At 39.1% G+C, this 72,089-nt stretch overlaps 2 protein-coding genes across 3 annotated transcripts; both read right to left on the bottom strand.

Moving 5' to 3' along the window:
* Nucleotides 1-11,674: 11,674 nt before the first annotated feature.
* On the bottom strand, nucleotides 11,675-12,640 carry LRAT (lecithin retinol acyltransferase). The gene is made up of 2 exons (XM_088528075.1): nucleotides 12,089-12,640; nucleotides 11,675-11,827 (listed from the first exon to the last, which is right to left on the bottom strand). The coding sequence occupies exons 1-2, from the start codon at nucleotides 12,638-12,640 to the stop codon at nucleotides 11,675-11,677; spliced, it is 705 nt and encodes a 234-aa protein (XP_088384201.1).
* Nucleotides 12,641-17,671: 5,031 nt separating this feature from the next.
* On the bottom strand, nucleotides 17,672-71,317 carry LOC104573417 (uncharacterized). Of its 2 annotated transcripts, none has more exons than XM_088528080.1 (20): nucleotides 71,152-71,317; nucleotides 70,960-71,060; nucleotides 70,393-70,462; nucleotides 69,692-69,822; nucleotides 67,516-67,604; nucleotides 65,388-65,487; nucleotides 63,991-64,034; nucleotides 62,759-62,836; nucleotides 53,835-54,031; nucleotides 51,467-51,531; nucleotides 50,584-50,690; nucleotides 48,169-48,280; nucleotides 40,739-40,841; nucleotides 31,375-31,414; nucleotides 30,739-30,790; nucleotides 29,810-29,921; nucleotides 24,614-24,697; nucleotides 23,038-23,161; nucleotides 19,477-19,567; nucleotides 17,672-17,782 (listed from the first exon to the last, which is right to left on the bottom strand). In XM_088528080.1, the coding sequence occupies exons 1-20, from the start codon at nucleotides 71,315-71,317 to the stop codon at nucleotides 17,708-17,710; spliced, it is 1,941 nt and encodes a 646-aa protein (XP_088384206.1). In that variant the 3' UTR covers nucleotides 17,672-17,707. The 2 variants fall into 2 exon arrangements, with proteins under 2 accessions (XP_088384206.1, XP_088384207.1); XM_088528081.1 differs by having other exon boundaries at nucleotides 40,739-40,838.
* Nucleotides 71,318-72,089: the final 772 nt, after the last annotated feature.

The following is a 72,089-nucleotide window of genomic DNA, read 5'->3' as shown; positions in this document are numbered from 1 at the left end:
TCCAAGCACATATCTGCTTAATTTTTAATCCTGATAAATCCGAACGTGATGGAAAAGATCATTTTACCAGAGTTATATATTATTTGGGAAAAGCTCTTGGCATGAATTCTACCTAGAAAAATCATTTAGATATTATATGATACAGTGTGCTATTTGCCCCAAAGATTTATACTGTTCCTATTAATCTCTAAGATACACTGAGTTAGTTTCCTCACAGATGTTCCTCAAAGCTGTCATAGATCTGAGCAATGAGAAATAAGAGCAGAATCTTGGCAAGATTATGACATTTATTCCTTTGAGTAAATTTGACAATGTGAAAAAGGACTTTTTCTAACATATTTTATTTCACTGGCTGCCCCAGACAGTTGCTATAACACAGAAGTCCTTGATGTTTTATGTTTCTTAACTTCTGTTTTATTGGAATGCTAGCAAGCCCCAGCACATATATTCCTGCAGTGGACTAGTACTGCAGTCATAATATGTTTTAATGGAAACATAAAAACATAAGCTGCCTTCTTTTTTTTTTAGTCAGGGTAAGTTTTACTATGGCCTGGAGCAGGAAAGGAGGGTATGTAGTATTTCTGCACAGTGACAGGTTTGATATGTAGGTAGTCCAAATACTTTAAAAGGAAGCAGACATCCTTTGAAGTTTACGCAAAGGATGTAGAAAACCTAGACATAATATGATTGTAAATCTAATTATAGTAAGCTGTCTAGAAAGGCTTAATTTCGGTCAATCAATCCATTTTATTTCAGGTTCCATTTTGTCAAGTACTTGCGATGCTTGTTTGTAGGATCTCCTAACAAGGCAGTCTACTGCCTCTTCTTAAAAGATTCTTGTTCAGTTTTTTTGCTTAAAAGAATAGGCGTCTTTTGAAATTATAAAATCTCAAAATTAGATATAGCTGAAATAAGCAAAGATTGCAAAGATTAATTGTAAAGAAAACATCATACAGAAGTGCTCTCTTTGCTTTTCAAACTGCTTTGGGGCACGCATGCAGAAAATACACTGTGTGATTTTTTTTTAACATGCATTTGGGCAGAGATGAAAAAAATGAACCCTGAAACATGTTCTCTGTTCAGTTAGAGTAATATCCTGAATTCCACACAAGTGATTTAAATTGCAGTGATGTAAGATTTGCACAACAACTTGTAACACCTGCCTTTGCCCTTATGTCCATAGAACTGCTACTTTTTGCCACCTGTACCTGACTTTTAAAAATCTGTACTCCCTGTGACCAAGCCATGCTTGCCATCACCGAGAGAAATAGCTGTTTTCTGGCAGTACAACTAACACATGGAAGGGAAAGAATTGGTTTTAGTTACTAAAAAAAAAAAAATAGGGCCAGGGACAACAGACTGTCTTTCCCATAAGTACTGTGTTTTTTTGTTTATACGGTCATAAAGTGCTATTCTGTCTGCTTTCTGGACAGCCTTTAAAAATTAATTCTAAAATGGCAATATATCCTGTGCATGTCTGTCAGCAGCAATTAAAGACATTTTAGTATGTCTGAAAGTTACTACTGCCTAAGAACCTTGACACCAAACTTTTATTTCCACAACTGTGGAAAGCACGAACAGCTGCAGACCAGACTTTTTTTACTTTACCACTGCTGCCTCAGTGCTCATCAGAGAACTCAAAAGATCAGAAAATTGAGTTCACTCTCAATTGCTGCTCATTGTTTGAATTCTCTGTAAATATTATCAGAAAGTAGTTCAATTTATAGCAGTTTTTGTGCACATTTTTTAATGTGCTTTCAACACTGGAACCAAATAGACATCAAACAAAAAGTCTTTCGTCATATCTGATCTAGCCTAGACATTAGCTGAAAGTATATCAGGAAGCCTAAAGATTTTTCTATAGCATTACATTCTGCACTTTAATGCTTTGGTGAATAAACTATATGGAGTGGAATGGTTGAGGCTGGGTTTTTTTATCTACATTACTTAAATATTCAAATACATCAATAGATAATAATAATAAGTTCCTATATATGTAAATTATCTTAGCTGCAGTTTAGAAAATGGAAAGATTGCCACTGCTTATTTAGGCTGTACACACTCTGCTTTGAATTCCAGCTTATTTGGAGAATCTTAAAAGACATTGATTTATCAAGCTCAAGCCCTTTTAATTCATAAGGCAGCTGGTCTGAGCTGCTAAGTAGCTGTTAAGTCAGGAAGCTCAGGAAACTCAGGCCTGGCAATGCCAATTATAGCTGAACAACTTTTGATGCTTCCTTGTAATGTTCTTTGGATTTTTCCTGAGGCTTTAAGCAGTGTTTAGACATGCAATTAAAAAAGGCTAAATCAATGTAATCTGTTTTTCTGAGATCCTCCTTTTTTTGTGTGTTTTACACACAAAGAATGGCAAGACTTATCCCTGTTTAACAGTATTTTTCAACTAAAGTTGAAGGAAATATTTTTTTTCTTCTACCTAAATCAAAACTGTAATTAAAAATAATAAAAGAAGATCCACAACACTGTAGAAAACTATAAATTGGAATTTTGTACAGGTTAACTGTTCCCAAATTCTGGTAAGATACTACAACAGTGAAATGAGAAATCAAAGCTAGCACTTTTAAACTTACTGACCAGTTACTCCATCTTAGTAACCATCTATTTTGCCAGTTTCTTTAAGATAAGTATAAAAGTTAGTGAAAAGACAGCATATTTTGCCAAGTGTGCTGTAAAAAAAAAAGGATATGCTACTATCGATTCCTACGTTTTCAGTTATTTCTTGGATAACCACTAGGTGGGAGTAGGTTATTCTAAAAGAAAGTAACGTCAAACACGGCTGTTTTTATTTCGAAGTTTGCGACTCTTTCCCCGGCACGAGGGAGGTCAGGCAAGGCAGGCCAAACCGCACTGAGCTCCTGGACCCGCAGTTCTGGTGTCTGCCTGGACACTGCAGAACCTGCCCTCCCTGCCTACCTCCGTGGAGAGACGGGCAGGAGCTGCAGGACAGCGGCACGTCCGCGTGTCCCCGGAGCTGACGGGCAAGAGCTGCAGGACAGCGGCACGTCCGCGTGTCCCCGGCGCGGACACGAGCCAAGACGTCCTCGCAGTGGCACCTGTCAGCAGGAGGAACCCATAGCCCAACAAGAGCACAAGCACTTCCCATAAACAAGTTACGTAGAAAACCACAAGGACCGTGGCCAAAAACGAGTCTGAGGATTGACTATAAAAGCCAGTAATTAAAAAAAAAGTCTTGCTACCAAAAAAAAGAACAAAACCAACCAAAGAAAAAAGCTGGAATTTGCCAGAGTCAGACAGATAATAAAGATATGAAAAGAGCCTTGTGAGGCAAATTAGGCCATAGCAAAAAAAAAAAAAAAAAAAAAAAAAAACCACTTTTTTTTTGAGTCATTCGATGTAAAAGTACTCAGAGAGAATCTCAATGCAAACCTTTTTTAACATGGAATAATCCACCAGCCATAAACTGAGGGTGTCAGTAGGAGCCATTTTAGGATGGAGTAGTAAAACTGAAGTAACAAATTGACAAGATTGGCTGCATTTAAGAATTCTAAAATACCTCCAGTCTGAAATTGTTGGGCTGATAGGTGCAGTGTGCATTCCTGAAGGCAGCCATAGCACTAAAGTTATAATGCCAAATTAGACTTTTTTAGAAGAATTCCAGCACAAATTAGTGAAACTGCAAAACAGTAAATTTCAATTCCACACACCGGGAATATCTAAGAACTGTAAATGGAGAATAAATGGAGAAAAAGAATGCAAATGGTTATTCATTGTTCCCTGCAGGGAGGGGAGGAGGAAAGAGCTAATGTAATCACCAGGCAGCCAATTTAAAATAAGTGATTTTTTTTTTCCCCGATAAAACAATCTTACCACAGAGTGTTTCAGAGGCCAAACAGATAAGTTAAAAATGGAGTGAGAGAAGTTCATGGAGGGTAAGTCCGCTGATGAGTATTAAACACGATGAAATGAACGCAACCTTCGAAAAAGGAAGTTCATGAATAACTGTTGCTTGCTTAAAATTTTGAGGCTCTACCAAGAAAAGCTCTGTCTGCATAGCCTGTCCCTAAGCACTCACTGTTGCTTATTGGTGGAGAAGTATATGGGGCTAAACTGACCTTTGGATACTGCCAAGTACATTCCTATATTCTTATATTGCTGAAAAAATTGGCCCTCATCTTTAAGCTTCCAGGCTCTCAAAGGTAGTTAAGTTGTTAAAAGTGTCTGGCTCTAAAGGACACTCTCACTATAGCTCTGCACCGAGAGTCCAAGTTTCCTATAAAATTAATGAGAGTAGGTTTTTTTTTTTTCACAGAAAAATATCTTCGAAGGCCACCTGAAGGGTGCATTGCCTACACTAGCAAAAAAAAAAAAAAAAAAAAAGGTAGGAATACAGGTGGCAGAATAGAAGGAACTGTCTCTAGATGGCTGAATAGATTCAAAAAACTACAAGAGCTGCCTGATTTATAGCCTGTAAAAGTCTTGCCATCGTAATTCAGTGTAAGGATCCCAGCGATCAGGCAGTTCATTTCTGAACATCGTTACTGCATTCCATAGGTCCAAGCTATTGGGGAGGTCAGGGAACAGGAGGGAGCAGTTCATATCTAATCTCGCTCCCTGTGAAGTCCGTGACAAAGCTCCTGTTGATTTCAGCTGGAAGAAAGGCAAGTTGATGACGCTGTCGTAATAAAAAAGATTGGAGCACTATGCACTTGATGGTGGATCTAGTGAACTGCTGAGAATCTGTCCTAACAGGGTAATTTTAAAGACATGGAGGTTGCAAATTGAATATTGTTCTTCTATTTTGGATTTTTTTTGAATATAACTTACCTTACTAGTTTAATTGGGATCAAATATTTTGTCCACAAACAGGTATCTTGCTCCTATCCCGTTTTCTCTTCCTGCTCAATTATACCATGAGTTTACAATTAATATGTCACTAATTGAGTGTCCTTCCCATAACAACAGACTGTTGTTGCAAAGGTTTGTATTTAATTGCAGGATTGAGCACTGTCTGACAGAGAGCTCCTTAATGCAAATGCTCCCCAAACTGAAAAATGCAAGCAACAAAGCTATAGAGGGAAAGTAATTTCTGTAGCTGGTTTGGGCGGGTATTGAGTTCGTCTGTAAAAAAAAAAAAAAAAAAAAAAAAAAAAAAAAAAACTCTTTACAAGTCATGAAAACCTCATGATAATTTTGAAACACATTTCATGACTATGTATCAGGTCTGCTTCCTGTACAATTGTCTATGCTTTGACAGCGTTAGATTTACTGGAATTCATCAAAGACACAAAGACATCAGAAATAGAAATGCTCCATTCCTTGTTGGAATTTCAATATATTAGCCAAGCAGAATTATTACAGAACAAATTATACTGCTTTCTCCAGGCAAGTTTCTGAAAAGACTATTCCCAGTCCAATCCCTGTCTGGCAAATAAATGATCAAATTGCACAACTAGCTATTTTAGAACAAGAATAGAATGGGTCATACATACGGTGTGACTGAAGCAGTGCTTTGTGTTCTCAAAATTGGGAGTAATAGTTAACGAAAAAAACAAAACGGTATCATTACCATGTGATTGCCAGTGCTAAATGGCTGGTGCACAAAATGAAGAGGGGTGACTTCTGTCTGGGTTTCTCAGGGCCATATCCTAGTTTATGCCACATCTGTAATTGCAAAGGCGCTGAGTATTACACAGACCCCGAGCTGTACGTAGGACAGAGCAGTGGAGCATGGCTGTGTCACTGTGAGTAGGGTAGACGGCATCTCCAGGTGCACTTGAGCCATGGCCAACAGAATCTGGGGTGATTCTCAGCCCTCTGGCATCCAGGCTCCTCTCCTAAAGCCAGAGACAAATTAGGTACCTCAAGAAGGACTCCTCAGAAACCAGCTGAGCTGGAACCTGTGTAAATAGATAATCTGAGGCTTGGGGTGGGAGTTGAGTAGTTTAGGAAATGCCTGCATGACTGAAAACACAGACTCCAAAGCTTTTACTTCAGGCAAGTCGGTGCGACTAGAAAACACAGGACAGGATCATGAAACGGTACTAGTGCAGATTCAAAAGCAACAGAGCTGTGGTAGTGTGAGCCTGAACCAAGCAGCCTTGGTCCCCTAGGGCTAAGCGCAGTGCTGTGTTTCATATACACTGTTTCTAGTTCTGGAGGCAACCAAGTCGTCATTAGCTGCAGGCTGCTTGCACCGTGAACCACCACATCATTTAGAGAGATTCTGTGTGAATGTGTTTGAAACCAGGTGCCTCCCTCCTGAGAATTTGCTTGAAATTAAGTACAATCTTGTCTGCAGACATCAATAGCAAAAGTTAACAGGCTTAATATCTAACTTTAATCTTTCTGCCAGGGGTATAGGAGACCTCTCATTATATTTCCACCCACATTTCTTCACTTTTGATTAAATTACTATCTTACTTTTCCTGCTGTGTGGCAGTAGCAGACCCACTCTTCCCCGCATCTCTATGCATTGCTAGATGGAAACATGCAGGTCTGCAACACTGCAAGGATCGCAAAATCCATGTTGGGCATAAGACTTCGCAGAAGCTTTGGGTAGCCCAACAAGTTTAGCAGACTATGTCTTCATTTGCATGTGGTCTTAATTACCTGAAGTAGTCTACCTCCTTAGCCTCACAGGTACCGTGCTTTCACAGGCAAAAAAAAATGTCTTCCGGCAAGGAACCTGTTTTGTATTTACTCAGTATGTTCCAACGCAAGAAACTCACAACCTTATGCAAATACTAGCCAAGTATTGTAGCTGGCCAGAGTGTAGGGAGATTATTATCATCCCAGCTACAGAAATGGGAAATAGAAATGAGAAACTAAAGGCAACAGTTAAAGAAGTACAGTGGGTACCTATTGCTTTGTCTAAAGTAACAGTACACGAAAGTAGCAAACCTTTGGTCTAACCTGAGTAGATTTTGTATTTTTACCTGAGAAATTCCTGAATGACTGCAGGTTATGTTGTGTCGAAGTCAAAAAGATCCCAATTTCAGTGTTTCTGGTTCCCAAAGAAACATGAGGTCTAGGTCCACCTCACTGGGGCCCACAGACATGAGCAGCAGCTGTGAGGGCCCTCAGGGGCCTGGTATGCAGAGTCCAAACTGAGTTAGACTCAGTTGGTCAAGGTGACATGTTCTCTCTCCAACTGAGAGCCCAAGTATTGCCTGACTTTATAAAGAGTCCAATAGACACTGTCCTAGAGCAAGAGGTAAGATTAGAAAAGGTGAAAAGGCCCAGTGAGTCTCCTGGAAAGGCACAGCCCCCGCAGACGGAGACGGACCTAGGAACCAGGCCTCCCACACCCTCAAGAGTTCCACAACCATTCCTCTTTTTACATTTTTGAATGTAAATAATTAAAATTTGCACTTATGTGAATAGTAGTGTTGCTGTTCCCATTCAGGTGCTGCTCCACCAAGAAGGACTCAAAGGTTTTGAACAACAAGTGGACAAGTTGAAAGTCTAACCTTAAAATTCTGGTTAACCAACGAAAGATCGGAGCAGACTCGTACATGACCACCCATACTTGGTAACTGTTTGCGTGACACCAGTTGCAGCCCCTGTAACAAGTACTCTCTACTTGGTATCACACTATCAAACAGGCCGGGGAGCATTGCCTGCAGAGGTGAGAGGGCAACAGCAACAACAGGATTTAAATATCTCTCTCTATATAGATATATTTTATATATCTCCTTTATAGAAAGACATCTACTCTGTGAAAGACAGATACAATAACCATGAATTAGCAGTTTCAGCACAGACAGAACTGCTGTCCTGCAATCACTGTAATTTTCAGTCTCCTATAGATCCTGCCATTTCTTAAGCACTGAAGACCCCTATCCTAAACATACCCTTTACTTCAAAAGTTAGGTTATATCACAGTAACTTAAGAGTTCAGGATCTAGTTTAAAGAAGTAACGACCAAAAACAGCCTCATATATTTCCAGTGATCTATTCCTACAAGGGAGAAAATGTTCCCTTCTGGCAGATTCCTGTAAGGGAAAACGCACGACACAACAGCAAAGAGCCACAAAACAGTAAGTTTCTGCATCATAATTTCAGATGAGTAAATCTGCTCCTAACTGTTTAGAGGGATCAAGCAAGATAAAACACAACTAGCAGCTAGCACCTACAGTTACCTGAAAACTTTTTTCTTTTTTTAATGGCAAAAAAGGATTCTAGTGACGAACACAGTGATGTATCATTCACTGTTGTGTGATATTTTATTTACTGTGAGAACATGTAATATATAATACAACACCGTATCATTTGTAGAGATCACAGTTGTAATACTTCTTGTTGCGACAGTTTGCTTTCTAAAACCTGCCTGGATGATGTCAAGTCACATACAAGTTTAATTCCCTCTTCCCCTCCCCCTCAGACTTTAACTAGTATTGCTATGACTTTCATTAAAAGCCTCCGTGGTGTTTATATGCAGCATTCTCCTTCAGCACAGGAGGACCCAAAGGTGAAATCAAATAGAAGATGACTGTGCAGACACAAAGTGAACCATTATTTATACTGCAGGTCAAAATAAATACAAACAGTTGAGTGCTCTCATCTCTTCATTTAGCAACATTTTTTTTCTTAAAAAAAGAAAAAGAGTTTTGTGAAAACATTACTAGTATTGTAAGTGGTCATTTTATTTCTGTTTTCTTTGGAAAGAAGTGAAACATCTATCCTTTTAGCCTGATGCCTTCACTACGTGCGTTTCCCAGAGGCACAGTGGTGACGGTTGTATTCCTCCATTACATACTCAAGTTTAACCAATTTTTCCGAACAGCCCAAGCACTGCAATGCAGCTCTAGGTTCACACTCACCACTGCCACCACTCACAGTTACCAAGGAGCAGCGTCACTTCTCAACACACCCATTTCCAAGCAGCTCTACTGCTCCAGTTTCCAGTGGTTTTCCTTTGTAACTAGCTCCTTTACTTCAATGGCCTCATAGTTGAGCTCATCTGAAATGTAGTGCTCCACCTACAGCGAGTAGTTATTTTTACTCAGCTCATTACAGGAAAAAAAAAAAGAAAAAAGAAAAAAAGAGGGAAACAGTTGACATTGACATTTACCAAAATATTTCAGAGCAAAACACCACCCGCTGAGCTGAACATGAGAATTCATGCCTGCTAGATTTGTTTTTCCCTCTGAATATGACTGATTTGACGCATGCTTGACTCTTAGCTGAAAATTTTCCAGGTCTCTGCTAGAAAGAGAGCTGGTAGGAAAAAAAAATCTTAAAACACAGCTTACGTTGTCCCCATTTACCTCTAGTACTTACTGCTAATGAAAGGATATAATAGGACATTCTAGATTGTTTCTTGGATATTTTGTAAGCTCCTTAAAGTTCACACTTTAAAGGATTTCCTTTCACTAATGCAGGGGGAGGCCTGTAAGGAGCTGGTTTCATTTCTGTCATATGGGCACCTATCAAAGCCCCAGCTATGATCTCCAGCCTAACTTGGGTGCTTCCTCCTCAACATCATTAGCAAAGCAGCAGTATTAGCCCTTTGATACCTCTGAAGCCAGAGCACAGCATTTCCATGCCTCCCAATACTCCTCATGATCTGGTCACTAATCATGACCCCCATTGTTTATCGTGCGACTCGCATGAATTACTGGAATTCTAACAATTGCCAAGTAAAGAGAGGGGAAAAGAAACGTCCACCTGCAGTCAGACACCATGTAACCATATGTCAATGGATCACCCAGAGCCCTACTGCCATATGTCAGAGAAAGGCTGTAACGTTATACTCAGTTTCAAAAGGCAGGTAAACATTTTAAAATGAATAAATTCTATTTATATAATTACAATAATGGCTACAGGTGATACCTTCTGTACAGCAAGTAAAAAAACACACAGGAAATTATGTAAATCTTACTGATGCATACACTATGAAAAAGCAATTCCTGTTGTTTAAAAAACACTCTAAAAGTTTGCCAGACAGATACACAGACCATTGCCATCTTTGAAAGCAGAACATATGCTGTTTGTGAGCATCCAACACCAGTTGATACCCAACTGCTCTGGAGCTGGGCTGCAGACCAAACCCATACTGGAAGCTGGGCTGAAACCCCCTCTCAGTCATTGACAGCAGCAGCAGAGCTGCTGTTCTTGAGGAGACTGGAACTTCACCCCAGTCTTCACATTCTTTGCTGGTTATAGCAGAGCAGCCAGAAGAAGAAACATTATTAAAGATAGCTAAGTAGTCTCACAGTTCAAGAATACAATCTTCAAACAGCTATGGGTCTGAAGAAGGAGTTCAATCGTACAGTGAAGTGAGTCTTACTCTAAAACTGGGGAGAAAATGGAAATTTCAGCAGCAGAGCTGGTTACAGAATACTGAAAACTGCATATACAGAGGGAAGCAAGCCTGAGGTTTGATCCTTTGTGAAGACACCGTTGCATCTGCCTCTGACTAGAAGGCAAGGCAAACATAGTGCATGAACATGTAAGCGCATGTATACTGTGCAAGGCATTCCAGGAGCTGAAAGTTTCTTTGCACACATTGAGACATTGCTGAGGAAAAAAAAGGGCGGGGGGGGCAATATTCACTATAGCCAATATAGTGAAACAATTGACTGGATGAAGTTGGTATGAAACCAGTTTATATTTTGATTAAAAACACCTCAACATTGAAGATCATTTTTAGCACCAGCTGCTAGCTTGCAAGTGATTGCTTTTTCACATGCAAAAAAGATGTCTTCTCTTGCAGAGGCGTCAGTGTTTTAAGGTGGTACCCAAAATGAGGATATAGTGACCACTAGAAATGCTCCAGCAATCCCTGATGCTTTAAGACACCCACATGGGTCCTGTCACTGCAGGACAATAAGACCTAAATTGGCTTCCATTCTCCTTCCTACTCCCTGTGTCCTGGAACACTGGGAATTTGCCATGGTTTTTATGTTGCAGCTTTCACACAGGAAATTGGTTTCCTCCTGTATCTCCTACTGCCCCCCATAGTCATTTATATTAGGTATACTGACAGCTATTATTAGCAAGAAAAAGGCTGAGAAATTTCAGACTTTCCTTACTGCTAATCCAACCAAAAAGTTGTTAAATACAGTAGCAAGTGTCTACAAAATTAACATGAAAAAGAGGTTTCCCAGAAGGGAATTCAAAAGACAGTAGCTGATCGAGTCAGAGGTGTTACTAAGGCGTAGACTACTCAAGCTGGAGGTTTTATTTTCTGTTATTAAGAGTCAATTTAGTTACTTCTATTTCTATTATAAGGACATTTTAGCAATAAAAACAGTAACTTCTGAGTATAAAGTATATGCACAAAATTAAGTAGTGGCTTGTTCTCAATAGCCATCAATAGCCATGGTACTCCATCATTCATTAACCGTTTTGACATCCAGGTAGGCAGCTCAAGTATTAGAGAACATGACGGATGGTGAGAATCACTCAAGGCTAAAGGCAAGCGGCAGACCTGCAGTGCACCCCTACTTCTGCATGACTTTAGAGGCGCGTTAAGATGTACCGACTGAGATTTTCAGGAAATCTATCATTTGGCTTACACAGTAAGCTACTCCTCATGCACTGTGCTGTAGGCAAAGTTGTATTTAAAAAAATGGCACACAAGGCTAATAAATTTTGCTTTACACAATGCTGACAAGTAATCTGTGCTTTCATAAATACAGTAGTATACATCCTATATACAGACGCAGGTGGCGGGCTTCTTGGCAGGCCGCTAGCCCGCCATCCACAGGAGGAAGGGGATAAAAATGGTGGGGAGCGTGGTGGAGGGCGCCAAGCCAAGGCACACGATGGACGCCAACCCCACGAGCGCCGAGGCGAGGACGCTCCTCTGGTCACGGATTATCATCTTCACGGTCTCACAGAACTGCAAGAGAGCAAGAGAGCGCCCGAGGTTACAAAGGCGCTTGCCGTGTGCCCGCCGCTCCCGCCTGCGGCCCTGGCACGGCCACCTGAGCCCAGCACAAAGTGCCGCAGCGCCCGTGGCGCCCGCCCAGCAGCCGCTCGCACGGGCGGCCCCTTCCCGCCGCGCCGGGCCGGACCGGGCCGGACCGAGCCGGGCCAGCCGCCCCGCGAGCCCCGCGCCCACCTGGCGCAGCCCCGGCCCCTGCCCGCGGCGGGGCGCTACCTTGTCGGTCTGCAGGCTGACGGCGGCGCCGTAGCGGCAGTAGGTGACGAAGTGCTCGCAGTTGTTCCACAGGAGGCTGTAGGCCGTGGCGCCCACGAGCTTCTCGGCGCGGCGCGCCGCCTCCTCGCTGCCCAGCACGCGGTCCTTGAAGAGCCGGTCCATGTGGTTGACGAGGACGCTGCCGCCGTAGGCGAAGTCCTCCACGCTGTCCACGCGGATGCTGGCCATCTTGGCAAGGACGCCCAGCACGAGCCGCTTGTTGGTCACCACTCGCTCGATCTGGCGGCGGTCGTCGGTGAAGGCGGGCAGGATGTCGGGCATGAGGTGGGCGACGCGGTTGTCGCCCAGGTAGATGCCGAAGTGGATGAAGAGCGTGCGCGGCACCTCCAGCAGGTCGCCGCGCTGCAGGCGGCTGGGCTCGCAGCAGCCCGCGGCGGGCGGCGCCGACGGCAGCTCCCCGCCGTCAGGGGCGGCGGGCAGGGGCCGGGCATGCACGAGCAGCAGCAGCTTCTCCAGCAGCAGCGAGGCCGCCTGGGGCACAGGGTTCTTCATTGCCCTCTCCCCGCCGCCGCCTCCGCCCGGCGCCGCCGCGAACCCCGCGCCCGCCGCCGCTTTTCTAGGCTACCGGGCGGGGCGGAGCGGGCGCCCGGCCGGCCCCCTGGGCGAGCGGCGAGCGGGGAGCGCCCGCCCCTGCCACACGGCCGCCCCCCACCTGCCCCGGCAGAGCCGGCGCCTCGGTGCCCGCTCCGGCCGCTTCTCCTGCTCGCGAGGCGCCGAGAGCGGGGCCGCCGGCCGCGAGCGCCCTCGCCCCGCCGCGCCGGCTGGGGAGGAGCGGGAAAGCGCGGGGAGTCGCTCCGCGCCGTTTTGTTCCCCGCTAAGCCATTATGTAAATGCATAAACACCGGGCACAAAAGCGCGGCCCTGGCGGGTCCACAAAGCCGCTCCGGCTGAGGCTGACAAGCCTCGGTAGCCGAGCAAGCTGCTGGCCCCGGCGCTGCGGGGTGACGGGTGGCGCGGCCCCTGCCCCGGGCGCTCCTGTCCCTGGGCTCCTCCGCCCCAGGGACGTGTCTCGACTGCCGGGGCTTGCGTGGGTAGGAAGGGCTTTTTTGGGAGCATCTTCCTCCGACTGCAGGCTCTAAGTTGCCGGCTCTGCTAAGCCGACTCCCTGCAGGTTGTGGACGTGCAGGCAGGCGCCAGGGAACACACACGCGGTCGTACGAAGAAAAATGAAGCAAGAAGAGCCGAGCTGTGTAACAGCTTGCTACCTCTCCACAGGCAAACCCCGTAGAAAGAGCAAGTTGCATTTCCCACCTCAGCTGCTTTAAAGCTGAGAGTCGGTGTGAAGATTAAGGACAAGATCTCTGGAAAACCCTTGGCTCACTCCAGTGCACCAGATAAATTGTTCAACATCCCTCCTCTCTTCCTGGGAAACAGCTAAGATATGAATGGAAAAGCAAAGAGGAAGCAGAAATGTATCAGGAGAGGGGATTCCTTCACCCTTTCCTAACTGGAAATAAAAACTAGCCTTGCCTTCCCCTTCTCTTCTGGTCAAAGCAGAAGGAACAACTTTCTGGGTAACTGAAGTCTTTCAGGGAAAAGATGCTCACCTTGCTGCATTTGCAAAGGAGTATGAGGCTCACAGTAACCTCTTGTTCTGCACCAATTACAGCAAGAGCCTCAGCACTAGGGATCAGGCATTTGGGATTTACTGGGGAGAATCCCAGCCAAATTTTTATGTAACAGGGGCTTAGCCACCTCAAGCCCCCTACTTCAAAATTACATCACTTATAAAAGAGAAAGTACTTTCTGTGAGGCTGATAAGGCTTGTGTGGACCAGCCACCACTGACACCTCATGAATATAGCTTATTTTCAAGACCCATGTGCTAACATGCCATGGGAAGTGCTGAAACTTACTTGTGCTAATAGGAAACCCCAAGGAGGGGAGGATTTTTTTCTTCTCTCATCAGTGCACTTTTAATGGACTGGGAGAGGAGGAAGATTTAACCGACCTGGCCCCTGTAAAGGACCGGTGTCATTCGGTACCAAGTGCAGCAGCTGGCTCAGCCAGGTGGTAATCAGAACCCACCAAAGGCTCTGGGACCACTGCAGTTCTGGCAGGGATAGGTTTTTCACTCCCTTCTATGAGCTTAAGTCCTGGTCCTGCCCTATATTGCCACCTCAGAGCTCCTCTCCTTTTCCCAGGCACATCTGAATGGTCTTTGTTGAAACAAGGGAGCGTCAGATGCTGAAGGCAAGAGATTCAGCTGAATGTCCCGGTAGAAACAGGCATTTCCAAATGGGAGCTTCTCCTTGGAGGCATCCTGTGTTTGCATTCTTCATGCCAGTTAACTCTAATCCCCAAATCACCAAGGTCCATTACAAGTAGATCCGTAAAGGAAACCTGGGATGAAACCGAAGAAGCAAAGCAGAATCCCAGAGAAGGCGGCTCAAAGTCTTACTTTGAGTATGGCAGGGTTTCAAACAAGGTGTCAGGTGTGACATTTCTGCAGTGGGAACTTCCTCCTACACCTGAGGGTAACACCTGAAGCGCCACAGAGCCTTGTCTCTCCCTCCCCCCAACCCGTCACTTACTTTGAGGTCTGGAAACCCTGTGGAACCAGCAAGAAAGGCAGTAAGTGACAGACAGACAGACAGACAGACAAGCCGTGAAACGGCTTCGCTCTTCCAGCCCACACACGTATCCAGTTGCAGCACATGAAACCCAGCCGGTTCAGGCTTCCCTACCTTAGAACTGCTGGGAGCACTGAGAGATCAGCACCCGGAGCGCGTGAGGGAGGAACAAAGTGATTTCTGAACGAAACCATCAGATTCCGGAAATCCACAAATGTACATTAACAGCGTTAAGTTCAAGGGCTGTGCTCCTATTACCCTCAAACTGCCATGATGCAAAGCAAATTTAAGTGGTACACTTACAATTATGTTCAGAAGGAAATAAAAACATAGTTTAGTGGAAAATGTTTTCATTTGATATGGCTAAAAGGAAAAGGTACTTTGTACCTCAACCTGAAAGTCCAGCACATTCCTTCTCACCTTCTCGCATCATCTTTGTGCGACACCCTTTAGGTCTTTAATATACAGATTAAACTGCATCACTGCTAACCTTCAACACAACTAAATCACCTCAAACTATTAAACGTGACACAACGATTGCTCCCGAAGTATTTGGTTGGACTGTTTACTGCTATAGAATAACTTTGGGATAGAACACACAATTTATTTTGAGAGTTAGGTAAGACATAGTAAGAAAGTTTAAAGAAGTAAAAGAATTTACAGCTTTTATTTACAACAGAGATGAGCCACAGCAAGAACATTTACCAGGTTTACCAGGGGTTTAAGACAGTCTCCACTACAACGAATCTCTAGTATATCAATCACTGTCTTATGAACTAGTCATTATTGTTTCAATTCTGCCACCCAAGCTAACACAAAATAAAAAAAAGTAGAATCAAAAGGCAGCTGGAAAGGTAAATCCTTGTCTACATGAGTCCCTGTTTAACACACTGAAAAAGGAAAAAAAAAATATGTAAGAGATGTTTGTGAAGGACAGTTTCATAGCACCCAAAAGGGCAACTCCAGAAATAAAAATAACCTCTTCATAGTCTCCAATCCATCTGAATACCTACATTTTTTAAAAGCAAATTATGCTCCCATTCTGGAGTTACAAATAACCATCTCTCTAGCAAACAGTAATAGTAAACTGCTTTTGCATTTAACAGTATCAAGGAAAAAGGGGACTAAAAAGGCAATGTATCAAATTCCAGAAAAACAACCCCAAAACATAGTTTTATTAAGCTTTAAACCAAGTATCACTTTCTTTCAGTGGAAGAAACAACTTTAATGACTAAAACAAATCTGTACTTAACAAATGTTTATTCTAAATCAAAAATAGTTGCATACACATTTACAGTCATTTAAACAGTGTATTGAGTAAACTGCATATATTTAGTGTATCTTTTTAAAATTCCTTTAGGCTTGCTGCTGAGGTCTATCACTATCTTTTTTCATCTTCTCTTAAAACCTTTCTACGCTTTATTAAACAAATACACTTTTAATTTATTAACAACAGTTTTTTAATAATGAATGTAAACATCATAGCAATAGCATGCTACTCCCCCTTTAAAATATGAAGTGGTGTTTTTCTGGGATGAAGTGATAATTTTTTTTTTTTTTTTGGTAACAACTGAAACATGCTGCATACACAGACAGTACTGATGACTAAGAGAGTCACTTATTCACGTCACAAATGAAGATGTGTGGTTAAATCATAGTTCCACTGAATTCAATGGAAAATTGATGCCAACTTGCACAGAGATCTTACTTGTGATACCTTCCACAAAGCAATATAAAATAGGGGAAAAATTCAATGTATAGTCCTCATTAACAAGAGGCGCTAGGGAATTAATAGAAATGGTAGCACAGGTCAAGACTTCAGAACACTGCCACAGAAGTTTGGTGAAGTTTAAAAAATACTTTCATCATTTTATCCAATATTAGCTTCATTCTGTCAGCACTGAACAACTAATATGATCTCCCCAAAATAACAGAAAAGATATACCTCGAGTATAAAATGCCAGTACAGTCATTGTAATATCTATATGGTTTACTGCAGAGGAAATACAGTAACTGGGCCAGAATTCCCAACACCTTGATATCATTCCAGGAAGTAGGATACAGATCTCCGAGTCTCTGCTTAGTCAGAAGATGTTTGCTTAGGAGCATCCTGGTTTGTATGTGGTGGTGACACTTCCCAGTAATGGAGGAAGATGATGGACGGATGGATGAAGAAGGGAATTAGGGAGATAACTCAGACTAAGGACATAGTGCAGGGCATTCAACATGTTCTTCCGTCACAGCAGGGCACGGACCTTCCCGTGAAAGGTTTGGGGACCCTTCCGTACGAAGGGTAATGCAAATAACTGTTACATTAGCTTCGTCCAGGTGGGACTCCGATACAAAATGAGGATGTAGCAGTGGTGAAACAAAACAAGGCAGCCCCTCCACCACCCCGGCCCCCTTTCTCCCTGCTGGCGGGGGAAGCACCTGCCCCACCGCAGCAGAGAGGTGGTCGGCTCGCAGCGTTCCCCCATCCACACTGGGAAATTCATTCCCATGCCAAGAACTTCAATTAATTACTGTTTAATGCTTTTCAACGTAGATTACTTCATAGCGATACCCAGAGCAGGGGATCCAGTAGGTGCAACTATACTGGCCCATATAGTTTTCAAATAAAGATTTAAAGGAAAAGAGAGATGGACTGAACAGGAGATAACTTACCTCTTGAAACAAATGGTTATCTTCCTGTCCTATAATTGTTATGTTGCAATAGGATTAATTTTATTTTACAGGAAATAAATTAATTCTTTATTCAATGTATTGTCTATATATGTATTGTCTGTTCTTAGTCAGACAAAACTATTAGTCTGGTATTACTTAAAACACTTGCTAATCTGTCCATATAGCTAGGCCCATAGGAGATAACTGTCACTGTAATTTCCCCTCTGTATCTTTTTGATATCTGGGCTCAGGAAGCTAGTTTTTAATCTATAACATGCTTTTACACCGCTCAAAATGTTGAAAGTATATTTGTCAAACACCTATTATTCTATAAGTGATTTTAAATCAGGAACATTCTTTATCTGGAAATCCAACAGCATCTGTCCAAGTGCTTTGCCCTGTAAGAAAAATAAACCCACAACCTTACTATTTAAATATACCAGTAAAATTCATCTAAAAACTGTTAAACAGATTTTTTTTCCATAATCAGCACAAATAACAAGCATTCATTGTCTTTAATATATTTTGTTTGTATTTATATATCCGTATATATAAATTTGGAATGAATTTCCTGAAATCTTGGATTGTATACTCACACAAGTTATATTTACTATTTGCATTCATTTGAATTTCTTACTTTTAAATCAAAATATTTAAGAAAGAAACATTATATGGTTAAGGTTTTCAAACATTTAATCCTATTTAGATTGAGCAGAGCTTCTTCTATCTGTTTGCTATCTAGTATAAAAATATTTTTTTTAGCTGCATTTCTGTCATTTGATTCACACTGAGCATTATCTTACTTTGTGCAGAGTCTTGTTGACCATGCTGAGATTATTTGTAAATTAAAGCATTTCTCGGCCTATGGTGGCAGAATTGCACTTCATTGTAGCACAGCACTGCCATGTTAAGGGATCTTATCTTCAGGTTCAGGAGGTATTTCAAATCTTTAACACCAAAGATATTTTAGTTTCAGATCTAAATCACAGAATCATAGAATCACAGGATGCTGAAGGTTGGCAGGGACCTCTAGAGATCATCCAGTCCAACCCCCTGCACACGCAGGGTCACCTAGAGCACGTGGCACAGGACTGCGTCCAAGCGGGTTTGAAGATCTCCAGAGAAGGAGACTCCACAACCTCTCTGGGCAGCCTGTTCCAGTGCTCTGGCACCCTCACTGGGAAGGAATTTTTCCTTAAGTTCCTGTGGAACTTTTGGTGTTTCAGTTTCCGGCCGTTTCCTCTAGTTCTGTCGGTGGCCACCAGTGCAAAGAGGCCGGCCCCATCCTCCTCACTGCCTCCCTTGAGGTACTTCTAGACACTGCTCAGGTCCCCTCTCAGCCTTCTCTTCTCCAGGCTGAACAGGCCCAGCTCCCTCAGCCTCTCCTCACAGGGCAGATGTTCCAGGCCCCTGATCATCCTCGTGGCCCTGCGCTGGCCTCTCTCCAGCAGCTCCACGTCCCTCTTGTCCTGTGGGGCCCAGAACTGGACACAATACTCCAGATGCGGAAATGATGTGGTCAACACAAAAGATCTCCTATGCATCTTTTCTTTCTCCTCCCTTTTGTATTTATATAAATTATCTACAATTTAACTATGTTAATCATAGGCTTAGCTTGATTTGGCTTTGTAGAACTCTGGTAAATACAAAATGAGTTCACAGTTGATGGCTGCTATATGTACAAGGAAATACTTAATCAAAACTGTCTAATGAATTCTTATTCTCCAAAATTTGACAGCATTTTTGAGAATTAAGCATTTTTGATTTAACTTGAACATCTAAAAACAGAGGTAGCACAGAGCAAAGGACATGGAACTCATAAGAGCCTTCAAATTATTTACCCTTTTAGACATATACACACACACACTCTTACTTTTCCCATAAATATTTTAAATCAACTTTGTAGTTCACTACAAAGCTTTTAAGCCTTCAAACAATGCAGTAGATACAGATCTGTATTCATGTGAAATTAAAAAGAACTAGAGTTAAAAATACTGCTTACAACTCCAGTCCAAAAAGCTAGTCTCTTTATAGAGACCATGCGATATTTAGTTATAAAAGGTAACTATTAAATCAATGCTTAGATACATGCCTGTGGGTCACTTCTTAGGGACGCTATGCCACCACCACCAAGGGAATTCTTCAGAACAAAATTTAATCCATGGATTCCTGGCAACTCATATCTGAAAAATAAAATTTAGAAGTAGTTTTTCAGTAGATTACAAAAACAAACAAACAAAAAGCCTTTTGCAGGACATCAAGCCAAAGACTGTGCAAAAAATTTGAACTTGTAATGTCCCCCATTACTGAGCTAAGTATACAGCTGAATATTAACCCACGGCCTTCCCCTTGGCTCTGCCCCTTGCCCCAAATCAATCCCCTTAATAGTGTTAAGGTAGAATCAAGATGCGGTAATTCTCTACTTACTCAACTGCAAAACTCACTAATTTCTAATTGAAATAGTTTTCTAAATTTTTAAGAGTTAAGCAAAAAGAAAGCTCATTAGGCAAGAGGTTCCAGTTCAGTATGAACAAAAATCACAGTGGGCAGTATTTAGAATCTTTCTTTTTAACTGAAAAAAAAGAATAATTTCATTCTCAGAACTCATTTTTGCTATCAACAGCTGCCATCTGATCAGAATATCATAGTGTCTATTACTGAAAACCAAACATGAGAGTCACTAGATCAAACCTTTAAAAAATTCTCTGCAGTTGGTTCTAACCACAACCAAAGTTAAGCTTCATTTCAACACTTTACTGGAATAAGACATTTTGTTTAGGTAAAACAATTCTGATTTAGTGTAACAGACCTTCTTTATTTCTGTTCTGCTGTCACAGCTTTTCCATCCTTACGTTTGATTGTGCATTTCCAATTTGGAAACTTTTGCAGAAGTTTGGCAAATGACTCTGTGGTTTCCTAATAAAACTGTTTCAAATTTAATAAACAGACCTATAGCATATTTCCATTTGCCTGTCCTCGCATAGTTTTTCAGTGCTTTGTCTTCTTCCCTGTATTCTTCAAATATTAGATTTATGAGCAGTGGAATGCTCTCAGAAGGGCAAGAAGATAACTGTGTATCAAAGACAGAAAAAGAAACCAGCAAATTTTTGCTTTTCTAGCCTCTCAAATAAGTAGCCTATGACAACTAAATAAAAAGTTTCCAATTCATTTTCTTAAGCCTAAAACAAAAATGCTTAATAAAACAACTTACAGGTACAATGGTAATAATGTTCTCTATTATGGAAATACATAACTGAAAAATTAATGATGATGGAGGATGGGTATAACTGAAGTCCTCACAAGAGATTATGAAAAAGTACCTGACCAATACAGCAAATGGTATTTAGAAGTTTGTGAAGTATTTTATTTTTCTATATTTTAATTAAAAAGAGAAAACCCTTTCCTTCTCCAACCCTATTTGATTTCTAATACTTATTAAAAATCATCACACATCAATTTACAAGCCATTGCATACAAAACACCAGACCTACTAGAAAATCTACTATTATCAAGATAATGAGCAAAATGTCTACTCTCTAAAAAAAACAAAAACAAACAAAAAATCTTTCCCTTAATATGTAGTATGATCCTACATCCTACTACCGCTTTGCTGGTATTTTTCACGGCAGTAAGAGTCAGAATGTTTGTTTGTGTAAACCGCCGCCTCCCTCCTCCCCCTCAAAAAAAGGAGGGCGACACCTTTTTAAAAAATTAGAGCAAGTTCTAATGCCTGAACACAATTATCTCTTCTTTGCCTTCCCTTAGACTGGTCCGATTCTTCCTGTTGGGCTTGCACAAGAGCAGAACTGCCATTAACTCAAGAAGAATATATTCTACATAGGTGGGGAAGAAGTAATTTCATAGATATTTTTGGAAAGAAAATCATTATTGTGTTACCTGAAAACCCAGAAGCTTCTGAGTTTTCAGTTCTATCTATCAAAAATAATTCCATCTTTTCATGCGTCGAACTATTTATTTTAATAGCCCTAGGGAAGAAGAATGAAAGCCAATTTGGTGCTAACCCCTGGGTGGTAGTGAGGCAGAGCCATTGTCGGTATGTTTTTAGTCCCAGAAAGAATATATACATTTTAAATCACTCTCATTTTAAGTAAAGGAAATGAGGAGTAAGACAGTTCTTTCTATGACAATAAAAAATAAAAATCAAATGAGTATTTTTAAAAAACAACCTGCACAATCTGAAGCACATGAGCATAATCCTTATAATCCTAAACATTTACACAAAAGGATCTATTCTTTTTTCCCGGCAGTTTTTCAATTCACTCACAGAGCTCCATTATCACATCATTAAAAGTAGCCAAACCCTGGAACAGATAATCTAATTAATCAAAATAAATTGGTTTTAGCCAGATACAGAAAACTTCAGCTTTTATTTATGAACATAAATACAATTAAGGAACTACAATAAATCAATTTCTAGAAGTATAAATAAATCAATTTCTAAGCAAGGTGTAACATTTTTTCTTTTTTTTTTTTTTCTTCCCCTTCTCTGCTCTTTTTCAAAGGAAATTCAATTACATTTCTTGGTATTAGAATTTATGAGATTCAAAGGTTTGTTAGCACTTGCAACATAGCGGGCAAGATCTGCACTGAGCCGCTTACTGAACAGCACTTGCACCCCAGAATGAACAGAGGTTAAAATAGCCCTGAGCGCTCTCTCAGCCCGGAGTTGCAACTCTTTGAGCTAGAGTCTTTAAGTACCCGAGACACACACATAATGGTTTATCCAGCACTCATGTAAACATATAAGGATTCTGGTGAACTCTGGACCTTTGCAGTGTAATTGACTTTATATCAGAACAGGTTTAGAAACACTGCGGACTGAATAGCCTGTTGCAATATTAGAACAGTATATTCACACGACAGTCAGCAGGTTTCAAACCTGAGCAGCACAAGCTCTATTATCTCATACTGCAAGAACATTCACCAGTCCCCAGGGAGGACCCTAAGCACCAGCCACGAGAACGGGAACGTTACGCGCGCGGTTTGCTGGCAGCCCCTGCTCTAGCTGAGCGTCACGTGCGCTTCTCTCTGAACTCTGGCTTGCTGGATATAGGTGAGACCAAGCAGGGGAACTAACACATTCTCTACTGTGAAGTGAGTAAACTTCATGAAAATCAAAAGCCTGCAGAGACAGTGATAGGATGAAACGGGTTTCTAAGAGAAGATCAGGCAGATTGGGGCTTTGCGTACACCTGAGGGATCTTCCAACTTCTAGTTCTGCAATGGCTCTGAGGCTTAGGAAGCCTCAGCTACTGAGGCTCCTGCAGTCTCCAAATGGTTCAAAAAAGAGGGAAAAATACATTTCTTAAATTACTTTAAAAGTTATTTCTGTTTTGTGGAGGCCTATCTGTCCTGGAACATAACAAAGTATTCCTAACATTAATATGTTGGAGAACTCGTAACCCCTCTGACACACTGAACCACTGCCTTTAACCAGCTTCAAAAGGGAAAACCAGGTTCATGCATCCATTTTCTTTTTCTAAAAAACTACTGTTCAAGTTGTTATTTAAAAATTCAAAGAAGGTAAGTATTAAAGACAGGTTTGGAATATGTATGTTACCATACTTAAAAAAAAAATCTGATGTCATCATGTATCTATGTGCAACTGTGGAGTGAGCAGCAAGTTACTCACCTTGTTACTAGTTTCTCTTCAGGTTGTTCTCGCTCTAAAAGGTGCTGGAAGTAGCTCTCCAAGGCCTGGGCAGTTAAGGTTTTCTTTAGGTATGGATAGTAGAGGGGATGCCGTGCTATCACACCTGTCAGGTATACGAGGTGTTAGTTGGAATACGAACTATTGAAATCAATTTGTACTTGTTCTTTACAAACTGATTTGAGAGCACCCTCTCCTTTGAAACCATTCATATGGCTGCTTTTTAATGAAGACCCAAATAAATGAGCATGACAGCTATCCATTCGTCAGCAGAGAAGCAATGCAAAGCATGACATGAAGGAAAGGTCCTACACTGAAACTGGGCATCCTTCTGGCTGCCAACGTCTCTGCCACCGAGAGACATCTGAAGAACAGCAGCAAAATCACAACGACAAACACTCCACGTGAAGTCTGCTTCTCCAGATAGCTCACGTGGTTTAGGAATTTGCAATTTGTCATAATAAAGCACAACCAGATCACTGGGGGCACTAGGGCAATTGAAGCTTTGATTCTTGCCCTACACCTTGCACTGGATTCTGGTGTAAATGGGAGAAATAGCAGTTACGTTGCTTTGTTAAGTAGGCTTTAGTAAGCATTATGCAATGAAGCTGAGGTTCCACAGCAGGATCAGGAAAGCAGGAGATTTGAGTCTCTCTGGAATTTGGTTCCCAATGCAAGAATATCCACATTTAACCTTAATTTAATCTTACAGACCAAGTGTTTTGTTGTTCTTTAACAAAGCAATGATTTCTCTATATCTAAGGCAATTTATTAACTACAGTTCACAATTTGGCAACGCTACTTTGCAGTAAGGGTCAACTATAGTTCAAACAAAAATAGAGTCCTTCATTTTTCGACCCAAAAAGACAACTTCATAGACAAGGGCAAGAAAGCTATATTCCTTAGATATAAATGAACAAAATCGAACAATTTTAGCACAATTACTGCACTACTAGCAAATCAAATCCCAAACGCACCTTCAATTCATAATGAGCTTTGAACACCACACACTCTCATCTTCAACAAGAGAGCCATTTGTTGCATGCAGAAGTAAGGAATAGAAGGGATTATTAAACAATGCAAGAAGCAGCATAATCAATGTAAAGAGACTGCACACCACTTGGATTAACAATGTAATGAACTCTTATATGTAAGAAAAACTTCTGCATTTCCCAGCACTAAAGATGTTTTAGCCATATACACGTTATGAAGTTCACATATGGAAATATTATGCATGATCAATCAAGACATTGAATTAGATAACACATTTGTACAAGTAAGTAGCAACCAAGACAAAAAAGAAACCTTAAAAAAGTTCCTTAACTTTGGGAAACTGACTTTGCAAATTTGTAGCATGATTTTAATGTATTTTTAATACCTTAGATTTCAACAGCAGCTGAACAGCAAACTACAAATATTCCATTAGTAAAATACTAGGTTTACATGGATTAATTTTTATTTCAGCATCAACTGATGTGAGATATATAAAGAACACTTGGTGCCTAGTTTCTACCTGGAAATCTTCCATCACTTTAGAAGGAAAGAAAATTAAGAATACCTATGTTTGCGGAGTTGCCTTTGTCTCCACTTCTAGTATAGGCAAGGTCTTCTAAGCGGTAAGTGTGTGGACCACTTGGCAGATCTATACAATATGAAAATGAGCACATTTTAATAACAGCTACAAATAATGGCAAGCTTTGAAGAAGTAGCCATCTTTTCAGTCTGTACTTCCAGCACTGTTTGTAGTGCTCCCATGAAGCTTGCCAAAGCTTTCTCCCCATTCACCTACCAGATGATAAAACAGGCTGGGAAGCAAAACTCGTCTCTCCTGCCCTTTCTTAATCCCCTTTTACCTTTGCACAGATGAAGATACAGATGGTGCCAGCCACCCCCTCTTCCACCTCTTCTTGAATTCATGCTGGTATCAGAAGTCTATTATTTCTGAAGCAGACACAGCAGTCATTTTTCATTTCTTGATGGGCTGACAACTTTGGCCCCATTAAGGCACATCCCTGCTTCCAGCACTCATTAAAAATACAGGTAATTGCTACTGTCCTGATAACTACTTGTTGCCTGTAGAAAATGGCCACAACCACCCTTTGAAGACAATATGTCTCTCTCATTCTCACTACTATAAAGATTATTTACTTGGTTACATGGAAAAATCCCAAGATTAAAATAAAATGACTAATTTTGTAAATACTGCAGTCTTATATAAGAAACTGTGATTCATGAGCTCCTCTCCTTATTACCATATCTTGTGAGTGGGGTGTGTATGTTATGTTATGTATGTGTATATATGTATTTGTAAAATGTATTTATATACACTCACACCCCACACACATACACACGCATGAGCAAGCAGCACACGCACCCCAACCCAAACCTCCAAATTCAATTTGATTTTCAGGAACCATACTGTCATCTATAGGGTTTCTGCAAGGTTTGATGGTTCAGTTCAAGTCTCCAACTTGTGCAAGTGCTGATTTACAGCAGCAGCAGGTTGTCACCATCTAGTTCCTGCTCCCTGCGGCAGGAGACGACACGCGCACTTCGCTGCACAGAGTTTCAGTATCTGCTCGTAGTAGGCTGTTAGTGAAACTCAAAACCTAGGTTATATCCCAGATTTCTGGAAGAGAGAACTGAGTGACTGCCAACCAGTTTTGCTTCTGCTCCTATTTCCCTGCACCCTATCAGCTCAGCTGGCACCCAGGAATGCCCAGTCCACTTTGTTTTCAGCGCCAGCATCTCTATCAGACTTACACTCCTGGGAAGACTCCGCAGTCCCTCAGTTACCACTTCCTCCCTTCTTCCCCCTTTCTGTTGTTTTCTCATGTTTCGGAACACGAGGTTGCAGCTGCTCCCCTCTCCTTGCTGCCTGGACGCCGGCAGGGGGAACATGCAGAGCACAGAAGTGACCGTCTCCCTTCCCTCGGCCCCGCTGCAGCAGCTGTGCACAAGCAGCAGCTCCAACAAGTCCTGCTGCCTCTCAACAGCTCACACACGGCAATTCAGCACACTCACAATGCAGAGCACGTTAGCTCCCAAACGCCAACAAATGTTGTTGAATACACGAGAAATGTTATTCTTCAGGTACTACGCAACCCATTTTAAGCAGATTTTTGCAGATTGTAAGAATCCCTTCTAAAATTTTGACTTAAAAGATTTCTGCTATAAAACATGAAGAAACTACTGCACAATTTTCACATCAAACACTTGTAAGACCTTTTAGCACGGCCAAACGACGTTTTTCAAATGTATCAAAAACTTGCTGACAACCTTCCGAAAGGTTTCTACCTTGTATTTTCAAAAATGATTCAGAATATGGTACAGGCTTGTCACCGAAAAATCCAGTCTAATGTGTTAACCTGACACATTTTAAGCAATAGAAAAGAGAGTTTTGTAAATCAAGTATGCTGGGCAACCTGCACACTGCCTGTAGGATACACTGCTATTCAAGAAAGCATCAGTCTACCTTTTCTGTATTATTACGGCTTCTGTTGATGATGTCAAAGTGGTGTTTTTTTTTAAATTAACAAAATGAAGGATGGAGTACTAAGGATCTTACGCTCTAAATGAGCCAAATATGAGATGCTGGCCAATGACAGGCTGTATTAAAAAAAGTTCATAACTATGCTGATTCAAATGAATTCTCAAGGTACCAAAGTGTGTTCAAATCATATGTAAAACAAATTTAACAATATGATTAAGTTCAAGTATGATTTCAATTAAAGTGCATCTACTATTAATGCATGGGTAAATAGGCATTCTGTAAGCAACTGTGTCAGCTGCCAAACCCAGCCAAATTCTCATCACCTGCAACTCTTTTCTCTCTAGAGAATTCCTTGATCCTCTGGTCTGTTTGTACTAATCAAACACAAACCAGACTGATTTAAGAGAGCTGTAACAAAACTGGTAAGATAGAAAATATGTCCAAATTCTGCTGTCCCCAGTTTTTACTGCCCTGATCAGATAGGGAGGCTGCAAGCCTGTGGCAGTTGGAGAGAGCCCAAAAGTTAATTTGAGCATGGGTGACAAAATGCCTTGCTACAGCAATGAGAGGTAATTTATATAGTATACCTTTGCCCATGCTACTTATTTTGATTGAAACTGATCAGGGGGCACTTATAAAGTTGGCTCCACTTGCATATCTGATTGGTCACAGCAGTGAAAACAGTAACAAACAGGGGGCTGCCCACAGCAAACTACTTCTGTTGATACAGCTGGATCAGAAAGATGACACTTACACCCCAAAGAGCACGTACTAGTATGAAACTGCTCTAGTTCAGACCTGAAATACACGATAACAAGAATTATGGTTTGCCTAGGAGATTTGTTTTGACCTTGGTTTGTCTGAACTATCCAGAAAAACCTGCATGCAGAAATGCGCCCCGAAATTTGCCAGAAAATATCAGAGGGTCTACTTATTTAATTGGGAAATAATATTTGCGATTAAATAACACCAGTGTCAAAAGAAAGCATCTGGAATAGTCCAGCTGAAGATTATTACTCATTTTGTTTTACTTATCCCACCACAGAGTCATATTAAAGAATTTTGTTCTATTCACAAGTCAATAAAAAAATGCAGTGTGTCTTTAAAGACTGAAATACGACAAAGTTTAAACTGTATAAGCTGCCAGAGTCTTTTCTCCATCAAAAAACATCTTATACAGTCTTTGACAGTGTCTCCTTACTAAATCAGTTCCAAAAACTGTTCCGGTGTTCCCACTTATTATTGCCCTAATTATTTATCCTTCATCATCTGTTTATTTGGAAGCTGTTTTCATTTAATAAACATCTCAAACAAATCTACAAAAGAATTCTCCTCAAAGCTGGGGCAAATGGTGAATTCAAATTCCACCCTCCCAGAACCACTTCTAGTAGCATTTCTGAAATCCATTTTCACATATCTTTCTTATCAGTTCAAAGACAAGTAACAGTCACACTCAAGATAACCATGAAACATAAAGAAAAATACTTCCCCCCTTATAAATGCTGACAGAAAATGTTTCAGCAGAAGCTACCCCTTTCACAGTCTAGCCCATTTGTTTCCCATACTCACTGTTCATGCATCAAGCCACAGAAGCAGGTAAGCTTTTAGTCACTACCAGAATAACAATCCTATTTACAACTAAAGACAAAAGTTTAGAGGTCTTTCTCAGGGGAAACAACCAGAGGACTTCTGCTGACCCTCAAGTAAAGCCTAAAGAATTCAGTATTTCAAACGCAGATATCAGGCACCTCAGAATGTTTTCTCTTATGATAAAGCAACTTTGGAGAGCAATGAGAAGTCTAATAGCTTTTTGTTTCACCTATATTTAGCATGACAGTACCTTGAAAAAGTTAGGAACTTTGCTAATCCCTTCATTAAATAGAAAAAATTACTTCCTATTTCTTAACTTACCCAGTTTGCTACTTTTTGACCTAGTTAAATCTCCCATGCCCTTCCCTGGAACTCCCAAGTATCATATATATTCTGCTATGAGATTAGATTTGCAACAGAACTAACCAGGAGATAAATACATATTTAAGAGTTTAACCAGTGTGACATGCAAATAATCACATATTGAAAACATGTTTCAAAGGATATGGGAAAATGAAATCACTTAAAGCAATTAGGCATTCAATACCAGTAACTTTCAAAGAGCAATAAACACTTCACAGCTATATCTGTAATCAAAAATTATTCTACTTGACGTAGAATATTCCCCACTAACTTAGAATTAGTGGTTACATTATTCTATTACTGGTTTTGAGAAACGCTGTATTACCAGTTTTGAGAAATACTGCATCACCTACAATCAGAACGCAGAATAAATCTTAGTATTTTGATTTCTCTGCATACATATTATTCTTAGAAAAAACTCTAATAAATAACCTTTAATTACTTCATCTCCCTTAGATTTGAAAATATCTATCTAGAGTTTTAAATTCTGTAAGTCCTCTGGTGAACAGGGTAAGATGGTCAAAATTCTGTTCTGGTCAAAAGGGGAATTATGTAATGTGCTATATGTTAAGCAACAAAGTATGCCATTCTGCCATTACGCAGGACATTAAAAAAAAACTTTAGATGTCTAATATTTTCTACAATTCTTAGCCTAGTACCTGACTCCTACGAGCTATTCAGATTGAACAATTTCTTACTGTAGATGTTTTGATCTGTACAGTTCAGCTCACCTATTTGCTCCTTTTAAATTTCTTTTCTTCTTCAGAGAATCTGAATAGACAAGTCCAAGAGCAGCACAGGAGTTGTCCTGCTGGATCATTAGTGCAGTATGTTTTCTTCAGGTGACAATAGTACCACACTGGTATCACTCTTTTTTGTTTTGTGAAGTCTCTTTTATGGAATATGGCAGGAATATGGCCAAATTTTAATTATTTGTATTTTAAGTATTTTGTAAGTCTATTCTCCGTTCTCAATGCAATTATTTTAATGTAAAATAACACCACTTACTTCCTGGATTAACAAATTTGCAGTTCACTTTTAAGTTAAGTTTCAGTTTCAAGTCAGTGTTCTTGTGTTTATAGTTATGTCTAAGATTTAGTTATTTTGAACAACTGTTTACTCAAATACTTGCTGCAAGCTCCAATACACTTTATACTGTACGATGCTAGGTTTAGGCTCCTTCCTTCCAAAGAAAAGTAGCATAGGCATTTTGCAAAATAGTTAATGTGTAGCATAGAGTGGTAAAATGCTTCATGGATAAAATCCAACACAGACAGTGATACATGAAGGAATAAAAATTGAACATACCTTTCAATTCACTGTTCATCTTAGGTGGATCATTGGAAAGAACTTCCTCTGAAGTAAATGTAAGATCTTCCTCAAATGTCTCCACATGTTCTCCATTTAAAAAAAGGTTGATCTGAAAAAATACCAAATTTTAAAACTGTCTAACTAGATAAATCCAGTGTAGCATGTGTATAATAATCAGAATCAGAAATATTCTGATTAAATACTGATCTGGCAAATTTTTTGTAATGGTTTTATGGATGTGTCCCCTCTGACCCATTTTAAATAGCAAATAACAACAGCAATCTATCTTACTCCTAGAAGATAGCTTCATAAACAGAGGAAAACATATAAAAAAAGAGTTCTTGTAACAGAAAAAAACAAACATACTGCTGTATATCAAAGTGTTCTATGCAGTTTCATGAATTTTAGGAGACAACAAATCTCCTCCCTATTTTCCTCTAAGTGAAGCAGTACTGTACAGAATTTTGCTTCACAATTTTTATCAGTAAATACTAAAATTGAAATCCAGAATCTTAAAACTGAAATCCAAAATCTTAAATCTTAAAAAAAACAGTTTCTAACTCTGAAATGAATTAGCCTATTTTGCTTTTTAATGTCACTGACCATGTGATTTTTGTGGAAAACCAAGGGAGTCCTGAATGATGTACTACTTTGCTTTAAGTGAATACTTAGTTTCTGTCTTAAGGCAAATTGATTGTTGTTACAAATGCTCTTTGATAAATAAAACATAAAATGAATATATTAGGGGCTCTAAAAACAGTCTACACAAGGAGCATTAGCTTCTGGGAAATACTTTGTAACGTAATTTAGTAGTAAATGTCACAATCCTGAACACTCAAATTGTCACTGAAAAAATCCCAAAGTCAGCACAGGTTTTGTAAATGACTTCAACAAGAACAGAGGAGCTGTTAAGGTGTAGCTCTTACCTGGACACTGCTTTTGGGATAAAGGAAGAAGAATGGTTTCAAAACCGGGGACCTAAACAAACAAAACAACCAGCATAAATCCTTTTAATCAGAAATTAGTTAAAACATCAGTTCATGCATCTTTAGATTAGTCAGACTTTGAGAAAAAACAAAACATCAAAAACTTAAAAGCTACTTAGTTGTGGTTAAGTAACAGTTTTCCAAACAACTTACTTTAATAAGCCTGAAAAGCTTCATTATTATGAAGCTTTATTTAAACTTCATTATTAAAAAACACTCAAGATTTTGTAAAACAAAAAAACAAAACACCACACACGACCACTGAGAGAAAGAAAAAAGGACACTTTAAATGGTATCTACTTAAACATTTCTAATATCAGGAATGACCAACCAAAAATGTGCATTTTTTTTTGCTTATTTTTTAAAATCCTTAACCACCTCATGCATTTGGAGGTAAAATTGAGACATGAAAGCTTGAATCCATGACAGAATTATAGAAGTGTCATATAAAATAAATATTCATCTTATCACTAATTATTGAGCATAATATGCAACTGAAAGACTTTTCAGTTGCTTTCTTTTTTATTGTAGTTTTGAACAGTGGAAAAAGAACTCAACGATCAAAGCTAAACTTACACTCGCGGACGCCCTCCAACAACTCCTGTGAGACCGGGTGCTAGAAATGAAGTTAAAAACAAAAATGTTACAGGCTTGTTCTCAACACTGACTCTTCTTTTTCTGTAGCCTCAATCATTCTTACGGTACATAGTTAATAAATGCTAGGAAGCCCTTACCAAATTACATATGGCATCACAAATCGATACATTCAAACATTTTATGCTACAGATAAAGCTAAAACATGTAAAAAGCACTAAAAAAACTAAAAATGTGTGAAATATGAAGAATTTAGTATTATTTCTGTACACCAGTGTCAAGCAGGTACTACACTTGGTAGAAAAATAACTTTTTTTTTTTTTTGAAAAATACATCACAATTCTGACCCGTATCATGTCTTGTTTTAATAGTGTTTGAACAAATGGCTTTATTGTTGTTTCTCATGCTCCCTTCTCTTCAGCTTTGTCCCTGGCTAACTTAGATGTTCTTAAGGTGCTGCACAGTGGATATCCTGTTCTCTTGGATACATAGACAAATTTAGGGGCTTAAATCATGGTGCAAACCTAGATTCACAGCACATCAGCACTGTCATTAGACTGTTGTCTAATCTTCCCATTAGTTGGCCAGGCTATCATACCATTAAACATGCCTAACAGCGTGGTATTTCTGACAAACAGCTCTGCTCCTTTGAATTCTTTGTTTTGGCATGGACAGTGTGCATGCATGATATATCAGAGGTCCATACCCTACTGACTTAAAGAAATGATAAATGGGACCAATTATGTCAACCTAGGAACTAACATTCATGCCAGCAGAACCTCAAAAAACAACTATGAAAAGTTGCTCACAGTGCATTTACTCCAATTAAACCCAGCTGACCTGCACTTTGCCTCACGCTTCCTTCAGGTGTCAATTCACCTGGCTGTCAGTCTGCTTTGAGCACAGGCAAAGCAGCCATGCCAGGGTCCAAAGGCAAAGCAGCCATGCCAGGGTCCAAGCCTGTGCTGACAACCTCTCCATCCCGGGAGAGCCAGGCTTCCGTGCCTTGCTAACGTGGACACGCAGCAGCGGCAGCACCCGTGGTGCCACACAGCATCAGTCCCCATCACGCAGTCTAGCTGTACCCGCATTTGTCAGAAAAAACATTTCACTAAGATTACATTTACAAGTGTGTTTGAATTAAGTTTTTGAAAAGGGATGACATTACATAAGTTATAGTTTCACCTTGTTCACACCACTCTATACTCCGAGACACATTTTAAATTAACAATACTTACATTCAGTGCATATCCAAATTATTGACTCACAGATGATAATTAAATAAAATTTAAAGTTATGGAAGACGCCTTCTGCCTGAGGCCAATTTATGATCACTCTGCCAGCCCAGCCAGTGCAATTCTTTGGCATCATAACCATAAGCAGTTCACCAGATAAACAGTCTTCACTAACAGTATTTAGCCAGAGACTAAGAAACAGATCAAAATACATCAATCTTTGAAAGGTGCTACAGTATTAATTACCATTCAATATTACCCCCCAACACACACACAGAGTTAATTTTACTGAATCAAGCTCCCAGGTTTTTGTTTGTTTAGGTTGCTGGAGGAGGAAGCTGGATATGGTTAAGTTCATGCTCAAAATATAGGTTCATAAAGTTAGTTCATGTAAATTATCTGTGGATTGTCCCATGGCTGACTTCCTGCTGAGCAGCTGAACTGCTCATTAAGGATACCAGATTTCGCTCCAAAATCAATTTCAGCTTCCTGAAAGAAAGCTCTTCACTCGCCTGCTCTCATACAATGGCGCTTGGCTCCTAAAACAAAGCAGTTCTCTAAACACTAATAAGAAAATAACTAAAGAGCAACAATAGTGCTCACACCATGAGGGTACAATCAACACCTTTTACTGCTATTTGCTATTACTATCTTGCAAAGTTCACCAGTGCAATCCTCAGTAACAGCACCTCAGTCTCTGGAAATAGTACAGATACCCCTACAAATAAATGCAATTGCAGAGCAAAACTACGACAATATCCCAGTTCCTCCTACTCAGGAGCACATATATGGACAATCTAATTTTCTTTAATGTATGTAACTCCTACCTAGATTTATACCATGGAGGAAGAACCAAATCTTAAATCAATTTTGGTTTATGCTTGATGATTTGTTATTTCTGCAGACTTCACCTCCCACAGCTCAGATCCCCACTGCATTTCTCAGGTAAAGCTGGGAGAAGACAAAGGAAGGTGAAGTACAAGCAGGTAACAGCAGATTTGACACCAGCAAGAGAATTTCACAAAATTAACGGTGCTCTCCTGACAGCAACTGCTGTCCCAAGACGCTTTCAAACAAGGAAGACAACTCATGTTGTACTTCATGCTCACTTTATGTTGCTTAATTTCTGTGCAGATGCCCCCCAGGCCTTTCTGGAAGACAACTTATCTTTGCCTACAATGACATGTGGCATAACTCATTCATTGGACTTGCAGACAGTCTAAATCAGCATCGAGAAAGATTATCAGCTATCTTGAAGCCACTGATCTCATTACCCAGAAATTTTGCATGCAGCAAAATTCCCCTAGCCTCTAGAACTCTGTGCATTCATCCATCGCATCTGACAAAGAAAGTGCCATTAACCATGGTGTCACCCTGTCTGCTGCCATGAACCTTCTGAAAATGTCCTTTCACTTGCAGCAGGCCAGAACTCCTCACTGGTAGGCAGCAACTTCTCCTACCTCAGAATAGCACCACACTGGTGCACCACGCGTCGCTGAATGCCTGTGTGCAGTTGACAAAACAGAGCCCTTCGTTTCCGTCTGTCAACGCTCCGTTCAGGAGCAGCTTTACTTATAGAATTTGTCTGGTGTAATCATCATATCAAGTATCACCACACTTATTTTGCCTCAAGGGTCAAATTCAATAGCATTCTGTTTTCTAGAACGTTTTCTCTTACAATGCCTGGCGCTAATTCTTCTATGTAGCTGTGTACTTAAAAGCTGAGGGTCAATACTGGGATTATGCCATTTAAATGCCATTAGTTTCATTAACTCCCAAATAAAAGCTATGAGAGGAGGAACAGCAGGTACCAAGTCCACTAAAATCAGTGATACCTGCAGGCCCGCAGCACTGCTGTAATTTACTACTGTCTAGGTCACTAGACACTCTTTTACAATCCTTCCTTTGAGAATGAGCACTTAAAGAGGTTTGAATATATACTAAATGTACAGAGAACTATTTCTTAGCAAATGCTTCTCTTTCCTTAATCTGTACAATTCTTCCTACAGCCTTGCACTACCTTTTCACTGCATGATTTCTCCCTCTTGCCTACTTTCAGTCTTTATTTTCACTCTCCTTTAAGGAAAAAACAAGGCTTCATACTCACCATACGTGTTTGTCAATACATTTATATCTGCAGCTTTTTCCCTTCTATGATTCTTCCAGCCCAGCTACAAGCTACATTGTGGGCCCAATAGCAAGTGTCAGTCAAAGCTGAAGGAGAGAAGAGTCTCAAGAACAACCATGTGGTGGTTCAAGCAAAGCACATCAGCACCCACAGTCCCTGATGGAGCATGGCTGTGGTGACAGGTGTGCTTGTAGATAATACAAAGTGAAATCCGCTCAAGTGATACTTCTTGACACTCTAGTTCCACAGAGTCCTCTACGTGATCTCATATATCTTTTCTCTTTCCCAAGATGTCCCTTGCATCTCAATCTTTTTATTTCCTTATTGTATGAAACTTATCTGAGGACTTGTTTGTAAATACCAACACTTTCAAAGCTCCTATATCATCCTTTTGTTAAAGAGAGCATGTTTCCAACACGTTTTCAAGAACACTGGTAGCAAACAAAGTAAATAGCACCAGGCTTTATTGGAAAAATATATGATAGTTCGTGTCATTTTACACAAGGGCAGGCAGAGCCTGCCCCTCCTCATGCCTTGTCACACATTCTTCTCTCCTCCCTTGTCCCAACTCTGGTGTTCAAACAAACATCTCAGAGTGGTTTTGCTGAAAATCAGTCCCATGGAAAAGAATGTTTAAAGTCGGCACCAAGGAGCACCTATTTAAGTATGTGTAATTGCCATGTGTTAATACATATTGCAAACAGATTATTTATGCCATCTCTTATAACCTGTAAAATACCTCATGGCAGGAAAAGCTTCTGTGGAAACTTGCAATCAACCTGTGAGATGTAAATCTGCGTTGAAACAAGCTTCATTAATAGCAGCTCTCAGAACGGCTCGCTGGAGACTTACTGGTGGGAAAACCTTATATTTTGTCTCCTCAACAGTTCCTCTACCCTATTCAAGCGGTACTTTAACAGCTAGATCTAATTCTGGCTTAGTACTAATTATCTGTTAACCTACTTTTATCCTCTCCAAATTTTTAAAACGTTTTGTGCAAATCTATGTACATAGATATACATATGACAGATCATGAGAAGCTTGTTTCACAAAATGTTCTAGGATTTAAAAAAAGAGTCAGAATGCTCTGACTAGTCAAAACCAAAGAGCTAAAAATCTTTGTATAGTTTAAATTCAACAAGTGACACATCTTTCTCTGTAACTTGTTACAAAACATAATCACGTCTCATTTGCTGACTTGCATTTTTTTGGTCCTAAATCATTTGTCCCTCTATTTCCATGGACTGAATAAACTCAACCAAAGGTTATAAATATATTTATTCCATATTTTAAGATATATATATGTGCATTTTTATAACAGTCAAAAAATCTAATTTCCAAGAATTATGTTAGGTGATAGAGGAATCTGAAATCCAGAATTTTACAGTCAACAGCACTTACAGTAGTGTTGAGTAAAAATATAAAATATATTCAATCATTGTTTATGGGGGTCAATTATATGTCCTTCATTATTTTATCCATGTCCTTTGAACACAGCAGATAAAACATTTTCTGAAGTATTATTCTCCAACAAAAAACAGGGAACTGCAGTAAATTGTTAAAACCAGGACATTTCTCGAAGTATCTTCCAACACACTTATGAGATCAGTCATAATATTTACATATACTCAAGCACTTTAAAATATCAAGTTGTATTAACCAGCTGTCATCTTAGTGTCAAACTCCGGTCATTTTAATGTGAAATAAGGGTCAGCACATTATTTCAGCTATTAGTGAAGTATTTCTTAGCTACTGAAGCCCTAATAAACTGAAAATGCCAAATTCCCTCAGCAAGGCTCTTCCTGAACCATTTTCACATTGGATTTTGTTCTGAATAAAATACTTGAATTTAAGGAAAAGTTAGATGGGATGGGGAACTTTTGCTTTAATGAAGCAAGGACGAATCTTCTTGGACTGTACGATGCAGAACTGACCCAAACCCCCGCAGGCTTCGACAGACTTAAAAATCTGAGTTCATGAGCCTAGGGTTCTTCACTGCTGGGCTTCCCCAGGCATTCCGGTGTCTTAATTCCCACTGCGATCTTAACAAAGTACACAAAAGCTTCCTCTGGAGAGCAAGGAAAGCTCTAAAAAAATCTTCTGTTAATGCTAAACATTACAGACACATGTAAATCCTTCTTTTCTGAGCTTATGATCTACTCTCCAGGTATAGAGAAATAAAACTAAGCAAAAAAAAAAAGTGTGATTTTACTATCTGGAGGTTTATTTAACTCAGGTATTAATTGTAAAATAAAAATAATAAAAAAAAAGATTGGTTTGTGTTTTTCTAAGAGCTTGTATCCCCCTTAAATCCTGTCATAATAGCAGGCTCCAAATGAAAACTGATTAAATATCATACTCAACAGAAGTTTACAATTAAAAGTGTTCCATTCCAAACACAGAAAATAAACAACAAATCACTCTCATGTTTGGCACGTCTATGTACACAGTAACTTCAAACTCTTCTCTGGGCTTAAGAATCTCTCTTGCAAGCTTGCAACTGAGATTTGTACTTCAGAGCATTACTGTATGCTCCTGTGCCTCAAAGGTCTTCTCAAAAACAATGGCAATTAAAAACAACATGAGAAAAAAAAACGGAAATAACTATAAAAATTCTAATAATTTATTCTTGATTATAGAAGTTCACATTTTTTAAAGAGGTGCCTCTCCCAAATTTCTCTTGCGGATTTAACGTCTTTTATTTTTTGCAGGGCACACACATAAGACTCCTTCATCTTTCCCTTCTGACATGGAGGCACAGATTCTACAGCGCTTTCCTTTTATAAAAACTACTGCTCCTACATAAAACCATCTATCATATCTAAAAATGTTTAATAATCAAATCTGCAAAATCTGTCAGAAGTTAAGAAATATAGATGTGAAGACTTGAGGTTCACCAGCACAGGTAAAAGCACATTTCTGACATGCAAGACACAGCACCCCAAATGTTAAAGCTCAGCTGGGAAACATTATGATGATTACTTTTCAACAAAACTGTTATAGATTCCTTTTCTTTGCATCATTGTTTCACTATTGTTTCTTGCATATCCTGAAAAAACATAATTTAGAGCTCCCTCAAAAATTCATCAGCTCAGAAAAATATTAAATTATTTTGGCTAAGCTTAAAACAAAAGCCAGCAAAACTGTTTTTTTTACTGCTGACAATTATAGGAATACCTTAATTACAGATAGCTCTCATACTCTGATAGTGCTACCAAACTAAAACCAGGTCTAGCTCAGGGTGGCAAGTCCGACTAGCAGATTGAATGAACCTGAACACTTCCAGGTCACTCCCAGAGTGACGGTGCTTCTGGATTCTGTCACAGGAGATGCAGCTGGTAAACACACACAAACCCAAGAGCCTGGGCTTACTGCTGCCTACCCTCTAATAAATCTGAGTACAGATAAGTCCCAAGGATCAGGGCAGGAGCAATTACGACCTCCCTCCAGCATTTATTACAGAGAAAGCAGAGTCTAGAATTCTGTCTGAAATTCTTTTCAGGTCATTCCTCCTTCCGATATCTCAGGAAAACATCTCTAAGGCGGAGATAATACTTTCCAATATTTCTAAACATTGTGAAGCTTAGTTAGTTCACATCTACACAACTTTCCATTCTGGGATGAAGGGTGCTACATTTGACAATTATTGACTGTCTACACACTAAAGTAACAGACACCAAATTGCTATTGATGTGAAAAATTATAGCTACAATCACTATTCTAGAATCACTAGACATAGTGAAATTAAATGGAAGAACTTGTCTGGATTTTTATTTTTGACTGTTACAAACCAAATGAATGTTGTTTCCTAAAATTCACTCTCAAAACATTCAAGATGTAATGGAATTAAGTGTTTCAATTCAAGTGACATCACCTTGCAGATTAATAATTCCTCTTTTCTCACTGCTGCTGGTTTTGAAGGATTCTTTCTTCCTACGTTTCCTCAATTTTTCATTAAAGAATATACAAAAAAAGTTTGTTTGCAATCACTCCCATAGTCACTACCTCTCCTGTTGTAGAAGATACCCAACACAGGAGAGCCATGCAGTGCTATCTACAGAACAGTTTGTTTTAAAACAGTTCAGCAGCAGCAGCCATTCCTAGCTCTGCTCTTCACATCAAGTTGCTCAGCCAACACCACAGGCAGAAAAAAAAAGTTTTAAGCCCTCTCAGATATAAATGCACTGCTCGTTACTGGTCAACAGTGTTGAACTGGTTATTTTCCATAGCGAGACTTAGCAGTGGGGGCTGGCAGCCTGAAAACCATCACCATGAAGGAATATCAGATCAATACGCATCCTACTAAGTATTTAAGATCCCAAATCAGGCTCCTTCCTGCATACATGGGATTTATCTGTGCAGGTACTATGGAAATCTAATCATGCAACAACAACCACATGTGACTGCAAAAAAAGCAGTTTTAATAATCGTCACAGAAAACAGGGCCTAGTCAGACTGCCCATTTAGGGGTCTATTCAAGCCCTAGGAAGCCAGTCAATAAGTAGTCTCAGTTGCTCTCTGACACTGGTAACTTACATTGAGGCCAAAAAATCTTGTAGTCCTGAACCTGGCAAGCAATTGAAGAGTTCTATCGGGTGAAGTAGACTTTTAGTGAATAAGTGCTACAGGATGTTCTAGAAAGTTCACACAATTCCTTTATAAAGCAAAACCAATGCCTCAACAATCATTCAACCCAGCTGCCTAAACTTCTACCTGATTCTGAACATAAACACCCCTGGCTCTTCTCCCGGAGCTCTGGGAACAAGAGCTGTCTCGAAGTTTGCCAGCCACATGGAAACACAGATAGTTTCATACTACAGGAACCTTGATTTTGATACTGTACATTGATACTCCACCCATTCCAGGTAGTGCAGATTTTTCACAGATACAAACACATATATAATAATGAATAAGTATAGGTCTTTAGTTTTAAGTATATCTGCAGGAAAAATGAAAAAGGAGAAACTCCTATTGTGAAACACCATCTTTCATTTATTAGAAAAAACATTTTTGGGAAGCAGTTTACATTTACAGTAAATGTTGATCTATTAACTAACCTTTGTAATTGCAAATTATTTTTTAAATTGTGTCTATGAATATACCTAATTAGTTTTGCATTATTGTGTTCTATCTGGTAGAAGGAAAAAGTAAGATAAAGAGATGGCCATTTGTTGACCCTGTTGCTATAAACACAACTTGAAAAAAACCCTACTACATTAACCATATCTCGGTTACCACCATAAAGACAGAACATGCATACTTGCATACAGTTTTAAATCCACTGAAAATAAAAGGTTCACTAAGTCCTTTAAGGCAAAAGAGACTTAAAAAAAATAAAAATCCCATTAACCACGATTCTGGCTTTGCTATAAGTTAATAGGTTTAAGTTAAGCTCACGTAACTTTTTTTTGGCAGATCCTGTAATTTCTCAATATATTCTTCCATAAGTTAGCTTAGATATTTAGCAGTAGCTCCTATCTGTATCCTCAAAAATTAACTGTTCAAGTTTTAAATGGATTAATAAATAAATAAATAAAAAGGTGAGTGTCCACAGTGGCATCAGCCAAATCACAAGATCTGAATGTGCTGCTTAAACTAGGTAGTAACAGATAAATGGCACTTGGGAGTAGAAAAAAAAAAAAAAGAGAGAAAAAAAAAGAACAGCTTTTTCAAAGTAGCCAAGGAGTAAGTCTTTCTAAAAAGTTAAGAGAATGGAATTTACAATGGAATTTACAAAGAACTGCTGCACAGTTTTTGTTTTTTCTTTTTTTTGCTGTTGTTGTTTGCTTTTATATATCTATCTATCTATATATATAAAGCAAAGAGAAGGGAAACTAAAGAAGCAGAGATAATACCATGATAGATGGCCCTTATTCATTAGCCATTAAAATATTTCAAATGCAAGGTTATAACTAAGACATACATACATATACGTGTGTATACATATATTAAACTAAGATATATACAATATGCGAGTATTTACCCATTCCTGTTCCAGCTGGTGCAATCTCTTTGGAGAAGATTTCTAAAGCCTCTTTTTGTTTATGGTGTACAGCAAGCCAAATAACAGCTTCCCGAGGACCCTGCTTTCAAAAAGGTAGAAAGTAAGAGTCATAAGATTAGCCCATTAGCACAGCATTAATTAAATTTGGGAAACTGAAAAATAATTGTAGCACACTATTGAAATTAACAGAAATTTTAGTGGTTGCCTCTACTAACAGCTGTAACAATGTTCATTCAGTGACATTTCAAGGTGTAGCCAACATCATCATAATTTTCTATTATTTTCTTATCTTTTTTCTTTTGCTACCCTGAAATTCACTGTTGGATATTTCACACTGCATGGAAACAGTGCATCTTCTACAGTTGTCTCATAGCATTAAGTACTACAATAATTTTAGAACAAAAGAAACATTTTTCTTCATTCTCAATGGGACAGGCAAACTAATTTTCCTCCTATTTTAATATTCCTCCTATTGAAAATATTTGGGAATTATAGACAGCCGCATTCTCTTCTCTTAGCCTTATAAAGTAAACAGATTTCCTGGAAAAAAAAAATCAAACCTATTCTTTAGGGGTTAGAAAGGAGATTTGTACTTATAAAAACCCTAACATTTCCAAAGACGGGAGACACTGCTCTGAAGATAAACCCAACAGGTACACTGCCCTAATCAACAGTCAGCTAACAAACCCTATAATAAATAGGCAGGCATTAACCATCTCTCATTGAGCATTTTCATTCTGGAAGAATCTCCTTCTGACACTGAAAGATCTTCCATTGAAAACAACACACTGGTAAAAGGCTTAAAGTGAATGCCAAATCTCACTGAAAGCAAAGATAAGTTTTTGATCTATTAGTAGTATCTTCTACTAAATTTAATTCCTTTATACTAAAGAAACATAACATGGCGCTCTCATTTATACAGAAATACTCGGCTATGTATCTGACCATGACTTCTAAATATTCTTCTGCTAAATCTAAGGTAGAGTTTTGTATCTCATATAGTCAAATTAAGCTTCTGTCAAAGCAAACACTTTTATATGTGTGCTTTTTCCAAGAATTTGCAGCCATCAGTAAGAACATTATTGGAAACTCTAGTCTTTTGAGTAACATTTGAAAGTCTAGTCCTGTTCCTAAATCTATCTCCCTTCTTCTAAAAATAAGAACAACAAATCCATTGTTCAAATGAAATGGTTCTGCATAAGGTAGCAAAATCTCTGGTTCAGATTTGCTCACAGAGCATCATAAAAGTATGGAATCCTGAGGGTATTTCTTCTTTCTGATCGCCAGCTATATTACACAATTTGAAGTTCATGTTAAGTTCATGTCCAAGGTCACACCAGGCTTACATAAACTTTAGTTTTTCACTTCAGACATGATTCCTCAAGCACAGTTTCAATTTGTCTTTCTCTGTGTCAATGAAGAAGAAAACTTCTAAAAGATTCTTAGAATCATAGAACGCTTAAGGTTGGAAGGGACCTCTAGAGATCATCTAGTCCAACCCCCTGCACACGCAGGGTCACCTACAGCACATGGCACAGGACTGCGTCCAAGCGGGTTTTGAAGATCTCCAGAGAAGGAGACTCCACAACCTCTCTGGGCAGCCTGTTCCAGTGCTCTGGCACCCTCACTGGGAAGAAATTTTCCCTTAAGTTCCTGTGGAACTTTTGGTGCTTCTGTTTGTGGCGTGATTACCTCTAGTTCTGTCGGTGGCCACCACTGAAAAGAGGCCAGCACCATCCTCCTCACTGCCTCCCTTGAGGTACTTCTAGACACTGCTCAGGTCCCCTCTCAGCCTTCTCTTCTCCAGCTGAACAGGCCCAGCTCCCTCAGCCTCTCCTCATAGGGCAGATGTTCCAGGCCCCTGATCATCCTTGTGGCCCTGCGCTGGCCTCTCTCCAGCAGCTCCACATCCCTCTTGTCCTGTGGAGCCCAGAACTGGACACAATACTCCAGATGTGGCCTCACCAGGGCTGAGTAGAGGGGCAGGATCACCTCCCTCGACCTGCTGGAGACGCTCTTCTTACCGCACCCCAGGATCCCATTGGCCTTCTTGGCCACAAGGGCACTCTGCTGCCTCATGGTCAACTTATCATCCACCATGACACCCAGGTCCCTCTCTGCAGAGCTGCTCTCCAGAAGGTCAGTCCCCAGCCTGTACTGGTGTCTAGGGTTATTCCTCCCCAGGTTGCACTTGGCCTTGTTGAATTTCATGAGGTTTTTCACTGCCCAGTTGTCCAGTCTGTCCAGGTCCCTCTGGATGGCAGTGCAGCCCTCAGGGGTATCAGCTACTCCTCCCAGTTTGGTATCATCAGCAAACTTGCTGAGGGAGCACTCTGTGCCTTCATCCAGGTCATTGATGAATAAATTGAACAGGAATGGACCAAGGACTGAGCCCTAGAGGACACCGCTAGCTACAGGCCTCCAACTAGACTCTGCACTGCTGATCACCACCCTCTGAGCTCTGCCATCCAGCCAGTTCCTAATCCACCTCACTGTCCACTCATCTATCCCACACTTCCGGAGCTTGCCCAGGAGGATGTTGTGAGGGATGGTGTCAAAAGCCTTGGTGAAGTCAAGATAGACGACATCCACCGCTCTCCCCTCATCTATCCAGCTGGTCATTCCATCATAGAAGGCTGTCAGGTTAGTCAAGCAAGATTTCCCCTTGGTGAATCCATGCTGACTACTCTTGAGCACCTTCTTGTCCTCCATGTGCCTGGACACAACAGCCAGTATGAGCCGCTCCATCACTTTTCCGGGGACGGAGGTGAGGCTCACTGGCCTGTAGTTGCCGGGGTCCTTCTTGCCTTTTTTGAAGGCTGGTGTGACATTGGCCTTCTTCCAGTCCTCCGGCACCTCCCCTGTTCTCCAGGATCTTTCAAAGATGATGGAGAGTGGCTTAGCTATGACCTCTGCCAGCTCACGCAGCACTCTGGGGTGCATCCCATCAGGGCCCATGGATTTGTGGTATCGAGGTTCCTTAGGTGCTCTCTGACCCAATCTTCCTCTACCCAGGGCAGGTCTTCCTCTCCACCAGCTTCTTCGCTTGTTCCTAGGGCCTGGGACTCTAAAGGGCTGCCCTTGGTAAACGCCAAAACAAAGAAGGCATTCAGCAACTAATTCAGCAACTCATTCTTTACCAAACCTGCATGAAATTCTTGACTTACTTAATCAGTGTAAAACTTGAAAAAGATGAGTTTGACTAAGAGATACTAAGTGATTTTTTTTCCACTTTCTATGTCCAATTTTATGCAATAGGAAAGGATATATTTCACAGAAGCATGAAAAAACATACCAGGGTATTTTCTATGGACATGATAACACTCCAAATGTCCTGTCTAAAGAATTCAAATAAATTCAGTAGCTGTTATATTACAAATGCAATGTACAGAAGTAAAGAAAAAAATCCCCAAATGTAGCTATTTACAGGCTGAAAAGGACATTTTCCAGGAGAAAAGGAACTAGGACATTTTGAAAAATTGAAGGTAGTCTGCATCTATTTCAGAACCACCCGGTTCACTCCCTGAAACTCTAGTAAATTTAACAACAACATAAGATCAAACAACCTTCCCCTCCCCCCCTTCAAATATTTAAAACAACTCAACATTTTCCATTAAAAACCAACAAAGAAAAAAAACCAAAGGCTCCTCCTCTTTGAAATAAGCAACAAAACTAACTTGCTATATCTAAACTCCTATTTTGCCTAGCAAATTACACCTCCTTTTATCATATCTCCCTACTCTAACGTTAATTATTTTAATTCTCTACATTTTTGTAAAGCTGCAGTCTTTGACAGCATTACACATAAAAACAAACGAACAGAAAACTAAAAGTTCAGCTTTTGGAAATACTATTGTCTTGCATATTAGAGCCATTTTCTGGTGTGTATATAGTACATTTTTCCCAAAAGCAGTACTGTACAACATGTTTACATTAGAAAATCTCAACTCGGGAATAACTTCAACAATGTAAGAACATGGAAGTATTTCCTACTGGTAGCTGCTGAAATACTGTACATAATACATGCTGTGGTTCTTCCAAAATCTTGGATACTGTAAGACTATCCTGAAGAACTATTAACAAATATCACTAAATTCTGTCTTGTATTTCTAATAGACAATACAGAGACAAAACACATGAATGACCAAGCTCACTTATGCCAGCTTATACCAAAAGAGGGAAACTTTCTGACTTGATGGTTGTCAATCAGCTAAGATAAGCCTTGTTTAACTATTTTTAAGCTAAAATCCAAACCATTTGTTAATTTGAGACGGAATTTCACTGCTTACTATTCCAGTGGCATGTCTTCAGAGAGATACCCTGAAGTACTCTGAACTGATGCATTTGCAAATCCACGGTTTTAGTTAATTTGTTTCATCTTTTTAAGTAACTACTATGTAAATACATTCATAGTGAGAGATGCACTGTTCATTTCTCAGTCTCCAAAATCTCTGCCTGGAAGAAGCCTGCAAAGATTCTGTCATGTAGGAAAACCTGCAAGCCTGCTTCACATTTTTTGTTAGTTTTCCTCAATACCCACACAGGCAAACCCTAGAATAAGAGGTCATTTAAATAATAATAAACCCATCAACTTTGACTTAAAGCTATATTGTTATAAGAACTCTTACTACACAGAAAACAGAGGTACAGCCACTAGTAATAATTAACTACTAGTAATAGTTAGCACGAAATATTCTAGCAGAAAACATACTTATGCATTCACAATTGTTTCTGGGTTCTAAACTCTACCATATCTTCAAAATTCCATTTAAGTGCTATATTTACTTCCTTGCCAATGGATGCAAGATAACGCATGACGCAAATGATCTACGAAACCAAAAGAAGGAATTCTGAGTGTGTGAATCCAGTATCAAAACTGAAGATGTACACTATCCTTACAGCATCATGACCAAACAACACAAAAAAAAAGTTGCTCTTCATGAAGTCTTAAAGCAGCGCTAGAGTTAGTAAACAACAGATTTTAGCTAATGAGTAAAGCTGTGTGCATAAAAATATATGTATAACTCTGCTAAATATTCCCACATTTATCCATATTTAATATATCTATCTGCTAGTATATCCATATTTAGCAGAGAGTTATACATATATTTTTACATATGTATGTATGTATATAACAATTTGTATTTTGTAACCCTAAAGCCTGTAATAACCTATTAATACATACTTAATATGAAACACCTCCAAGTATTTCCAAATGATGAACTTGTGGATGCTATGACACTTTCATAACGGTGCCCTACCCACAGGCTTACTAAAAAACACAAAGCAGATGTGTCAAAAATTAAGTATCACTAGGGTTACTCAGTGCTGATTTGGGTCCTCTCATATACGGTGTGATGCTGCTGGTAAAGCAATAGCTAAACAAGCTCCAAGAGTGGCACAGAAAGATCATGTAATGAGACAGGAAAAAATGGAGAAGGGAAAGGGTAAAAGCACTTAAATTCTCCAGGCTCAATACCAAGATGATCTTCAAATCTGCACCACTTAGCAGTTCAGACTCTAGTATATGAGCCTAAGCCTGTGATTTCACAACTACATAGGCAACCCCAAGATTTACGAAGTCCAAGATGACTGTGTTTGCCAATGTAGCCAAAACTTCCTCCTCCTCAGAGAAATACCCAGAGACTTCAGAGAATACAATACAGTTTGACAGACCTGTGTGGCAATCAGCCTAGTCACACCAGACACCTCCAGTAAGCTGTGAGTATTGCTTGATAAACTTTTCCTGTCTTAGTATTCATACATATATTTGCCTTTCCTATAAATTCAGATGGAAACATTTTCAAATCAGGAACTTTTGTGTGTTAAGCAAGGCTCTGTTTTTGACTGCTGTTATTTGTAATTCAAATGAACAGATCTAATTTTGCATGGAAAGATGCACTGAGAAATAGTGTTTAAGAGAATACACGATTTCTCCCTGAGAGCCCAGAAGGCAGATGTTTTTGCCTAGGATTCCACTTTACATATTAAATGCTAAAGTCAGGCTCCACTCCTCTCTCCTTAAGCTACAGCTGCTAGTTTCCAGATGAGAACTTCTGCTTAATTTCTTCTAACTGTTGGAGGAAGAGGGTGAAAGGGGAAGCAGAAGGTTTTCCCATATTTCACCTCCAGCTTTCTGTATAAAATATACGGAAGCACATAAAAGAGAGAACACTCTATCTACTTTTAATCAGAAAATGGAGAGTTGTGGCTGAAATACAAGAAATACTATAAATATTCAACTTGATTTGGAAAAATCTATTCACAGTGCAGTAAGAAAGACAAAAGGTAAGGAACATATTCTCAAAAATCATTATTCATTCCATACTATGTAACTATGTTATTAAAGAATATATTACAATGAATAATCATAAGGAGCTGGAACTAACAGAACATATACAACATCTGGAGCATCTGTTCCTATGTTTGAAAAACTTGATTCTGCAATCTTAGTCATACACTTTTAGCATAGTGGGATTTATAATCTTAAAAACGAAGAAGATCATACTATAGAAATGGTTCACCAGGAAGTGACTTTTGCTGCTGTGGAGAAATAAATTGAAGCTCCAGCACTAAAATGAATAGCTGCAGATATAACCTACACAATTTCTATGAGTAATTATTTTTTACAGTAAAAAGTTCACTCTCACTAACATATGCTTTTGAAAATACAAATACTCAGCTATTTTAAATGCTGACATTCCTTACATCAAATTCTCAGAGCTGAGTTTTGCCACATGTGTACCTTAAGAGTTTCGCAAGGCATTGCCATTTACAAAGAAGAATTAATGCTACTGTTTTGGAAAAGGCTAAACTATCTAAATATTTAAAGTATATGTAAGTGAGGACGAGATTTACAACCTTAAAAAAGGCATTTTTTTAAAATAAGAAGAATACCATATTGTAGATCAAGAAAACTTAATGTCTCAGTCACTATAGCCTTCAAATTCTTACAAGCAAATATAAGAAGTTATAAAACATAATGATGAAATGAAGCCTGTTTCATGAAGAGTACTCACAGACACTTTTAAAGTTGCATGAGAAATAATTCTGCCATTTCCTGATTCTGCAAATTTTATACTATGGTCTTTCAGAGTTATCTTCAATTCAATTTAAAAGCTTGTATCACAAGAAATTTTGTAAAGAAGTACTTCTTTATATGAAAATCACCACAACAGGCTACAACAGTATCTTTGTAAGACTTTCTAACAGTTCTTCTGGAAAAGCCAATACTGCAAAGACATGAGTACACTTTCTGCACACTAAGCAGTGACACTGAAATCTTTGTGAGATGATGGGGTGAAATTCCTGAGATGATAGTGACTTCCTTTAAAGTTACAGAAAAGATAACAATACAGAGAGATTAACAGAGGTCAGCAGAAGTTTAAAAACACTCCACGAATACTTACACCGTCTATACTTCTTCTAGCGTGAGGTCCATATGTATCTTCAGACCCTAAAACCTGCATGTTAACTGCACTGTAATCTTCATATCCAAGCTGACTGAAAATAAGACGAGTCCTGCAACAAAAGACGTTTTGTTAGTGAACTGTCTCAGAACAGTTCTTTGAAGCAGTCCTGTGTGGTCCACAGCAGTTAGCTCTGCCATGTAGACTGCAATATGAACACTTTTCACTGCCATCTGATTCTATCCCTGGGTTTCAATTTGAACCTTTTCTTTATTTATTTGAAAGATGATAAGCAAATATATGGATCCAGATCTTTTACTTTCATCTTTAAGACAGAGTTTGAAATATAATTACAGTATATACAGTCTTCCTGTTTTTTTATACAGGAAACTCAGCCTTTGTTTTTCTTCTGTAAGACATTTTAAACAATTTATGAATATATGAAACTATATCACTACATCAAAGGCACTACAGAAGAAAAATTTAACTTAAAAAGGAAATTTCATTCAAACTTTAAAGGTACTTATTTTTTTGGAAGTAGCAAATACATGTTTAAACAGAACTTTTTGTTCAAGGATTTTTCCTCTGGTACTGTGGAATTTGTCAAACACTTCAGAGTTCATAAAAATTATACATTGCTATTTTCTATTTTTTTTCATTAATAAACACTGTTTTGCCGAATATTAAATTCAGATTAAAGGCAGCATTTGCAACAACTCTCAAAGTATAGCACAGTGTTCAAACATGATACAAGCTGAGAATTACCACTGCAGTTTAAAACAGTTGAACAGCTGATGCACCTAAATTGGTTTTCCAATAATCCTTTGTCTGGCACCCTTCTAGCTCTTTAAAAGATTTCATCGTTATATGACAATATACAATTATGACAATAATTATTGTCAATATTAAATGTGGTAACAAAGCAGCAGTGGGACTTAAATATAAAATGCAACTTTATAATAGTTGCATAGAGATGAAGGTGGTCAGTATACCATAGAATGGTATATTTTGGTGACCACAGAAGGACAAATACTCAGTTTAAGGCACTTAAACTTGCAAATTGTATTTGTAGCTAATTATTTTAAGTTACTTGCCTAAAAAATGGTTAGCTAGAGAAAAGAGCATTCAAAATATATTCCGTGGGTAATTTTTAGCCCATTCATGTTCCTTTGTAATACAACAGAAAGGCTGAAGACTACTTGAAACAGACTTCACACACGCTCTGCCAAATCTTTCTTGCATTTGCAAAGAATAAATGAATAAAGGAGAGGTGCAAGAAAAAACGGTTGTAGTAGTCATTTTGAGCTGCCAAAGTGACTTAATGCCTTAGGTTGCCTATTAAGTTGAACAAGTGAAGCAGCTTCAATCTGTGCGCTGAAATCTACACTTCTTGCCATTAGACTACCAGGAGGAATTTAATTTATAAAGCACTAGAAGCCGGCTACCTGAAAGATTGTTACTGTCCTCACAACAGTCCTATTCTCTTGCAATAGGAATGGGTGGAAAGGCTGAAATTAGTGCTTCCTAAAAGCACACATATCCTAAAAGGATATGGTTCCTGGCAGAGCATTCTCTGACAGTGATCAGACATACCTTAACTCTTACTCTGCACGTGGGTCTGTATATACAGATCTTTTGGACATGTTCAGTAAACAACTCCCCACATTAAGCCCTTCACTAAAACATAGGACAATACTCTCTATTGTCATTTTTAACGCACAGAACTAGCAACAGCTGCTTGAAGCATGACTCGTGGGCTAGCTGCAGTCCTCAGTCCCTAAGGGGGCTGTGCATGTCCATAGGAAAGGTATTTTATGCTGTAAGCCTGCATAATGCAGCCTTAAATCCTGCATTTCTTGCATTGTCTGTACTCGCTCCACAACTCTATCAGATGATGGGGGAAGAGATCACATATATAACATAATAAAAAGGAAGCAGCTAGAAAGATTGGGTGCTATTTAAGTAATGTTTGGTGGAGACTTCTCTGAGGAGATACATTTTTAAGAGGAATTCCTCTTCCCCCACATACATTGACATGAAAACATGACTAAAGGTTTATTAGATCTTCCACACAGATCATTTTCTAGCATACAAAATAATGTGCGACACCTAACAAGGCTGCAGAACAAACTTTAAACATTTAAAATATCATCTTGGTAAACTGCCTATATTTCATAGCACTAAGATTCTTGATGAAAAGGAAAAAACAGAGAGTTCTGTGGGAATCAATGCAATCTGATTTCATTTGCATTTCTTTCTGACATCTAATAAATGTTTTTCTGATTTGCAACTTCTCCCATTAATCTGGGTCCCTCTGTGCTATTTAGCTATCTATTTTCAACAGTTCTCTGTTCTATTTTGATCTTGATCCTAGAAACAAAATGTAAAAGCCCCTTCCAAATCTCAAACACTAACCTTTTCAGAATACTTTCCGCAGTACATTTTCCCTTTTGCACAGCCTTTGGCCCTCCCACTGGGCAGACAGCAGTAGCTCTGAAACCATCAAGGTAAGTGGCACTCACCTAATGAAGAGGGAGCATACGATTACATGAGAATCAGTACTGAAGTACTATAAATCTCCCTGGCACTATTCATCCAAATGCTAATCAAAAGTGGAATAACAAGAAGTCGTCATCATGGCATCAAGAAAACAATCAATTCCTTGCCTTACCCTTGCTTCTGTAAATGTCAGTTTTGTCATTATTTAAAACAGCAAAGTGATGCAGCCCTACCAGAACCTCACCAGAATTGTATTACATTTGTGTCTGTTCAGAAAATTGAGACCACTAGAAGAAAAACAGCAAATAAACTTTGCACTTTTACCAGAAGTGCAAATTTCTTTCAGTAGAATATTTCAAGAGACTACACAAAAGACTGTCTTCTACTTAATTGCTATCTTGGCATAGGTAGTTACTTGGTACTTAACTTTGAAATACATGTCAGATGTTTTTCACTAATGAAATACAAGATTGCCATGTTCGAATAAGAATGAATAAACAGTGTATGAACAATAGTGTGATAACAGACATTTTTGGGGGGAAATTGTTAAAGAACCATCTCAGCCTTTTCTGGAGATTTCTGGATTATCTCATTATACAAACGAGAATTTCAAGACAGCGCACAGTTGTGGGTTGTTTTTTTTTTCTTGCTGTTTTGATTTTTGTTACTCTTGAGTAAAAAAAAAAAAAAAAAACAAGATTAATGTGGTGGCAGTTCTTGGCACAAAATGCTTAGTATTTTCTCCACACATGCCAGATTAAGATCAAAACACTTTACGCTCCATAGAAAGAGATAATACCTTATAAAATTTTGAAGGCGGTGATCCTTTTGCTCCATGAACTTTCACTGCCCCACCTTCAATACCTAAAATAATTAAAAATTAAAAATTAATACTTGAACCATAATGACTCTGTGGTTCTATATAGAAGCTTCTTCAATATAACTTCAAAGACAATTTGCTTGTGATGCATATCAACCTTAAAACCAATCACTGACAGCTGCACAACCACTGCTTCACTATAGTCCTCCATACAAACACAGACAGCAAACTAGTGACTAAATTTATGACTTCAATGAGCATTTTAATATAATGCTTGAAATGTTTATTCATGTACTTTAAATACTTAACACAGAATGTAACCTTAGGACATTGGACCCCGTAATTATTTGCCAATTAACAGCCAGTTATTGCAGACATACAGAGCATTCAATTTACTGTAGTTGGCTAGAGCAGGCTGATGTCCTTCACTTGGGATATACACAAAATGGGAGGGAAAAAAAAAGAAATCTTATTTGTTGGTAGCCTGGTAAATGGAAAGGTAGTTTAGTTTTCTTGTTTCTAACAGAAATAAACAGCCTGAACACACATTCCATATGTGTGCTCTGTGCCAGGTGTTATTATATTAATGCCCATAAGAAACTACAGAAACTGCTCCCATGTCATCGGCTTTGAGCTTGCACTGGTGAAAATCAATAGGCACAGTCCCTTGAAAATTAGCATGTCAGGATAAGCACTGCATTTATGTGTCTATCCAATATAAACAGAATTACCCTGTAGCTCACCTGTGCCTAGTGTATACTCCAAAATATTCAGAAAACAATTAGAAGATTTACCTAAATATTCTGAAAAGATCAAAAGACAACAATTCCTTCAGCATATATCTGAAAAACTGGACAGATCTAGCATAAATTTTATAGGTCACTCAAAAATAACACTATCTCCACAGGTTGACATACAGTTAATTGACTCTACCAACACAGAACATCTCTGCAGTCAGAATAAAGCTCTGGAAGAGTTTTATACGCTAGGTGATGGAGAAACACTAACAAAACCTAACAAAATGCATGGCATTCATTGACAAAAAGAAAAAACAGAAGCACCTCTTGGTTCCAGCATTGCAACTAATCCAACAGGATAATAAAACCAGCAATGTAAACAGCAAAACCAGATAACTTGCCCCGATCTAACTGGGGTACGTGTCAAAGCACTTCAATCTAAAAATATTTAAGAAATCTGCCTATTTTCCATCTGTTATATTTCTAAGAGGACTAACTAAAAGTTCATGTGAAAGTTCATTTTAAGTTCAAACATGTCATATTGGGTCATTTGCAAGCTAAAAGTTCATAGGAAGGTTAGGCTTCTCTCCTCCTCCTCCCCCCCCCCTTTTTTTTTTTTTTTTTTTTTTTAAGAAATAGTGGCTAAGAGTAACAAGCCGGCCTTGCCGGACTGTCATTTCATTATGTTGCATGGGCAGAAGTTTCACTGTACAATTTCATGCTACTCTTACTACTGAAGCAAAACATTTCTGATGTTACAGAGTTTAGAATATTAAGGTTTTAATTTGAGATTTTAATTGCATTGAATTAGGTTTTATAAGATCATTTAGCATGCCTGTCAATGGTTAGTGCCATTAAAATACAGAGAGACACAAACTATGTAGTACAGATGCAATAAAAATAAATGTCCTAATACTGGAGCTAAATATTTTACTGATTTTTTTTAAAATAAACCCACAAATCTTAAAACAACAATAAAAACAAACAGACCTAAAGACTGAATCCAGAATGAATTTTATATCCATTCTTAGTCTGTTGGTATGTCTGTTCACAGATTTGATTATGACAAACGGGGCCTTTTCCTCACAGAAGCTCTGCAGGGCTTAACCTGTACCAAGCAAGCTCCTACCACTTAAGATGACCCGTTAGACATCTAGGAAAAAGCCATTATGAGTAACGTTTTGCAAGGTACAGCTGTCTGTTGTTACTAACATTTCAAGTGTCATGTGAGTGAACATGTACAAGAAACATCACCTTCTAAATCAAAGCAACTGAGCCACAGCTACAGAGATTGAGAAAGCTCTACTATGAGATTTTGCTATGTTGCTCACAACACAATGCACTTAGCAAGTCTGTAAACTACGCAAGACATGAATCCAAGTAGAAATGAAAAAGGATCAAAATAATCAAAAAGAAAAATGATCAAAAGATTTATGTCAGTCAACAAACAAGATAAGTATATCCAAAAAAATTCCTCAAAAAAACAATCAGCCCATTATATTTATCATGCTCTGAAGGACTATGCAGAGAAAAAAACGGAAACTAAAGCAATTGCATTAGATTGATAACCCAGTCCACTAACACAGATCTCAATGTGATGTAGGACTAACCTGGAATTTCTGTGATGGAAACTTCAGAAAAGTCACACGTGACATCTGGCAAGAGATAGCGCTGCGGGTTGCCAACCTCGTACAGCAATTGTTCGGCCACGGTGCCAAAGGAGATCAGCCCTCCTGTGTCGGGTGGTTTGGAAATAATCAGGTCTCCTTCAGAGGAACATTCTACAATGGGAAAGCCTATGTTATGCCTGAAATACCAAAAGTACAAAAACAAAAACTTATAAATATGAAGGGGGAGGGAGGGAAAGAATAATGATTAAGAGCATATCAGCATTTTCCTGTCATAACCAACTAAATAAATTTGGTCATCAATTAAGAACATATCTGGTTCCTTCTGTAGAAACCTACACAAGAAAAACCACTGAATAAATGGCTAACCAAGATAACAAGAGGATGCATTTTATTGCCTGCCAAAGCAGTACAGATAAAACATCAAACATCAGCTGTAAAGGGAAAGGAGATGAGAAAGGAATGAAGGAGAAACCACAAACTAGGACACCAACAGAAATCGTAAAACGAGGAGGGGCGCCAACACTTAGAGGAACTACAGATGAAGAGGTTAATTTAGAAGAAAAACACATTTGCCGGTTCTGAACAGAGAAAAGATTGAGGAAAAGAAAGTTTCAATACGATTACACTACTTAGTCTGGCTATAGCAGCAGACACAGAATGAAGGCAACACACAGGTTAATGTAGTCTAGAAAATGGATTTGTAAGAAAGTCAAGCAGTAAAAAGCAGTCTAGGTTGGAAGTCTCAGAAATGGAAAAGCAGAAACACAAATAATTACAACTTTTTGTTGTGATACAATTTAAGGACAATTTTGCATGTTTGTGACAAATTATACACACACAAAAATCATAGTAAGAAAATAGGAAGATGAAATTAAGATCTCTAGATCAGAACAATAGTAAAACACAGAAAAAGAGGGAAAGAAATAATCAGGCATGGCAAAGAGGGAGAGAAAAAAAAGCAGTAAAAATGCAAATTATAGAAGTCTTCATAAATTAAAATATTCCCTTCCCCTCTATTTTCACAAGATTAAAATCCTTTACAGAATACTTAAGACCAGTTCATCCCTGCAATTAACTATCTTTGGGTGCTAGTAAGAACAATGTGCTGAACATACAACCAAGTTGGTTATTAACAAAGGTTAGATGAACATAGTTTGGATAACAATCCACAAAGTTTTAAAGGAAGTAAAGAAACCAATGAACTCTTATAACTGACATTTGTAAAAGTTCATGGGAGCTTGGACAGATTCCTTAACATTGGGAAGCTCCAAACACAACTCCATTATTAAATAAATAAATAAATAAATAATAAAAAATTAAGAAATAAGCTCTGTTACTGGAGATCGACAACTTCAACATTGATTGTATACCAAACTTGGAATCTATGGTAGCTGGGGAACACCTAGAAAAGTCCACCATGAATCATGAGAGATCATACTTCATTAGCCTGGAGTTTGAAACAGAAAACAGATAAAGGGGTGGGAAAAAAATCTTTGTATATAAAAAATTGAATTTGTAAGAAGCAGTTGATTTAAGATGATTCTAGATTTCTAGGAGGAAAAAAAAAGACGTTGGTAGAAATTACGTAACATTCAGTTTTAGAATGTGAATAAAATAAAGCAATATCCCCCAAAATATCTCTCAATGTTCAGCTTCAAACATAAAATAATAAACATGTTATTATTGCAGATAATAAATTTTACAGATGAGACACATACAGGGAGGAAGGTAATTCATCCAGTGTTACACAAGATGAGTGATTGAATAAGGTAATAAATAAGGAGCTTTTAACTTCCTAGTGGTATGCTTGTGGGTTTTAACCCTACTGCCCGTCTTTTCTTCAGGCAATACTCCTCTGAGTGCCTTGCTAACAGGCTCAGCACAGGTTTGAATCACTTGCCCAAAACTGAAAATCACTTCTATGAAGACAGATTCCTCAGTGTCATCCAGATGGTGCAGCCACAACACAAAGCAGCAGGGAGGACACGTATCCTTGTTGCAACCTGCCTTAAAACTAAATCGTCAACACTTGCAACACTTGCGGCACATTTGTGCAGATACTCAGCTTTCTACTCTGAACCTCTGAGGTAGCTAAAGCTTAGAGAAAAAAAGAAAGAAAAAAGAAAGAAAAAATTGGGAAAAAAAAGATTAAAATTAATTTACCCAGGGTCCACTCCCAAAAGATTTGGGCTGCTAAAAAACAAACCAAGGAAACAAGACAACAATGTCCTGAGGTAATGCTGGGATTGCATCCCTAAAATTCTGGACACTGGAAAGGGCTAAGCTCACTAAAAACGGACCAACCGTGGAAAACAGAAGCCAAACATATCAATATGAAAAGCACAATCATTTAAAGCATTTGACATGTGAAACAAAAGTACAACTATAATTTTCCTGGTATCTTAAGGCCCTCCCACAGGATCTTTTTGGCAATTTGGAATTTTCCTTTGGAATTTTTCACATCACAACAGTAGTGGGGAGGAGACCAGATAGGAACAACATTTCCTAGAACATCAGCAGAGACGTTATTTGCTATATACGAATGCATCCGGTTTTTATCACTTGCAGCAGAGTGTTGACCCAAAGCTTAGAAGAAAATAGTATGAAGATGAGAAGACAGTCTAACAGGAAAGTAAGAGGGTAACAATGAAAGCGGCAATCTTCCTCAGGAAAGAAGGCTGATATAGGAAGCAATACTAAAGGTCTGAGGTGAGACAGAAACGAAACCTCTGAAATTTCTTATGTCCCCCTTCCTATATCAACTAAACACCCACACTCCACATCTCCCATTTCCAGTCCAAGTCTTCTGGGGTGTTCCTCTGGTGAAGTCCCACTGACATGGTCAGGATTGAACAGTCAAGACTGAAAATAACTGTTACTGTTGCATAAAACAAACCATGAAGCACTCTTAATGAAAGGCATGTATTCGCAATTAAGAAAATTTTCATTCTGAATCAGAATACCTAAAAGTTAAGTTTATCTTATCCATATATGCCCATATCACATGCAGTATGAGTACGACCACCTGACACACACACACAAAAAACAACAAAACAAACACACACACACCACAGCAACAATCTCCATCCTAAGCACATACACCGTGTCAAGCCGCACAGAACAAGAAAAAGCCAGGAATGCTTCCAGCACTGGTGTTAGTCATGCTCAGCTATTAACCTCAGCATTTATACCATACAATTGCTACATTAGTGCAAATGAACTCAGCAAGAAGCCCCCAGACTGCATCCATTTTGCAACACGACCTCTTTGGGAAAAGATCATATACTTCCTCACAACAGATGCCAATAATAATTGACATTAAAATATATCTTCTTGAATATATTACTTAACCTTCAACTTGGAAGCAAACTTTGCTTGCCCTACAGCATGAGATGCAACAAACGAGAGATCATCAGGAATATTTTTCACTGCTGCTGTTTGCATTGATGTTAAAAGACAGGTCCTTAAATTTGAAGTTGCTGCTCACTAACAGCAATAACTACCTGGATAAGGTATCCTCGCACATAACCACGTGTAACACAACTACATCCTCACTCTGATCAGCACTTCACTCAAAGAAATAATCCTGTCTCTGACTTTGCTTTAAGAGATTTTGCTGAAGAGCTACAGAGTGCATGTAATCTACTCTGTAATGTGCCAACATGAACTGACATAACCCATGGCCAAGTTGTAATCTTGTACAACATAGCAAGGGAATTAAACCACAAACTGTGAACTTGTACTTTGCCAGTCGTCAGCTGCATGCTGACCAAAGGGCATGCTTTAATAATAAAATGACTGCATAAGTTTGACGACAAAAATTCCCTACTAAAACAGGGCAATAACAAGCAAAATAAATAAATAAAATGTATTAAATTACATTACTATGTAATCAGTAAAAGACAGTATTATAGATGAAACTACAATTAGAAGTATTTTGAGTTATTCTTTTAACATGGAGCTGAAATACAGAGGAAATACCATCTTTCACAAATCTGATTTTCAGCAACTACCACTGCTTTATCCAACATGTCTGTTTCAGGTTGTGTGTTTGGTATTTGACAAGTCAGTTGTCTGGTTAATTAGCGAGACATCTGAATAAATCCAGGCTAATATTAAGCCTCAACGAAACGAAAAAAGCTGTAGTTCCCTTCCTTTCCTAATCAGGTTGAACTGGCGAGTTAACGGTGAGGTCCTCACTAACTGCAGCACAGGGGTACCACAGTTCAAAACTGGTTTTGCTGCTGAAGCCAGCTTCTCATACCTGCAGTTACTGTCCTACTCTAACAGGAACTAGAGCTCTGAAATTGTCAGGATGGAGAAGTAACACGAGGTCCAAACATCTCCTCTTAGATGTTTTTTTCTTTCTGTGTAAAATGCTTATAGTTTCTTCAGTTTTGTCTCTGAGAAATGTTAGCACCCGAGACGAGCTATACCCAGAATTGTTCTCTTGACCTGCTCTTAGACAAGGTGCTATTTTACCTTCGGACAGCTGTAAAGACATCATTCCCTGTGTTGTACATCTTACAGTATTTGCATTATAAAAATAATCATCATTAGGATCAATATTGGCATCCTGACAGGCTCAGGAGAATTAAAAAAAGAAAAAAATATTTCTGAGATAAAAAAAGGATCTTTCTTCCCTCATTTCCTTTAAGTATCAAAACCCTGAAATATCTCACTCTGGCCCTTACTGGCAAACTGAAACGATTACTGGCAACATCAAAAAAAATGCAGGTGAAAGCACATATACTTGTCAGGGAAGATGCTACAAGACCAGAAAGCAAAAAGAAAAGAGCAGGCATCATGGCCTAAGCAGGCTATCGCACGAACTTTTAGCTTTGTAGCTAATAGTTTACTGGTATGTGACTCAATGAATGGCCAACTGAAGAGAGCTTAGACCCAAGTTCCTCAGCTCCCTGGGAAAGTATTTTAGCCACAATGCTATCAGGCAAAAGCAAAAACTGCTACCACATCTAGATATGTTATTTTTTATTTTTTTTAAACCAATTTGAAACTTTTAGCATGTCTCAGGCCAGGTCAGCACATATTTAGGGGCATACAGGCAATATGGGTATACCCTTGATATACAGGTACCCATCAGAGAATTACAGAATCATTAAGGTTGGAAGAAATCTCTGGAAATCATCTAGCCCAACCCCCTGCACACGCAGGGTCACCTAGAGCACGTGGCACAGGACTGCGTCCAAGCAGGTTCTGAAGATCTCCAGAGAGGGAGACTCCACAACCTCTCTGGGCAGCCTCTTCCAGTGCTCTGTCACCCACACTGTCGAGAATTTTTTCCTTAAGTTCCTGTGGAACTTTGGGTGCTTCAGGTTATGGCCATCTCCTCTAGTCCTATTGGTGGCCACCACTGAAATGATGCTGGCCTCATCCTCCTCACTCCCTCCCTTAAGGTATTTATATACACTGATTAGATCCCCTCTCAGCCTTCTCTTCATGTTAATCAAACATTGCTGCAATTCAGATTTAGGCAGAATGCAGCTATCTCATCATCTTCCTCCTCCAGCTTGGGCTTTTTGGAGCAGGCATAGTACATAAATACCTAGAGATTTTTCAGGTCAACCAGACATGCTGTCTAGTGAGGACTGGAAACAGACGGTACTACAGAGAAAAGGCATCCCATATTGCTGATTGGGACTTGCATGCTGGATTCTGTTCAAGGCCCAAATTAAGCAATCTGAATCCAGTCCTTAGAGACTCCAACTATTGACTGACTTACCCTTTTGGTCATCCCAGGCCAGATGATCATGCAGTCTCAACCATTGTACACTCTTGGCTGAGGACAAAATGTCAGTGTTTATCACCTCCTCAAAATGATTACTAACGATCAGCCTTAGTTTATTCTCTCCTGCATTTCAAAACAAAACACAATAGTGTACTAGTCACCTACTGGCACTAAATACCAAGAGACAGCAATGTCCAGAATGAAATTAAGAATTCCGTTATCGATATACTTTTGGCATAGCAGTACATTTTCATTCAGCATGTGAGTTCCCTACTGACTGCTGTGCTAGACATTAAATAAGGAGCACTGAGGCATCAAGCAAATCAGTAAAGAATATTAATTTTAGCCTCTTTTGGCCTTTAAATTTAGCCTCTTTTATCCATTTGCTAGAATATACTGTTGCACAAATAACAGAAAAGGCAAGAGTATCTTTTGACAACGTTACTTAAAATGACTATGTACACTTAGTCTTTTGTAAATCGTGAATTAATGCTCTATTGCATTTTCTCTACTAAACATCAGAGAATTCACAGAAAAGATGACTTCAGGAGCCTTTTTCTCACTGGAAAAGTAAATAATGCCCATTCCTTCTACTTGTCCACCTGTTTTCTTTAAAATCAGTAAAAAAAAAAATCAGTTTTAAGATATGCCCCCAAGTACCCTAAACAAATGAGCAATACATCCAGCAGTACAATCCATCACAATTAGAGGAGTCCCAATGCATTAAGACATCAGACTACAATTAACGCAGGCTTCTAATGGATAGAACAATTTGGATAGCCATGAGCCAGAAGATACACTTTACTCATATTAAAACTGTCTTCTCTGAGACAGCAAAGAAAGAGTAGCTTATGTTTTAAGAGCTAACCATTTCATCACCAGAATAAACCCACATTAAAGTATTTTTGTCTCCAAATGAGAAATACCCATGCTCATCAAGCCATCTTAGCAGGACACTTCTACCTTTTCCAACAGCCAAGAACAGAGATACATAGTAGATAGCAACAAAAACAAACAAAACAAACCCTAGAGGCAAAGACAGTGCAATAATCTTAGCAACCATAACCAAATCCCACTCCCTAATAAAATGGACGAGCACGAGATTGCCCTCTAGTGTCTTATTACACCAGAGGTAGTGGCATGCTGTTAAAGGTATGTTAAATGCTGTTAAAGGTATTCTTAAACTGTAGTGGTAAAGACCCAGGAAATAAGTGTTGGTGGAGCTGAATGATAAACACTTTGGGCTGCATTAATACATGGTGGTGGGAAACTCACATGTAAGAAGTATTTTAATGATAAGATAGAAATTTGACTTGGCCTCTTCCTCCCACATTTACAGACACTGCTGAGCTGGTTTGGGCACAATTTTGCCTACCCTAGACTAGGATTTACTGAAATTTAAATGACAGGTTTACTTTCAGGAGTCTAACAAAAATGTAGTTCTTTCTAACCTACACAAAAATCATTAATGGGCTGCAGTCAAGTATGTTTTATTTTCAAGTATGTTCCATTGAACTACTGGCAGTATAAGCAATATTGGTGAGAGCAGATACAGCATATTAGTTCCTTACTGAGAGAATATGAATAACCACTGTAAGATTACATGAATCTGCATGCATTAATAACCAATTCCAAATGTTCAAATAGAAAAGAATGGTTGGTGCTTTTTTGTTTTTCTCTTTTTTTTTTCCTTCTCTCTCCTCTCTTAAGAGTCAGACAACAGTTAATAAAGCTAGCAAATAAAAAATCCATTTATTAACACCTCCCCTAGCTTACTAGGACCCATTTAGAGCTAAAAACAAAACACCTTCTTTTTCTCAAGAAAGAAATGAGTGAACTAACAAATCAGTTCTGCTGTATTCCATGAAATGCACTGGACTACAAGTCTGCCTTAGTCAAGTCTTCAATTCTTCCTCTCTAAATACAAAATTTTAAAGCTCACAAGATATTTTTGTTTTGAATAGCATTAATAATATATCTCATGGGCAGAATATCATACTTCTGTTTCAAGAATTTGATCAGTTAAATGTCTGAGACTTCTTAGAGTTACAAAAACATTTAACAATTCTAAGCCACTGTAATAATGGTTCCACAGACTTTTTATGAAGGTAAAAAGTTACTGTTATAAAATCAGTCATGGCTCAAATGTGTGCATGCAGATGGAAGATGGCAATTAGGTTCTAAAGCAGTATTTAATGCTAATCTTCTGTATTTGTTAGTAGCAATTCAAGTTAATACCTGTCAGCTACAAGGCTACTGCAATTTTAGATATCTATGTATCTATATATTAGATACAGATCTATATAATTTAGATACAGCTCTCTGATTTACACACACATGCATATGTGTACATCTGAATATTAGCTCTGTTTGTATAACAAATAGATTTTTTTTAGGCTAGACTATCTTTTTAAACAAAAAAAATATTTAAAAATAAAGAACAACTCAGTATTTTAAATACAAAAAAGGAGGGGAGAAGAGAAGAGAGTTCCTTATTCTTTCACACATCAAAAGTCTGTAAGAGTCAAGATTACAGGAGGTTTTAATCAGTTTCATAATACAGCATAAAAATATCAAGACACAGGGATTAGATTAGCACTTACGGCACTTAAGAATGTCATATCATAAACCTTGCCTTTCATCATTCCCGTTGATCATGATAATGAAAGGAGTGCAATTATTTCGGGGTAATATGTGAGGTGTCTGACCCTCTTTCCTTTGATGCAGTATGCACCTTCACCTGTAAATCAATGCTGATCTAACTAATCTAACTAAAGACTGATAAAACAACATAGCAAATATTCATAGTCTTTTCCACTACATACAGTAATATAACAAGAAATCTTTCCAAAAAACAGATTAAAGAAAACACCAAAAAGACAATATTATAAAAAACAACAACAAAAAAAAACCCGGCCAATTCTTGCTTCAAAGCATCTACTGCTTTATCAAAGTCCCCAGTTAACCAGAAAGGAAATTTGGAAGAGGGAAAATGATTATTGCAGCAGGGTAACTCAAAAGCAGAAAAATATCAAAAGGCAAATACTTCTCTTCCTCCAAAAAAAAGGGTGAAGAGACATTACAACTCAGAAATAGCAGGAAACCTTATCTTGGGTGCACCACAAACACACATGTTGATACCATGGTTACCTACCAGTCAGGTACTGCATGCCAGTCAGTGAATATTCCACCAGTACACTGAGCACCACATTCAATGAGATGACCTGCAAGGCTAGGAAAATGGCAAATGTTCAAATAACTAAGTATTCTGCAAAACAAAGTTTCACAAGTACAGTCTAAAATAATTACAGTACAATAAAAAGAAAGCTAAGTAACAGAACGTGCTGATCTTTTTCCATAAGCATCCATTAATAAGTTTATAAACTTCACATAAATAGAACTGGGGATTTTGAAAGCCTAACAAAAGCAGGCTTAAAAGAACAAGGCTTTTGCATGAAGAAACAAATGAACTTCCTTAAGAAAAAAAACAATCTGAAAAGATATCATATGACACCAAAAATGAAGTTTGATTGCTCGTTTCCAAATAAGAAAATTCAGTAATCTGGTTTGTCTGCACTGTATAATAACTAAATGTGCAAAACTCACTTTTAATTAAGAGTTATAAAGTCTTATTTAAATACCAAGGACATCCTTGAACTGAATATATTACGATGCCCAAATCTTTCATTGTTATATTCTATAGATACTGAATACTTAAAAGAATTATGGGAGAAATCTTACTGTAAGGCAAATGGTTACTCATTATACTTCTGACTCAGTGGAGCCAAAATTTCTTTGCATATCTATTCTCAAGTAGTAGGTGGTCAAAAATATTACTACTAGGTGCACTTAAATCAGCCATGTAATCATTCATTTTTGAGGGACTACAACACAGTAAAGATGATGCACTAAATTAGATAAAGCAGATTTTTACTCTGTACTTTCTGAATCCAATTCAGATTTTAGAGTTTTGCAAATGGCAACACCCATGCTCAACTTCTGCAAAGTTCTAAATGGATGCTGACCAATGACAGAATTTTTCCCTCACCACATTTTAGAAGACAAGAGATGCTGCCATGTCAACTATCAACAGTGATGCCCAAATAACAGGCTGAGAGCCATTGGGCTTTAAGACTTCACCTCTTTTGACACCAAACAGACAAGGAATTACAGTGTTCAATAAAATCTTTCACCCTTTCCCTCATTTTATTATTTTAAATGAAGTTTTTATGATTTCAGTTACAATAAATGATTATTAAGCCAAACTGTAACATTCAAATTCATTCAATAATATGAGCATTAGGGATTCTGCACATTAAAATTTTGTTACTGTGACATTATTTGATATCAAATACACTTTTACCCATTTCTTCTGATCTCATTTACCTTCCCGCAGCTAGTAAGTCAAATTCATCCCTATTCCAGCCAAACTGGAGAAAAAAAAATACAAATACATGATAGACAACATTTCATACAGTAGAGGAAATGGTAGAGGGCATAGTGTTCACTGCTCTGAGTAACAACAATTTTGTACATATTTAAGCATTCACAGAAATCTAAAGAACAATCTAGCTAGTTGGTAAGAATGGCAGGCAGATATGAGTTGCTGCACAGTAAGAGAGTAAAAGTTTTGATGTGTTCGGGTTTTTTTTTCTTATTAACACACCCAAACTAAAATATATTCTCAATCCTCAAAAAACTTTATCAGTAGAGCTTTCAAAATCTTCAAAGTTTGCATATACTACACATTTACATATCTAGAAAATATACTGTGCCATGTAAACAAAGTATCTTTTTTTTTTCCTTAAAACTTTGAAATTTATCAGTTCCAGAACAACTACTAGTTTTTCTGGAAAACAAGCAGTGTCTTTTTTGTTTGACTACATGTTGTTTTTATGAAGTTCAATATAATGCAAACAATATATTCCTTGTTTCTTATTTGTAATTTTTTAGAATTTAACAGAAAACTCCACAAAACATAAACAACACACAAGGCATCTCTAAAGTATATATGTCAACAACCCTTTTGAACATATAAATAGGTAGGAAGAGATTAACAGGTAATAATCGCAATTATAAAAGCGAAAACTTAACCAGAAGTTAGGCAATGTTTTATAAGCATGAAATCAATGAGTATGAAGTTTTAGAAAGGACATCTGTAACTAGACCTTAACACACACCCCAGCGTATTTTTAAATGCGCACCAAAAGAATTCCTGAATGTTCCACAGCATGTGGACATTCACAAAAGTATACATGCAGAAACACTGCAGAAAACCATGCAACCTGCCTTACATTATTTCTTGAAACGGAAAGAATTTGAAAAATGTCGCACTGAAACTCAACTTCTTAAAATAAAACTGCTTACCCACTGAAAAAGGCCTGTGTTTTAGACCATCTCATGAGACTCTCTTCCCCCATGAAAACAGAGATCTACAAGTGCCACCTTGTGGTAAACAAAAATATGTTTCTTAACCTCACGCACCAAATTTGAAAGTGGAAAAAGTTAGGAGTGAAGTCCTGATAAGACAAGACAAAATTTGCTGAACTTCTTTAAGATGATTCCCAGTTTCACTATATAGTCACATATTTAAATAACCCTGCTATAAACTTAGAATCAATGAAAGCTGGCAAAGTTTCATGCATGCAAGCAGAAGTAATAACAGTAATTCACTATTTTAATTTAGAATCTACATTTCCTTAAGGAGTAGAAATACTTGACAACGATTACTGAATATTCATTCCCATACATTCAGCATCATAGGATAATTAACTCAAACTTACTGAATGAATGAGGGGTCCTAATACAATCCCGCTGTCAACACATCTACCAGTCACAACAATATCAGCTCCGAGGTCAAGAGCCCTGCTTATTGGTCTTGCTCTAAAGATGACAAAATAAAACAATGTGCACTTTCACCTTTCAAAACTTTGCTTAAAAAAATCAGTTGCCTGACACAGATATGATAATAATCACTTAAACATCCTGATCACTTAAAGTAACAATCAATTAGTCATTGTGTATACAGAGTGAATGTTTCTAAAACATCAATCAACCCAAAGATCATCACGGGGCACTGGCTGTTTTCGAAAAAGCTTAGGTGACCAATATTCCAGATTTGCTTAGTACTTAGCCCACTCAGAATTAGCAGTGCTCTAAAACAGGTCCAGGTGAACCGTTCATACAGAGAGTAGTAAGAAACCTTTGGCCAGAATGCACGACTTCGGGCCTCTAAACTCATGCTCTGTGCTCGATCCTTCCATTATTCATGAAATGGGTAGCTTGAAAACACAAACCGTATTATCTGACTGCTTTTAAGAACAGAGCCAAGACTTTCTACATAGACTAAAGAGCACTAGCCAGGTAAGTAAGCAATGTGGGACAAAAGAAACATTTCAGAATATATATCTGAAAGCATTTTTTTCCAGGTGGAATTTACATTAATAATCAAAATCAATCAAACAAACAAATCTGTAAATATCACCTGACTTAGGGAATTAAAAAAGACAAGGCCAATATGTAGCACTTACAGATTTTCCATAGCATGCTATGATTTCAAGTTGTTTACACACATAATCCAATTTCCTTTGCTTTACAAATAGGCCTCCACTGTTGATGATGACAAAGAAAAACGTAACTTATGAAGCGCAGACAATGCCAGGCATTAAGAATAGCTTTACTTTCAAGTTGTCCAAGAATAAGAGAAATGCTGCTTGTGCTGGGGGGGGTGGAAATCAAGCACAAGACACTCCTTTCTCTGCTGTTATAGCACCAGTTAGTAAAGCTGAGCAGAGCCAGAGCTTTAAAATGCATCATTCTGGCAACTAGTCTGCTTTTGCCCTCTCTGCTTTGAGGTGGTTTTCATGACTCATCAAGATTGGAGTTAATACTTTCTGTTGGTTATAAATATTATTATTTTTTAAATCTTATTTACAGTTACTTTTGAGCCACAGATGCTGAAAATTGAAGTTTAACAAACAGAAAATCTAGCAACAACTGTAGCAGAAACACTGAAGACAAATTAAAAGAGTAAGCTATTAGGAGATCCTTGTTTTACAGAGAAAAATGCATTTTGCATTAGGTACAGTCATGCCCTGCCATGTGCCACTAACACATTCCTAGAAACTGCAGTGACAGTGACACAAGAAAGAACATGGCAGTTTTTCCCATAAAGATTTAATGTAATAGAGGGAAGTTGTGTGTAAGAAGGTAAGAAATACATGATACATAAGGCACAAAGCATAACTGGGACTGTCAACTGGAAGAGATGCTGGCGTTTGGGAATGCCTGACTATTGCTGCATTCCTCAGTTCTTCACTTTTGGTAAACTTGATTTACCTTGATTTTCCTGAGGAAGTTGCTGATGACAATAAAAATGTAACCATTCACTCATGGACACTAGAACACTGCACTTGAGAGATTTCCAGGAGCTGCTCAGTGTCATAAATACCTAAGATCTTTCAATACAGTGATCTGTTCTAAAAAGGCAGCCTCCAAAGTTTCAAAAGCACAAAATCTGACACACAAATACTAAACTCTTTTACAGCATTCACCAAGCGTTACAGTACCTCACTCAGGAATTGCATTTCTCTAGGATGACAAACCTGAACAATGGTGCTCCATGCAGCAGAACAGAGTACTCAGCACATGCACAAGGATTTGAGGAATTATTAAAGTGATTTTGGAGAGTTTCAGGAGACATAATCCAAAAGAGTTAGAAGTGATAAAGTTCTAAATTAAAAATGTATTTAAAAGCAACAAAGAAAATATATCTTTTTATGGTTGCTTTAATATGCCACAGAGAATCTGAAGCATCAGATTGTTCTATTTGCAAATCAAAATAATGTCATTCAGTCAATCAATATATTATACCCCTGCCCCCACCCAATTTGCAGAACTTATATGACTCACCCAAGATACACATTCATGCTATAAATGCTCTCTGGAAACGGCTTGCCACTCTCTAAATCAACGATACCAGATCCTTTCAGGTTCTCTTTCTATTAAAAGAAAAAAGAAAACTCAAACCTATTAACATTTTGCATACATATACTATAAACCTTTTATTAATCATCAGACAATAAATCCACTGTAGCAACTCTGTTGAACAAGAACAACTCCTAAGAAATGGGTAATTGTTAAAACTTGAAACAAAATACAAATCAACTGAACTACAGAAACCTTTCACATGATTAACGAAAACATTTGTGCACACAGAAAAAGAAAACAGTCTTTAAAGAATGCTACTCCAATGAGCCAATATATTCCTTAGGGTGTGAATCTGTCATTAATTCCTGCAGAACTGAATAAATGGAACCATACCAACAAAAACACGTCTACTTTAACAGCAATGGCTGCATGACCAAAAAACAAGGCTAATGCTGTAGCTTCAGGCAATCCTTTCCCATTTTCTCAGGTTCAACACATTCGCAAAGAGACGGATTTGCGTGGAAATGTTTTTGTGCATGAGACAACTAGGCAGACTAGGGAATCCAGAAGCAACTGTACTGGCTCCGTGTACATGGCTGGTCTCTGCAGGGATCTACAGTGTGTGCACACCCAGGAGAACGTGCAAGGGCCCACGCACGGGCAGCTGCAGGGGGGCTGCAGGCCCAAGGGCCATTCACTGGGAAGGTGGGGGACCTCAGTGTGCTTATGCGTAGGTGGGTGCGTAGCCATTTCAGTACGTTCATAAACACACAAGTGTTTATGTATAGATACAGATACAGAAACATATACAATGTGTATGCGGCATGTGCACCTATCAGACTTGCCACTGGCTACACTTCCAGGCACAGGGCTGCAGCAATCTTGCCTCTATCTGACTCTCAGATGCAGCAACTCCTAAAAAAGCATCATTTCAAGTTAGAGAATAGATGACATGTTATGAACAGCAGAACTTTCCCCAGATATTTTTCAAATTATTGAAAATTTTCTGACATATCATGTTTTTTCAAGAATGAGAACGACAATCTTTTATCTCAGTATCTCTTATCACCAAAAGATTTAAATCTTTGAAACCACAAATAGCATTTCCTTATGTCATTTATGGGTTTTGGTGTCCACAGTATGAAATCTCTACAGCTGCATTTTGCTCATATTTGTTAGGACAACAACATAAAAAACAATCCCTTTCAGATAAGAAACATCCATGCCAAGCTCAAATAAGGAGCATTTCACCATCATACCACCATCATACCACTAATGAAATATGGAACCACTGATGTTGCACCAATTCAAACAGGGTAGATATTTCTTGAAAGAAAGTCAAGATAATCCGCAAAGTCACATAACTTGTGAAGAAAAAGCTTTATTCAAGCTTCCTCCATACTCAATAGCACATAAGGAGTAATTAGACGCATCCTATAGAGATTAAGAATTCTTCAAGCTGAAGGCATAGACTGAAACACAGTTCAAGCCTGTCACTTTTCAAACATCAGCAATGCACGGAATTGTTTTCACGCTATCAAGTTTGATCGACAGGTTTTTTTTGCAGAATAAGACTCTATAAAGAAGGGGGAAAAAAAGGCCTTTAAAAGGTAAGACCAAAAAGCCATGTATTTCATCTCTAGATTTCAAATTCCATGAAAAGATTCAAACTTCAATGCTGCTACTTAAAGCTACCTTACTGGCAACAAACTTTAAAAACAGTTACCTGTAAACAAAGTAAAAGCAGATAATGAGTGCAAGCTATTAAAAAGAGGCAAGAAGAATGAACATTTGAATACCACAACTTAAATTCAGAGATTAGGTGTATATTATTATTATTTTAGACAGAGCAGTAAATAACAGCATGCCCTACATTCTCCTGAAGAGAGAGAAGACCTTAGATCAAGGATTCACAACCTGTTTCAGAAAGGTAAACACCAGACTGAGACTCTTATGAAATTTATCCCTTTACATGCCAAGCAAAATTCATCAAAACTTATTTTCATGCATCAAAAAAATTAAAATGAAGAAACAATTTTAGATGCTTTTGGCAGTAGAAGATTGCATAAAGATGCATAAAAAGTATAGGATAATGTCATCTTTTGCTATACAAAAGAACTTTTGCAATCCTACTAGACCTTAAGACAAAATAAAATACCTCACTCATTAGGTCATCTCCAGCAACAACAGCTATTTTCAAGTCAACATCTGCTTTCTTTGCCACCTCTTGAAGGGCAGCTGCACAAGCATGTGGGTTAATTCCACCAGCATTACTGATGACACGAACACCTAAACAGAAAGACAAACTGAATTCAGCAGCACTAGCAATCCTTTGTATTCCAAAAACTTACAGCGTGTTGAAACATAAGCAAGACACCATCTCTGTAAGGTATCAGACACAGAGTCAAGTAAACTATATTAAAGTTGTCAACTGCCTTTATACAGCGAAATAAAATAAATAGTTTGAATCAATATAGAAGTGTTACAGATTTCTCCACAAATACACCAAGAGTTATAGGTCATTTTCTCGCATATTTCACATACGGAAAGTAACCAGGAACAGTCATGATGAGGAAACGATGTCGTAACAGTTCCTATAAATGCAGCATTTGATGCTGGTCATTCAAAACAACTATGTTCCTCAAACTACTACATTTTAATAGAAATAAGCATGTGTATATAAATTCCAGACTCTACTGCAAGTTTAGGAGAAAGAACTCACTTTTTCCTCCCAAACTGAGCAAGTTATGAAGATACATTAATATAAATGGCAAAATAAATAAATGACCAGGGAATAAATTATGCTTAAGTTATGACTTAACTTCACTAAGGTATCAACTTACATAAAGGACTGCATACCTTTCCTGTGAATGTCTTTTATATAAGGAGCCATTGCAGTGCAGACAAAATCAGGAGTGTAACCCAGAACCTGAAACAACAAAAACCCGTAACTTGCTTGTTAGGGATATATCAACCCCCTGTCCTTTTCTTGGCTGACAGACGAAAACCGCCAAAGAACAACATTTATGCAATGCTACAGAAGAAGACGTGATTGTTTTTACCACGTGAAACCTGCATACTCAAGGATGAGCATGAGCCGGGAGCTGAGCACTTGGGAAGTGGGCAGGCAGAGCACTTGGGAAGCAGGACGCAGCTTCCTCGCGACTCTCAGGGACGTGAGGTCGGGCCCCAAGGGCCGTTCGGCCCACCAGGGTCCGTGGCGGCCTCGCTCAAGCCGGGCAGTCAAGCAGCGCAGTCCCGCTGCGCCCAGCGGATGCCCCGACAGCCTGCTGCCGCGTTAGGCTGCAAGAGCTCCGATTCCACAGCACAGGAAACGCTTCCTTCATACACGCATATTCATATACACATACATATATGTGTGCGTGGGCGCGGCTTATGCCGAGGGCCGCGCACACGGGTACTCACGGGCGAGCGGGCCTTGGCAGCGGCGAGCAGCGCCATGGTGACCTCGGAGAGGTAGTCGAAGACGAGGAAGTCCAGCTTCCCTCCGTACAGCAGCTGCGGCACTGGCGGGCGGCGGCGCGGGCCCTTAGCGGCGCTCGCGCCCGGGCCCCCGCGCCGCCCGCCCCGCCGGCTCCCCCGGGCCGCCGCGCCTACCTGCGGCCGCCGTGTCCCCCCAGAAGCCCGAGGCGCAGCCGATGCGCACGGCGCCGCCCGCCGGCTCCTCGCGGCCGCCGCTGCGCCGCCGGCTCCAGCGGGGCGGCCCCGCCGCGGCCCGCAGCAGCCGGAGGCCCCCGCGCCCCAGCAGCGCGGCGCAGCTCATGGTGGCGGCAGCGGGATGGCGGCACCGCCCGGGCTGCGGCTCCGGCCCGGCCCGCCGCCGGCTCCGCCCTCGAACCGCCCCGGCACGGCCCGGCGCGCCGCCACAGCCCTGCCCGCCTTCCTTAAGCGTCTGTATGTTACTCACCTATAGCCGCATGGGTTTCCTGCCGCGGCTAGCGGGGAAATTACAGCATTCACTGGCACGTGGACATAATACTGGATTAAGGGTATGCTGCTGAGAGGCGGTTTTCTTGTTGCCATAAATAAAAGTAGCCGCGTTGAAAATATTTTAATAAAGTACTTTTTGGAAACGGTTGATCTTTTTGAAAAGCCTTGATAAGTGCAGATGCACACGCGATTGCAGTCAGAGGTGGCGCCGGACTTTATAAGCCAGCAACAGAAAAGCTGTGATGATGATAAAATAAAGCGGCCCAGCCGGGATTTCCACACCACGAAACCGCGGGGCTCTCGGGGCTCTCAAACAGGTTGAAGCGGCCGGCAGAGGGCGGCGCGGCCCTGCAGGAGGGGCCTCTGCCCTCCCTCAGGTGTCCGGTAGCCTGGGGTCTGACACAACACCTTAATACACCACCTATGGACCATGCTATATAAGATACACCTGCTGCTAATACACACCTGTGTCTTAATTTGTCTGTCAACCAATTGATTAAAGGTGAGGGAAGGGGTTTATTTCCATCACTTGTAAGGGTACACTGAAGAGCTGAAGGGAGCAAACATGGCAATTTTGCTGGTTTCCTTAGCAAGAGCTTTTCTTG

Source organism: Tinamus guttatus, unplaced genomic scaffold, assembly GCF_059628265.1.
Source record: "Tinamus guttatus ecotype Peru unplaced genomic scaffold, ASM5962826v1 Tinamus_guttatus_pri_ptg000301l, whole genome shotgun sequence".
In the NCBI taxonomy this organism is placed as follows: domain Eukaryota; kingdom Metazoa; phylum Chordata; class Aves; order Tinamiformes; family Tinamidae; genus Tinamus; species Tinamus guttatus.
The sequence above is the reverse complement of the archived record's forward strand: the minus strand, read 5'-3'. Positions and strand labels throughout refer to the sequence as shown.

Coding starts and splice junctions, on each gene's coding strand:
- LRAT (XM_088528075.1), bottom strand. CDS start 12,640: ATGAAGAACCCTGTGCCCCAGGCGGCCTCGCTGCTGCTGGAGAAGCTG. Junction 11,828..12,088: donor TCAGCCTGCAGACCGACAAG/GTAGCGCCCCGC, acceptor GCTCTCTTGCAG/TTCTGTGAGACCGTGAAGAT.
- LOC104573417 (XM_088528080.1), bottom strand. CDS start 71,317: ATGAGCTGCGCCGCGCTGCTGGGGCGCGGGGGCCTCCGGCTGCTGCGG. Junction 48,281..50,583: donor GCGGAAAGTATTCTGAAAAG/GTTAGTGTTTGA, acceptor CTTTTGTTGCAG/GACTCGTCTTATTTTCAGTC. Junction 23,162..24,613: donor AGGCAACTCCGCAAACATAG/GTATTCTTAATT, acceptor TATACCTGACAG/GTGTGATAGCACGGCATCCC.